This window comes from Siniperca chuatsi, linkage group LG12, assembly GCF_020085105.1.
Source record: "Siniperca chuatsi isolate FFG_IHB_CAS linkage group LG12, ASM2008510v1, whole genome shotgun sequence".
NCBI lineage: Eukaryota > Metazoa > Chordata > Actinopteri > Centrarchiformes > Sinipercidae > Siniperca > Siniperca chuatsi.
The window spans coordinates 443,153-515,241 of record NC_058053.1 but is presented as its reverse complement, the minus strand read 5'-3'; the positions used below and the strand labels follow the sequence as shown (position 1 = coordinate 515,241).

The 72,089-nt window shown below is 41.2% G+C and overlaps 2 protein-coding genes and 1 long non-coding RNA gene across 6 annotated transcripts; 1 reads left to right on the top strand and 2 right to left on the bottom strand.

Moving 5' to 3' along the window:
- The first annotated feature begins 12,555 nt into the window (after window positions 1-12,555).
- Window positions 12,556-43,028, top strand: marco (macrophage receptor with collagenous structure). The gene is made up of 12 exons (XM_044217311.1): window positions 12,556-12,786; window positions 24,236-24,334; window positions 24,546-24,712; window positions 26,909-27,026; window positions 27,269-27,340; window positions 29,732-29,821; window positions 31,517-31,603; window positions 31,945-31,989; window positions 33,838-33,873; window positions 34,497-34,556; window positions 38,878-39,042; window positions 42,599-43,028. The coding sequence occupies exons 1-12, from the start codon at window positions 12,678-12,680 to the stop codon at window positions 42,727-42,729; spliced, it is 1,179 nt and encodes a 392-aa protein (XP_044073246.1). The 5' UTR covers window positions 12,556-12,677; the 3' UTR covers window positions 42,730-43,028.
- On the bottom strand, window positions 33,880-43,889 carry LOC122885750. Of its 3 annotated transcripts, none has more exons than XR_006380184.1 (4): window positions 43,077-43,889; window positions 42,011-42,137; window positions 37,035-37,840; window positions 33,880-34,577 (listed from the first exon to the last, which is right to left on the bottom strand). It is a non-coding gene; the product is annotated as an uncharacterized LOC122885750 (long non-coding RNA). The 3 variants fall into 3 exon arrangements; XR_006380185.1 differs by lacking the exon at window positions 33,880-34,577 and adding an exon at window positions 36,292-36,822; XR_006380183.1 differs by lacking the exon at window positions 33,880-34,577 and having other exon boundaries at window positions 36,292-37,840.
- Window positions 43,890-44,820: 931 nt separating this feature from the next.
- On the bottom strand, window positions 44,821-65,871 carry LOC122885749 (coiled-coil domain-containing protein 93-like). Of its 2 annotated transcripts, XM_044217312.1 has the most exons (3): window positions 65,636-65,741; window positions 58,742-58,858; window positions 44,821-45,141 (listed from the first exon to the last, which is right to left on the bottom strand). In XM_044217312.1, the coding sequence occupies exons 1-3, from the start codon at window positions 65,657-65,659 to the stop codon at window positions 44,986-44,988; spliced, it is 297 nt and encodes a 98-aa protein (XP_044073247.1). In that variant the 5' UTR covers window positions 65,660-65,741; the 3' UTR covers window positions 44,821-44,985. The 2 variants fall into 2 exon arrangements, 1 of the variants encoding a protein (XP_044073247.1); XR_006380182.1 differs by lacking the exons at window positions 44,821-45,141; window positions 58,742-58,858 and adding an exon at window positions 63,324-64,380 and having other exon boundaries at window positions 65,636-65,871.
- Between the last annotated feature and the right edge of the window lie 6,218 nt (window positions 65,872-72,089).

Genomic DNA, 72,089 nt, shown 5'->3' with positions numbered 1-72,089 from the left:
CTCTTTCTGTATTTTAGATTAAAGGATAGGATGCAATAGGATCTCTTTGTATCCTGTTTGGAGGACTGGAAGATCCCTGAAAGCTTTGACTCAGGACTTCCTGTATCTGTCAATGAACTGTACAATGTATTGCAGACACACTTTAGCTTGACAGAGCAGTTCAGACTTCAGTATTTGATCCTAATTTGAATGAATTCATTAATTTTACTTCAACAAATGAGATCCAAGACAAATGCACTTTGAACATACTGAACATAACAGTGACTGCCTCAGAAATCACACCAAATATCAATATAAAACAATATTTGGAGTCCTGGACAACAGAGCACGGGGAGCATGGGAGCATGTCCTTCCCCAGAAAAAAATTATAATATTTCAATTTTCTGCAATTTGGCATATTTATCATACATATTTTTTGACATTATTTTAACTTCACTAAATCAGTTTTTGTAGCTCAGTAATCTTCCACTTTCTATTAGGGTAACTACTGTATATTTATTTAAAGATTTTCATGTCAGTTATTTGTGCTGTTATGGTTATTGAAAATGACACTTATTCACTCACTTTTACACTGATTTTCTTGAAAAACAGCTAAATCTTGTCTGCTTCACCCAAACATTTTAAGGGGCATAAATTCACATAATTCACAAAATTCACTTATTCAAATTCAATATTTATAAAATTTTAACCCATCAGATTTTGTAATTTTTTGAGAAGACCTTTTATTCTTCTTTTCCTTTCGGCTGTTCCCTTTCACGGGGTCGCCACAGCGAATCATCTGCCTCCATCTAACCCTGTCCTCTGCATCCTCTTCACTCACACCAATTAACTTCATGTCCTCTCTCACTACATCCATAAATCTCCTCTTTGGTCTTCCTCTAGACCTCCTGCCTGGCAGCTCCAACCTCAGCATCCTTCTACCAATATATTCACAGTCTCTCCTCTGAACATGTCCAAACCACCTCAATCTGGCCTCTCTGACTTTATCTCCGAAACATCTAACATGAGCTGTCCCTCTGATGTACTCATTCCTGATCCTGTCCATCCTCGTCACTCTCAAAGAGAACCTCAACATCTTAAGCTCTGCAACCTCCAGCTCTGCCTCTTGTCTTTTCTTCAGTGCCACTGTCTCTAAGCTGTACAACATCGCTGGTCTCACCACCGTCTTGAACACCTTTCCTTTCATTCTTGCTGATACTCTTTTATCACACAACACACCTGACACTTTTCTCCCCGTTCCAACCTGCTTGCACTCGCCTCTTCTCTTCTTTTCCACAGTCTCCATTGCTCTGAACCGTTGACCCTAAGTACTTAAAGTCCTGCACCTTCTTCACCTCTGCTCCCTGTAACCTCACCGTTCCACCTGGGTCTCTCTCATTGACACACATGTATTCTGTCTTACTGCAGCTAAGCTTCATTCCTCTGTTTTCCAGAGCAGACCTCCATCTCTCTAGATTTTCCTCCACCTGCTCCCTGCTCTCACTACAAATCACAATGTCATCCGCAAACATCATAGTCCAAGGAGGTTCCTGTCTAATCTCATCTGTCAGCCTGTCCATCACCAGAGCAAACAAGAAGGGGCTCAGAGGCGATCCTTGATGCAGACCCACCTCCACCTTGAACTCCTCTGTCACACCTACAGCACACCTCACCACGGTCTTACAGCTCTCATACATGTCCTGCACCACTCTAACATACTTCTCTGCCACTCCAGACTTCCTCATACAATACCAAAGCTCCTCTCTCGGCACCCTGCCATACGCTTTCTCTAAATCTACGAAGACACAATGCAACTCCCTATGACCTTCTCTGTACTTCTCCATCAGCATCCTCAAAGCAAATACTGCATGTGTTGTACTTTTTCTAAGCATGAAACCATATTGCTGCTCACAAATGCTCACCTCTGCCATTAGCCTAGTTTCCACTACTCTTTCCACAACTTCATTGTATGGCTCATCAGCTTTATTCCTCTGTAGTTGCCACAGCTCTGCACATCTCCCATGTTCTTAAAAATTGGCACCAGTACACTTCTCCTCCATTCCTCGGGCATCCTCTCACTCTCCAAGATCTTGTTAAACAAACTAGTCAGAAACTCTACTGCCACCTCTCCTAGACACTTCCATACCTCCACAGGTATGTCATCAGGGCCAACTGCCTTTCCACTCTTCATCCTCTTCAACGTCCTCCTCACTTCACTCTTGCTAATCTTTGCTACTTCCTGCTCCACACCAGTCACCTCTTCTACTCTTGGTTCCCTTTCATTTTCCTCATTCATCAACTCTTCAAAGTATTCCTTCCATCTTCCCATCACACTCCTGGCACCTGTCAATACATTTCCATCCTTATCTTTAATCACCCTAACCTGCTGCACATCCTTCCCATCTCTATCTCTTTGTCTGGCCAACCTGTACAAATCCACCTCTCCCTCTTTAGTGTCCAACCTAGCATACAAGACCTCATATGCTCTTTGTTTGGCCTTTTCCACCTCTACCTTCACCTTATGCTGCATCTCCCTGTACTCCTGTCTACTCTCTTCAGTCCTCTCAGTGTCCCACTTCTTCTTAGCTAGCCTCTTTCTCTGTATACACTCCTGAACTTCCTCGTTCCACCACCAAGTCTCCTTGTCCACTTTCCTCTTTCCAGATGACACACCGAGTACCCTCCTACCTGTCTCCCTGATCACATTAGCTGTAGTGGTCCAGTCATCTGAGAGCACTACCTGACTACCCAGAGTCTGTCTCAGCTCCTCCCTGAAAACTACACGACATTCTTCCTTTTTCAACTTCCACCACTTCGTTCTCTGCTCTGCCTTTGTCCTCTTCATCTTCCTCACCACCAGAGTCATTTTACACACTACCATCCTGTGTTGTCTGGCTACACTCTCCCCTACCACTACTTTACAGTCACTGGTCTCTTTCAGATTACAACATCTACACAAGATGTAGTCCACCTGAGTGCTTCTACCTCCGCTCTTATATGTCACCCTAGGTTCCTGCCTCTTCTGGAAGAAAGTGTTCACTACAGCAATTTCCATCCTCTTTGCAAAGTCTACCACCATCTGTCCTTCTGCGTTTCTGTCCTGAAGACCAAACCTGCCCATCACATTCTCATCAGCTCTGTTCCCTTCACCTACATGTCCATTAAAATTTGCACCCCCTCTGGGGATGCTCTGCATCACTTCATCTAACTCACTCCAGAATTTCTCCTTCTCTTCTAACTCACATCCTACCTGTGGGGCATAACCACTCACAACATTGAACATCACCCCTTCAATTTCCAGCTTCAGACTCATTAACCTGTCTGATACTCTTTTCACCTCTAGAACATTCCTCACAAACTCCTCTTTCAGGATAACTCCTACTCCGTTTCTCTTCCTGTCTGACCCATGGTAGAACAACTTGAACCCTGCTCCTAAGCTTCTAGCCTTGCTACCTTTCCACCTGGTCTCCTGGACACACAGTATGTCCACCTTCCTTCTCTGCATCATGTCAATCAACTCTCTAGCCTTCCCTGTCATAGTCCCAACATTCAAAGTCCCTACTGTCAGTCCTACATTCTTAGCTTTCCTCTTCTCTCTCTGCCTACGAACACACCTTCCTCCTCTCCTTCTTTATCTTTGACCAACAGTAGTCCAATTTCCACCGGTACCTTAGGTCAACAGCACCGGTGGCGGTCGTTGTTAACCCGGGCCCCGACCGATCCAGTATGGAAGTCATTTTCACGATTCGCATTTTTAATTTGCCATATGTTTTATGTCAGATGCCTTTCCTGACACAACCCTCTGCATTTATCCAGACTTGGTACTGGCACAAGAAGACACTGGCTTGTGCCCCCTTGCGGTTGCACAAGGGTCAGAAGACCTTTTATTAGCATTCCTAAAATTGCTGCTATCAGGTCAAAGAAGCCTGCTCCATTCTGCTGCAGAATCTGAGTCCCAACAAGGACCGTAATGAACTTTGAACTCCACCAACAGCTGGTAGACGCTCACACCGCATTGCCATCTCAGCCAAACTACATCAGCCTGATTATGGAAGGAGAGACCCGACTCGATTCAAAGTGCCCCGCTCCAGCACGTCCGGAAACATGGAACTCCGGGGAGTTTCATCCGGAACCGATCGTCCACCGGGTGCCCAGGGAAAGGGCACTGCTTCTCCTCTCCTCCTGCTCAGCCAAAACTCAGGTGGCATCCTCTGGTGTCAAATGGTCATTCAGTCACTTATTAATCATGTATTGCTGTGTTCATATCATTCATTCATGGTTGCATTTATCCATTCATTGGTGTTTCTAATTAGTTTGTTTGTGTAGTCTAGTAGTTATAGCTAAATAAACATTTATAAAACTTTGGTTATTGTGTGTTTGTGTGTATGAAATATGTCCTGAGACAAGAACTCTGTAGCAACTTCAGATCGAGATTAAATTGATTATCAATTAAACTGATTATTAAGTAATTAATTCATTATTATAAATGACTATCAAGATTTATTCCTTGTAAAGGAGTGGTGTCCCGTTTATTGTAAGTTAGATTGTTATTTAATACGAACTCTGATTTTATTCTGATAGGCGGAAGTGAGTGTAAACCTGCTCTTACCTACTCTTACGAAAATTAATGTCATTAGATATGATCAGTTAAATGCATTTAATGCCTTTTAATCTGCTACAAGGAAATGGTGATTATAAGCTTCAGCCATATACGATCTATCAGTAATATGACCAGATACTTTGATTTGAGGTGGGAGGTGTGACCTTCATGTGTTCTTAAGATATGCTATGGTGTTCCACAATTTTGTGGAACTATCACAGGCAGAGAGAGCTGACTGATAATAATTAGATTTAGCCTTCCTGCTGGTGCAGATGTTTCTTTGTTGCCTGAAGGTTAACCAGTCCTCAGGGGTGCCACTGGATCTAACCTTGGACCAGACCTTCTCTCTGTTCTGGATGGCATCGACTGCAGGACTGCACAGCAAGGTAAAAGGTGTTGTTTGATTAACTGTTGGATTTGTCCTGGGTCATACAAATCAAAGTAACTTTTGCATATGCAGCTCTTTATCCAACAGCTCATGGTAGCTGATTCTTCTTGTTCCATTCCACTCTGCCATTTTTAATGATCAGCTGATTGTTTTGTGTAGACCAATTTCTATTCTGAAATGACGTGGCTAACAGAGCTCTGCTAGCTTATAATGTGACACAGCCACAGCACATCCCTATATTGTTTTCTGTTTTAATATGCACATTGTCACATTGTCTCTCAGAAGTTATCTAATTGCACTTGTCCTATAGAGCATGTCTAGACCATAGTCTTTATAATATTATAAAGAGACCCAACAATTCCCACCATGAGCAAGCACTTTGCGACAGTGGCAAGGTAAAACTTCCTTTTAAGAGGCAGAAACCTCGAGCAAAACCAGACTCGGGGTGGGCAGCCATCTGCCGTTGCTGGTTGGATTGAAAGAAAGAGAGAGAAAGAGAGACACAGAGAGCGGGAGGTAAGAGAGCATACAATAGCACAATGCAAATTCCACATAGAATTTTAAAACAATGTAATGGTAGTGATATTGTTAATGTTAATAAAATAATAGTAATAATGATTATATAATAATAGTAATAAAATAATAATAACAATTATAAGAAGAAGAAGAAGAATAATAAGAATAATAATAGTAGGAGTAGTAGTAGCGGTTGTTGAGCAGGAACAGAAGGTGCATTGCAATCATAGATCCAGACTCTAAAGCTCCGGAGGCAGAACTACCTGCTGATAGAGAAAGATGAGAAAGCACAAAACTACAGGAGAGAGAAGATGTTAGTTAGTAACATGCATTAATGGGATAAGAATGCATACAGATGGAGAGGAAGAGGAGAGGAGAGGAAAGAGGTGCACCATGTGAAGTCTCCCAGCAGTCTAGGCCTATAGCAGCATAAATAAGGGATATTTCAGGACTCACCTGAGCCAGCCCTTACTATAAGCTTCATCAAAGAGTAAAGTTGTATGTCCTACCCTACCCCAAACTGGGATCTGATTCCACAGGAGAGAAGCTCGATAACTGAAGGCTCTGGCTCCCATTCTACTTTTGGAGACTCTAGGAACCACAAGTAACCCTGCATTCTGGGAGCGCAGTGTATTCTAGGGGATAATTCAATTCACATTTATTTATTTATATAGCGCCAATTCATAACAGAAGTTATCTCATTGCACTTTTCCTATAGAGCAGGTCTAGACCGCACTCTTTATAATATTATTTGTCCCAACAAATCCCACCATGAGCAAGCATTTGGCGACAGTGGCAAGAAAAAACGTCCTTTAAGAGGCAGAAACCTTGGACAGAACCAGACTCGTGGGTGGGCGGCCATCCGCCGCTGCTGTGTTAGGTTTTGATAAGGTATTATGAGCTCTTTAAGATACGATGGTGCCTGACCATTAAGAGCTTTGTAGGTGAAGAGAAGGATTTTAAATTTTATTCTGGACTTTACAGGGAGCCAGTGCAGAGAAGCTAATATTGGATAAATATGATCTCTTTTCCTAGTGCTTGTCAGTACATGTGCCGCAGCATTCTGGATCAACTGGAGAGTCTTAAGGGACTTATTCGGCAGCCTGACAATAAGGGATTGCAATAACCCAGCCTAGAAGTAACAAATGCATGGAATCAAGAAATCACTTAAATAGGACCTGCCTGACCTGTGAAGTAGACCAAAAGATCTTCAAAAGCTAGACATCATGCCAAGATCCAAAGAAATTCAGGAACAAATGAGAAAGAAAGTAATTGAGGTCTATCAGTCTGGAAAAGGTTATAAAGCCATTTCTAAAGCTTTGGGACTCCAGCGAACCACAGTGAGAGCCATTATCCACAAATGGCGACTCATCCAAGAGGACACAAAAGACCCCACAACAACATCCAAAGAATTGCAGGCCTCACTTGCTTCAGTTAAGGTCAGTGTTCATGACTCCACCATAAGAAAGAGACTGGGCAAAAATGGCCTGCATGGCAGAGTTCCAAGATGAAAACCACTGCTGAGCAAAAAGAACATTAAGGCTCATCTCATGCCAGAAAACATCTTGATGATCCCTAAAACCTTTGGGAAAATACTCTGAACAGACAAGACAAAAGTTGAACTTTTTGGAAGGTTTGTGTCCTATTACATCTGGTGTAAAAGTAACAGCTCATTTCAGAAAAAGAACATCACACCAACAGTAAAATATGGTGGTGGTAGTGTGATGGTCTGGGGCTGTTTTGCTGCTTCAGGATGTGGAAGACTTGCTGTGATAAATGGAACCATGAATTCTGCTGTCTACCAAAAACTCCTAAAGGAGAATTACTGGCCATTTGTTCGTGACCTCAAGCTGAAGCGAACTTGGGTTCTGCAGCAGGACAATGATCCAGAACACACCAGTAAGTCCACCTCTAAATGGCTGAAGAAGAACAAAATGAAGACTTTAGAGTGGCCTAGTCAAAGTCCTGACCTGAATCCTATTGAGATGCTGTGTCATGACCTTAAAAAGGCTGTTCATGCTTGAAAACCCTCCAATGTGGCTGAATTACAACAGTTCTGCAAAGATGAGTGGGCCAAAATTCCTCCACAGCGCTATGAAAGACTCACTGCAAGTTATTGCAAACGCTTGATTGCAGTTGTTGCTGCTAAGGGTGGCCCAACCAGTTATTTGGTTTAGGGGGCAATCACTATTTCACACAGGGCCATGTAGGTTTGGATTTTGTTTTCCCTTAATAATAACCAGAATCAGAATCAGAAATACTTTATTGATCCCTGAGAGGAACTCTTTTGTTACAGCAGCTCACTTTCACGTCAGTGCACACAGGAATAGAAGTACTAGCAAAAAATATAATACACTACAATACAAGTCAGAAAATAAATTAAGGACCAAGTGGGTATAAGTATAAAATAAAATAAGTGTGAAGTACAAAGTGGGTTTACCGGTTGATGATAATACGGTATAAGGTAGTAGTGCATGAACTGTCAAGTTAAGTGTAGTTTATTGAGATTATAATGAGATGGAGGATATTGCACAGCAGTAATAGAGGTATGAATAAATATCAATATCAATAAATAGGGAATTTTAAACTGAAAAGGGTATATTGCACGGGAGTATTACACAGAATATTGCACAGTTATGTCAAGTATTACAGAGATGTAATGATCAATGTCCAGTTTAATGACTTAGGGTCATATAGACCAACACTTAGAGGGAGGAGTTAAAGATTTTGATGGCCACAGGCAGGAATGACTTCCTGTGGCACTCTGTGGTGCTTTTTGGGGGGATGTCTTCTGCTGAAGGTACTCCTTTGTTTGACCAGCACGTCATGGAGTGGGTGGGAGACACTGTCCAAGATCGGATGTAGTTTGCAGCTCTCTCTCCAGAGAGTCCAGCTCCACCCCCACAATGTCACTGGCCTTATGGATCAGTTTGTTGAGTCTGTTAGCGTCCGCTACCCTCAACCTGCTGCCCCAGCATGCAACAGCATACAGGATAGCACTGGCCACCACAGACTCATAAAACATCTTCAGCATTGCAGATGTTGAAGGACCTCAGCCTCCTCAGAAAATAGAGACGGCTCTGGCCCTTCCTGTAAACAGCTTGTGTGTTCTTGGTCCAGTCCAGTTTATTATCCAAGTGTACTCCCAGGTACTTGTAATCCTCCACAATGTCCACACTGATCCCCGGGATGGAAACCGGGGTCACTGGTGCCTTGGCCCTCCGTAGATCCACAATCAGCTCCTTAGACTTTGTCGCATTGAGCTGCAGATGGTTCTGCTCACACCATGAGACAAAGTCTACCCACCACAGCCCTGTACTCAGACTCCTCAAAACCACTGATACATTCCACCACAGCAGAGTCATCAGAAAACTTCTGAAGGTGGCAGGACTCTGTGTGGTGGCTGAAGTCCATGGTGTAGATGGTGAAGAGGAAAGGAGAGAGGACAGTCCCCTGAGAGGCCCCAGTGTTGCTGACCACGCTGTCTGACACACAGTGCTGCAGGCGCACATGCTGTGGTCTGCCAGTCAGGTAGTCCACAATCCAGGACACGAGGGGGGCATCCACCTGCATCACTGCCAGCTTCTCACCCAGCAGGGCTGGCCGGATGGTGTTGAAAGCACTGGAGAAGTCAAAAAACATGATCCTCACTGTGCTTGCCGGCTTGTCCAGGTGGTTGTGGATGCGGTTCAGCAGGAAGATGATGGCATCCTCAACTCCCAGCCGGGGCTGGCAGGCGAACTGAAGGGGGTCCACGAGGGGCCTGACCATGGGCCGCAGCTGTTCCAGCACCAGTCTCTCCAGGGTCTTCATTATGTGGGAGGTCAGTGCCACAGGTCTGTAGTCCTTGGAGCCACTGGGACGCGGTGTCTTCGGCACAGGATATAGGACATAATAACAACCTTCATTTAAGGTGATCTGAAACATTTAAGTGTGACAAACATGCAAAAAATAAGAAATCAGGAAGGGGGCAAACACTTTTTCACACCACTGTAGTTATACACGTAACCTGTTTAATTTTGAGCACTACGATACAGAGTTTATATGTCTATACACAAGTGGACAGTCTTACCCTGCAAAGCCATTTCAACCACATTTTCAAAGCGGACAGTACACAAGACAGTATTACCAGCTGATACAAACCACCGGTCCCCATTTACAAGACAGATCACTGGCCATGTCATGTCAAGATTTTGGTAGTGGCTATACCTTATTCTGTTTCAACTTGGAGCCTGAAGGGGGATGTTCAGGGAATGTTTCAAAAATTAATAATTAAAACCGGTTGTGCGATTGCTACAATTTAGCATTCATTAAAATCCATTCAATCTTCATATATATAAAATAGTAGAAAGAAACCAAAAATAAATTAGTTCTGTCACTGCCACACTCCCTGACCATTACCCTAAACCACTGCCTGACCCTTTCCCTGATCTTAACCACTTCCTGACCCTAACCTTTACCACCCCCTCATATCTCAAATTGTAGATACATCTCAAGTATGATCAGTGGAAACAGGATGCACCTGAGCTCAATTTTAAGTATCATGGCAAAGGCTGTGAATACTTATGTATATGTGATTTTTTTCGTTTTTTAATTTTAATAAATTTGCAAAGATTTTTTATTGCTTGTTGAATTTTGAGGAAAATAATGAATTTAATCCATTTTGGAATAAGGCTGTGACATAACAAAATGTGGAAAAAGTGAAGCGCTGTGAATACTTTCCAGATGCACTGTAGTTATGAAACGTACAACTTTGGGTCATACCACATTATTGCACAGTAGAACTGTCTCTATTAGGCCTTTTAGTATGTTGCTAGATAACGTCTTAATCTAGCCCCTATAGCCACTGTATATGAATACCATATTTTAAATTAGCTTGCCTCTTTTATGGAATATGTAGCACTGCTTCCTTCTGTTCCCCTCAAATAAGTCTTGCAAATAAAAAGACAAAATATGATTAGCATTCTTTCTTTACCTACCATGTTCCTTAGGTATCTCCATGTTCTATGATCTGGAAGACCCTAGAAGAGAATTATCCCTACATTTATACATCATGGGTCCATATACTTACTTGCAAAAAACACTATATCATCATCCTAACCTGGGCCTAAACTACGAAGCAAGTTCAACATACCACGGATTTCTTTTCGTTATCTAGCTTCACTAACCCTAACAACCACAATCATGGTAAGCAGTCACACAAAGGTGGTAATCAACCTGGTGAGTCAACCCAGGGTTTCCAAATCTAGCCATGAGCCCGTTCACATAAAAGGGGCGGTGTTTGCAGCATATGACCAATCGCAAACATGGACATGTCTACTGGCAGCAGAGCGGCGTATTTTACAAATGAAGAGCAAACTATAATATTAGACAAATACGAAATAATTAAACACATGTTGCTGCTGAAAGCAACACAGCAGCATCTGCCAAATGCAGGACGGACAGCAAAAAATCGCTGACCATGTGAAAGCGTAAATTAATTGGCTTATAATATCACTGCCATATGATTAAAAACCATAAATAAAACATCAAGGATAAAATGTAAAGACAATGATTGAATTAAAACTTAAAATAGAGCATTGCCAGATTTAAGAGCAGCGTCAAGAATAAAGTATAACTTAGGCCTAACTCAGTTAAGAATTATAATAAACCTAATAATTCTTAAAGAAAATATAGGAAGATATGAAGATTTGTGTATTCCATAAAATTAATGTGTTGCTTAGATGTATTCTTATATGATCATTTTAGCCTTATTATTTTGAGCTGCAGCCCCAGCGGTGTGAAACTGGGAGCAAATAAAAGATAAATATAAAAACATAATTCAAAGCGGTACATAGGCATACTTTTATATCTTATAAGTACAACATGTTCAAGGCTTTAGTGCTTCAGTCAGTCTCCATTGTAGGATGATATCGGGATACAAAGCCACAAGGGTTTTGTCGTCTCTGAACACTCTTGCCTTTCTAAGAGATCCTCTCATGATCCGAGCAACAAGCTTTTATTTTTTTAAGTCTTTTTCTGAGCTCCACATGATCTTCTATGAATGGTGATGCCATGTTCCAAGAGAAGTGATTGGTCAGTAGCCAACATAGGTGGTGCTTTTATACGCATTGATCTGTTATATTCAACATAACACTCTGTTCGGCATAAGTCACCATGGCGATCTACCCCGATAAAAAGTGAACCACCGTCGTAGGACTGAAAACCCAGGGTTAAACCTGAACTTACCTCGCTAACTCCAAATCCTGCTTAAGGATTATAAGGCCTCTGGTTTTATCAGTTTTAATTTTTTTTTTGTCTGTTTCTAAACAAAGCTGAGGAAAACTTGTTCTTATGGGTTTTATTGATATCTTTTTTAGTGAAGTTGAGAATTTCCTGATGAAAATTGACTTGTGCCAGTGCCTTTTCACCAGGACACAGTGAGCAGACGTCCTCTTACCTAACCATAACCAAGTAGTTTTTGTTCTCTAAACTTAGCCATGAATCATAAATCAGAACACTTTTATAAATTGATTTTGTAATGATTATATGGGCCACTTTGGAAGTAAATCAGTTTTGTCCTGTATGTTTGAGGACATGTTGAAAACAAGTCCTCAAACAAGTGTGCTGAAATGGGGGCATTCCTGTATGATCTGTATCTTGACAGACCTGATCCACACTGAGCAGTTTGGTATTTTGTTCTATATTGTGCGTGAACATGCTCAATTTAACAATTAATTTTGTATGTGACTTACTAAGTCTCAGCTTACTCTTTTTTGCCCCCAACAGTGTATTATTATGTGTGTGTCTAATTGTTTCAGCACAAATTAAACCAGTGGACATGATGGTGAAGCAAAAACATAACAAATAGTCCATAATAATTTCACCACTCATTCTAACAGTGAAAAAAGAACTGAACTTTATATAAAAATACTTTTGTTTTGCAAGGCCTTCTTGCATCCATAGTTCGAGTAGCAACTTCCTCATTCTACTTACCAGCTGCACTGCAGTGATGTTTTGCTGCTGAATTTTGGTCACCTCAGCTACAAATCTGATACAGTTCCTTCCTCTACTTCAATCTGTGTCCATTTGAGTTATTTCCTGGGGAGGTTCTGTTGCAATCTGGGGAGAATAATGTTTTCCCAACATGAAAGTACTGTGTGTTATAAGAGTTCTTGAAGTAGGAAGTGAAGTTGACTCTGGACTTTAGAGAGCATGGAGACATCAGTGGACCAGACGAAGGAACAAATGTCATACACCCAGAGCAACCCGCTATTTGACATGTCATTCAGCAGGAGTGATCTCTACAGTTTTCAGCCTGATGGTAAGCAGAAAATATGAAACCTTTCTAAGCAAATAGATTGAATTTCTATTTTGACTTTGACTGAGAAAACATACATGGTAACCAGATTTACAGTTTTAATTCTAAGAACTTCCAGTTAACACTGGCCAGCCAACCTGTGAGACTTTAAGTTGCTTAATGGACACAATAATTCAGACATGTTCTCATGTTTAGAAATATTTCTTAACTAAAGAAAACATGATTGCACAAGTTTGTTGATATAAGAGGTTAAAGGTCACAGAGACTTATGCACATTTTCTTGAACACTCTGTGGGCTAATAATGAGGACATCTCTATTTTATCCTCATTTCTCAATGTATATGTTTAGTACTGTGTCTTTACTAGATAGTGAGTGTAGATACAGATAGGATACGAGGAGAAAGAAAGGTATGACATGCAACAATGGTCACTGGCTGGAATTAAATGGGTGGTTGTGGTTATATGGTATCAGGGGCGGACTGGCAACAAAAAGCAGCAGGCCCCAATTTGATACACCAAATTCAAACTGACACAACATGTTTGTCGATCAACGAATCATTCATTTACAAAACAACACAATCTGTTAATTTGTATTATTTGTGTTAGGCTAATATGTAAAACAATGAAACTAAAGCAAAATGTTGTCTGACTCTGCATCTGAAATTTCCGGATGACCAGTAATTAGTTCTATTCAATCAGAAAGGCCACATACGAGCACAAAACATATCTATGCTTCAATTACTTTTAAACTCTATTGTTCAGTGGCACTGGCCTGTCATTATACATACCTGTCTCCATAGAGGTCCCTACAAAGACTTTCTCAAAACTTTCCCTGTCTGACTCAGGTTTATCTGTTTGTTAAAAATGCATAAAACAGAGAGTATTTGGACTGTCTGACATGAGGATCAAATATTGTATTCATTAAATTCATTAATTCATAATGAATAGTCCAACCTTGACATAGGCAAATACATATGTGGTGTATTATGCAACACACTTGTTATTTATTCTATTTCTTGTAATGCAACAATAAGTAGAATGAAGTAGTCCAATCTGATCATATGAATGATGAATTGTGCTACTTCACAGTCACACAATAATATTCAGTAGTGCAACTCTAATTGGATCTGTGCTAGTTCCTGCTCCGTCCTCCTCCTTTCCCTTACTTGTTCAGAGCCATGTTCTCCTGTAGAGTTAAGTATTTAACAAATATTTTTTATTGATGGACTGGATATTAAATATTACATACCTTATAGGCTATAATGTGAAAAGAACGGATGAGTAGTCTAGAAGAAAATTATCAAATTTACATGTTTATTTTTACCCAGTCAAAGTTGATGATCATTTTTTAAAACACTTCAATTTAGTGTAAGCTTCTCTAAACATTTGGGCACTGTGTCTGACTAGTTAAACCTTGGAAATGGTCAAGCCTGCAGCAGGACTCTAGCATTTAAACCCCAAGGTTAACAAAAACATTTTTTTCTTTAGTTAGTTTATTTAGCTAGTCCACAGCACATTGCATGTAAGCATAACAAAGCATCTGCTCCCTGCTCATTCCTTTTTTGAATTTAAAATTGACAATAAGATATTAAAGAACATTAAAAAATATTATATGAAAATAATAATAAAGAATATGTAGAATATAAAATATTAAAAATATAGCCGCAAGCAGCAATTCCAGGGATTCAAGTTGACACAGACCATTAGAAGTTTAAAGATTTTGATCTGGACCTGGTCAAATGTGGCCTAGACATGACAAAAACAGTGAAATCTCCCTTTTTTGCATTTTCACAAGTAGAATGAAGAAAATAAACAATTTCTGATTCATAGTCTGAGTCGTGTTATGCCACACACATTTTTTGCCCTTGTAGCACCCCCTAGCAGTCGATTTTAAGGGAACTTTCAGGGTATATTTCAGGTACTTCTGTGGACATATCCTGTAAGTTTTGTGATGATTTTGTGACTTTGGTCTATTTATGTGCTGAGCCACGCCCCTTTTGAAGTTCATTGATCAATATCTTGAAAACTAAATATCACAACTAATAAAGATATCAACAAGCTTTATTCGACTTTTGATAAGCTTGATCTGTTGATGATCCACCAAAAATTTGGTAGCAATCGGACCTACGGTTTAGGAGGAGATGTAAAAAAATTTAAAAAAAAAATCAAAACAGCGGAAAATCTAGTGGACTTTAATGTTCCAGAGGTGTTTTTGTAGAGCACATTGAGTTGGACTTGTGAGAGAAATTTCAAGTCATTTGGACTTACGGTGTGAGGGGCGTGGCCTGTTCAAAATTGCATTTTTGGGCATTAATTAAAGCGCCACCATGTGGCCGATTGGGCTCATTTCTGTGGAAGCACATGCACATCATTTCCAACTAGTGGGACAAGTTTCGTGTTTCTAGTTCATTCCAGCTCATGGGAATTTGAGCCGAAGCGACAGACAACAAATAATAATAATAAATACAGCCGCGTGTGGCAATTCCGGGGTTCAAGCCAACACAGACCGTTAGAAGTTTAAAGCTTTTGATCTGCACTGGGTTAAATGTGTCCTAGATGTGACAAAAGCAGTGAAATCCTTTTTTGCATTTTCACAAACAGAATGATGAATTTGAGCCAAAGTGGCAGACAACAGCCCCTTCGGGACTTGAACTCCTAATTACAGTTTGTGCATGGATGTGCAATGTGCAAAAAATATACATGGAAATGTGCAAAGGTTTACAGTAGTATACTGTACCATAAGGATGGCAGGGTCCCGGGCCTGGTTGATGAGGCCAGCTGCATATGGACAGCAACTGTTTTTGTGGCGTAAGGTTGATGATGGGTGGAGCTGGGCTCTTTCTGAAATCCACAACCATCTCCACTGTCTTAGTTGTTCTGACTGCACCAGGTCACCAGGTGGTCAATCTCCCACCTGTAGAAGACTCACCCCCATCAGAGATGAGCCCAATAAGGTTGGTGTCATCTGCAAACTTCAGGAGCTTGACAAACTGCTGGCTGGAGGTGCAGCTGTTGGTGTACATGGAGAAGAGTAGAGAGGAATGAACACAGCCTTGGGGGGAACCGGTGCTGATGGCCAAGGAGTCAGAGACATGTTTTCCCACCCTCCTGTCGAACAGGGATATGTGAAGATACACTAGGCAATACAGTATAATGAAGGGATTGGGAAAAAAAGACCGGCCCTCACAAGACCGGCCCACTGGGAAAATTCCTGGACTTCCCGATGACCTGCATGGTATAAACCTTAACCACTCAGCCACCAGAACACCCCAAATTTAGAAAATTTTTCGACATCCAGCCTCTCATACAGTTCAGGCAGTTTTACAGTGTTATAATGTATTAATAAATTGACCAATTTGAAAAAGAGTTAAGAAATTACATTTAAAGATGCATTATTAATCTCTAAGTAAAAAAAAAGACCATTACATTTGCCAACTGAATAATGTATTGCCCTATTCTGTCTTTAAGTGATCAATTAATAATTGAATTTTTAAAATGGAATGGCAACATTAATTCTAAAAGGCTTGTAGATTTGACTATTTGTCATTCCATTTGCAAAATTGTCTGCCTGTCATATTCCGCTTCACAATTCATTTGGCTCCTGCTTTAATATTTACAGTTCCCATTTGTTAGCTCTCATTGTTGCCATCTAAAACTTAATTCAAGTCCATCCCGCAAAACAGCAACTGGAACTCCGATTGGCAAGCTGCTTTGTGTTGGCAGGGCTCTGGACAATCAGAGCTTCTACTGCTGCTCTCTGGTATTTTGACAGTGACGAACTGCTTGTTGTTAATAACACTTCAGTGTATGATAGTAATGGCAGCAATTTACATGTTGAAAACAATGAAGCTTCCAAAACTCAAGAATACACATGAAGTATTGTAGGCCTATGTTGTCTTGGGATAAAGTGTGTTGGTATAAACTAGAACATGATAACTTAACTTTACTTGTCAAAGTAAGAAAAGGTTTCCAATTTCTTTCAACATCAAGAAATTGACTATTGACAACATTTCCATCCATACAGAGGAAACAATGAATTACCAAGTGAGTTCAAATTCTTACTGCTGTTTAACTTACAACCAGATAATACATGAAAAAAATGAAACGGTATGATAAACAATAGGATTTATGATGACTCTTTGCAGCAACAAAAAGCTGCTCTTCTCTCCACCAGGAACCAGATTCTCAGCATTAAAACAAAAGAGGCAGAAGAAAGATAACACAGAGTTCTTTATCTCTTCAGTCAATGTTCCTTGGCAGCAATGCATGCTGAAAATTTCTCTTTTTGTTCCTCCCGTATCCACAGCTTTTAGTAGTGTTGTTTTTGGAAAAGATACTTTGACAAACTGATCTTACAGCAGTACAGCAGTCAACAAACCTTTCTCTGTAGACACAAGCTGTAGACACAACACTGACAGATCAGCTTGTAAAGTAGTTATGGCCATTGTATTAGCAAACAGTTACCTATCCAGCAGATACAGAGAAACATTAGTATTACAGTTTTTCTCAAATGCTAAAACACAAAAGCCAATCCTCTAAACCAAATGACCAGTTGTCTAAACACATTTACTAAATCTAGCCATCATTTTCCAATATCATAAACACATTTCACATGAAGACACAATTCACAAAACACAATCCTCCGTTCTCATAAATCTTAACACATTTTTCTTTGCTAAAACACAAGTTGCAAAAGAACTCTGCTCATATTCTCAAATGAAAGCTCATGTGATGCAAAATGCTTGCCACAGTCAGCAATATTTGAACACAATGAACACACCTGGCGTCATTCATTACACACAACGACTCAAAATTGAAGACACTTGTTGCTAATGCTGTGACCACATGTATAAAAGCAAGTTCAGAGTGCACAGTTTGCTGAAGATTCCAAACAAACACAATGGATGAAGGCAGAGTCAGGGGAAGAGGAATTCGAGTCAGAGGAGGGAGAAGAGCTGGCCATGGAAGAAGAGGAGCAGGCCAACAAGGAAGAGGAGTTCAAATCAGAGGAGGAAGAGCAGCAGGCCAACGAGGAAGAGGAGTTCAAATCAGAGGAGGAAGAGGAGCAGGCCAACGAGGAAGAGGAGTTCAAATCAGAGGAGGAAGAGAAGCAGGCCAACAAGGGAGAGGAGAAGGTCCAGGAGGGAGAGCAAGACAACCTCGCACCATCATTACAGACGAGATGCGAGCAACAGTCATTGACCATGTCATTGTCCATGGCATGACAATGGCTGAAGCAGGACTACGAGTCCGTCCAAACCTGAGTAGGTTCACCGTGGCCACCATTATCAGGGCATTCAGACAACACAACAGGTATTGTACTCTATTGCTTTCTTTGTCACAATAATATTTTACAAGCCTGTGAAAGTAGTCTATTGGTTTCAAATCAGTTGTTACTGTATTGTAAAACATGTCAATTGACAACACATGTTTCTTTCTTTAGAGTTGAAAGAATGCCACATAGAGGTGGGAGGGTTGCCATATTTACAGCGGCTCAAGAAACCCTCATTGTGGATATGGTTCGTGAGAACAACCTCATCAGACTCCGGGAGATCAGAGACAAAGTCATTGCCGATAATGTCAACTTTGAGAGCATTGATGATGTCAGCTTGGCCACAATAGACTGAGTTCTCCGGTGCCAAAAGATGCGGATGAAACAGGTCTATAGGGTTCCTTTTGAGCGCAACTCTGCGCGACACAAAGACCTACGTTACGAGTATGTGCAAGTAAGTATACATCCATGTTCACAGTACAGTTAGTGGACATACTGTGTTGCTCAGTGGCCTACATTACTTCTGGACAATAATGTGCTACCTGATTGACTGTTGTTCTGAACACCTGTGCACTTTCACATTTTCACAGAGGATATTACAGTTGGATGCGATGGCCAGACCTCATGAGTACCTCTTCCTGGATGAGGCTGGCTTCAACCTGCAGAAACGAAGGCAAAGAGGCCGTAACATCATTGGCCAAATCAGAGAGTGGTTCACCACCAACAGGAACCACTTTTTAAACGTCTGTCTGCCACCCTACTCCCCTTTCCTGAACCCTATAGAGGAGTTCTTCTCATCGTGGAGATGGAAGGTTTATGACAGACAACCATACACTAGAGAGAACCTCCTAAGGGCAATGGAGCTGGCCTGTGTTGACATCCCAGTGGAGGCCTTCCAAGGATGGATTCACCATTCCAGGGCGTTTTTCCCGCGGTGCCTGGCAAGAGACAATATAGCCTGCGATGTGGATGAGGTGATGTGGCCTGATGCAGCTCAGCGACATGATGCCGCACAGTGATTGTGGTGTGAATAAAGTAAATAAAAAACTTCACACCCTGATCATGTTTTCAAGAGTACTGTTGTGTGCAATAGATTCTGTTTTTGCATTGAGTTGTGTTACAGTAGTGTACATGCAGAATTTACTATAGATTTATACTATTCATATGAAACTCACAAATCTAAATGCCTAATCCTCTGCAGAGATCTAAGAACATCCATTACTGTAAAGTTTCTAAAAATATGCATTGGCAGTTATGAAACAAAGAACCTTCTCACAAATTGAGCATTGTGTTTTCAATTGTTTTGCTGTAGTGTGTAATGATGTGTATAGTGTTTACATTTTTGAAAGCTTCGAGCTGCTCTTTTGGTGTGAAAGCTTAAGTTTTGAAGTGAGAAGGTGTGGTTGTGTTTATGTAGCTTTAGAAAAGGGTATTGTGTTTAGACATTGGGTAACGTGGAGGAAACGTTTGTGAAATGTGTTTTAGCATTTGAGAAAAACTGTAATTTGAACCAACTCCTGAGAAAAACAACATCTGGCTCTTTAGCTGCTAAATGCTATATGTTCACCAGCTAGTCGCTAACTATGCTGTTTGGTGCTGGGCAGGTAGTGTGCAGTGGGTTTATTATAGCCAAAGAAATGGAACGGAGCAATGAATAATATTATTCTTAGTTACATCTGTGTTATTACTGCTCTGACAAGTCAAAATGTCTGCCATAAAATACTGTAGGTCTGTTGTAGACACAAATCTTTCCTTAATGACAGGCTCTGACAATATGGAGAAGACAGTGTCCTCATAATTTACTTATGTTATTTTCAGGTTGAATAACACGAAACAAAGAGCTTGTCTATCAAGCTAATGAGGAAAAAAAGCACAGAATCTGCTGTGGAAATAAAAATGGGCACATGTACTTCAGGAAATGTTCTCACACAGCACCCAAAAGAAACAAGTATTTCGTGCTAATTATTTGCATTGTGAGCAAACAAGCAATTAATGATATTTTAAAGTAGATAATAATAGAGATTGTAGGAATAATGTTATGTGTACTATTTCTCAGGTCAGTTGTAAAAGGCAACCTTGTCTGGTCTCATTTTGGTTATATATTAATGGCAGCCATGACCAGTAGATGGCAGCAATGTTTCATCTTTCCTGTTAGACAGGCAGAGCAGGCTTTTTAAGAGATAAAATGAGAGTTCTGCTGCAAATGTCCCCTAAAATTAAATGAAAGGTAAAGACTACTTTAGTTGAGTTTTTAACAAGCAGGAGCACAGAAAATACAGCTCTGCATAGGTGAGATAATACAAATAAGAGATAATGAGATAATACATAAGTAAATATATAAGTAAATGTCTTCAATTTGAAAATAGATCCTGTCATTTAGGCTGTAATGAAATATTTACACATTACACATTACTTAATATGTGTAATACTATAAAATCGTATGAACTCTAAATGTTATTTCTGCTGTTCAGTGCCACAGTTGATTTAAATTAATCTTTCCAACCACTGCCATGGCAAAATAAATCTGAAACATTAAAAACACATTATGTTTGATTTGTGTCAGAGGTTATATATGAATGAATCAATAGGCATATAAGAAACTCCAGAAAATATGAGCCAGTGGTGACAGCACCAATCTCGGAAACCCATCGGCTATCATCTGACGTCGATTTAGCCTCTGGGGGCAACAGCTAATATTTCAGGGCTTCCGGTGTAGCCAACAGACATGCAGATAACGGATATCCGGGCCAAAACTTCTTCTTCAGTGCGCCGGTCATTGTTTACAGTCCAATTAGCAATCACTGAACCCATCTACTATCGTCTGACAATGATTTGAATGCAGATAAATTTTAAAAAAGATAATAAAAGGCCAATATCTAGGGTTCTGCGATTGATAAAAAGCTAAATCGTTATCAGACAATAGCCGATGGGTTCCGAGACTGCATTTCGGCCAATGCGTTCCGCCTCTTTTGCTCTCCACTGACTGTTTACCTGCATGCAACCAACAGACTAAAAATGGAAACCAGAACGCTTCTGATTCCAAAATCTTGTCCCTTGCCTACAGATTCTACATTCATATGCAGATATCCATTTATAGAGATTATGCCAGCACAAGCCCACAGTGCTCACCTGAGGAATTGAAATTTTGGAATATTTTGTTAAGCTTTTGTTTAAACCATTGTGTCTATGTGGGTGCAAATTCTCTTACAAATGTATAACTAAATAGGCCTTTTTCACAGGAAACATTCTGACTTGTCATAAAAGCACAGGTGTTACTAATAACATTAGCAATGGCTCTGTTCTTGTGTCCCAGTAAGCCATGACATTGAGCCAGCATGCACAATAATAGGACCCTGAAACTTTCTGCTTTCTTACAGTGCAGACACCTTTGGTGTAGTCCCTCATTCGTCCAGGAGTGTTCTATCGTAGAAAAGGTTTCAGTCGTAGTCATCTGGACACTGTTGTCAGAATCAAGACGTTTCGGCTCCCATCCGGAAGTCATTCTCAATTGAGAATAAACCTTTTCTACGGTGCAGACACCTTTCTGCTTCCTCTCGCCTCTGCTTGCATTCTTTTGCTGATACTCTTGTTTTTTTTCCCGCTAGAAATTATGAGCAGTGGCTCCTGGATACTTTCATTGGGGCTGTAATTTATGCAGATAAAGTAAGTATGACCTCAGTACTATATGAGTGTGGCCTACCAACGCACAAACCTGTACTGCAGTGATTGTATACTTAGCTAAAGCTAAATAGCAGCAAGATGCCTTTCTTCTCCACAACTTCTCGGACAACTTCCACAGTCTACAGAAAATTGCAGTGCTGGAAACCAAAATCCACCAGCTAGAAGTGAACATGGAAGTGAATGGACTATGTGGTAACAACACCACTTTACCATGGACTCAAAACAGTGGACAAGAGCATGCTAACACACAGCTAATTAGCACCAACAAGACTACCAAGAAACAGGAAGGCTGTATACCGGGTAATATAAAAGTGGTAGTTCTCCCTGGAACTCTCTTGGTGCAAAGCCGAAGGGTAAATAATTTCCCTGGGAAATGGGAGGACGAGTAATAGGCAGAGCCCAGAGCCCTGAGATTTGTGATGCGACTGGCAGGCCTGCATTATCATCCAGGTAGAACGCCTCTTCCACCCCTGTTCTTAGTAGGACACAGCCGTCGACAGTAGCCTATGAACTTCTATCTACCAAGGCCTGCAATGAATTTGTCTACTTCGTCACTGACAAAATTCAGAAAATTAGACAGTGCCTCCATATCAGGTACAGTATATTTGTTGTCCCTGTGTGCAGTTGAAATCAATTCAAACAGCATGACTCAGTTTGATCCAATCAACCATAGAAACCTGGAGGACATTATACAACATCTGAAATCCTCCTCCTGCTGCCTTAATATTCTGCCAAAAGGCTTCAATAAAAAATGTTTCTAATTGCATGGCCATAGATCTTCAACAAATTGTCAACATGTCTCTTCTCTCAGGTGTCTTCCCACAGGCAATGAAAACTGCAGTCATCAAGCCAATTTTAAAAAAGAACAATATAGATGCGTCACTAATGCACAATTATAGACCCATATCAAACCTCCCGTTTTTAAGTAAATCACTGAAAAAGCTGTTTTTCAACAGCTGAACAACTTCTTGCCATTAAACAGCTGTTTTGATGTCTTCCAGTCAGGTTTTCAACCACAGCACTGAGATTGCTCTTGTTAAGGTTTTCAATGACATTCACTGCAGTAAGAGAGCATACAGTAGCACAATGCAAATTCCACATAGAATTTTAAAATAATAATAATGTAATGGTAGTGGTAATATTAATAAAATAATAATAGTAATAATAATGATAGGGATAATAATAATAGTAATAAGACTAATAATTATAATGTAGTAGCAGTTGTCGAGCAGGAACAGAAGGTGCCTTGCAATCATAGATCCAGACTCTGCAGCTCTGGAGGCAGAAATACCAGCTGAAAGTGACAGAAGGAGAGAGACGAGATAGCACAAAACTATAGGAGAGAGAAGATGTCAAGTTAGTAACATGCATTAATGGGATAAACTCAATGCATCATCGGTCTCCCGACAGTCTAGGCCTATAGCAGCATAACTAAGGGATGGTTCAGGACTCACCTGACCCAGCCCATTATCAAAGAGGAAAGTCTTAAGTCTAATCTTAAATGTGGAGATGGTGTATGCCTCCCAAACCCAAACTGGGATTTGATTCCACAGGAGAGGAGCTTGATAACTGAAGGCTATGGCTCCCATTCTACTTTTGGAGACTCTAGGAAGTAATACTGCATTCTAGTCTGATATGTGTTCTAACTGGGTAATAGGGCACTATGATCTCTTTATGATATGATGGTACCTGACCATTAAGAGCTTTGTAGGTTGTCTGGGACAGGTCTGCTTTCTGTCCCCAGAGTCAAAACTAAACATGGATAGCGTTCAGTTTTTGTGCACCACGTATCGGGAACAAACTCCCAGAAAACTGGAAGTCCACTGAAACTCTCAGTTCTTTTAAATCAAGGCTGCTTTTTATTAAATCAAATAATGATTAATTTCTTACACTGCACTGTAACTTTTACTCTGTTTTATCTTGTTTTTCTTTTCTATTAACTATTTGTGATTGTATTTAAATGTCTTTTTATATTGACCTATGTTGCTTTTATGTTTTATGTAAAGCACTTTGAATTGCCTTGTTGAAATGAGCTATACACATAAACTTGCCTTGCCTTGAAGCAGCTAAATGTAATTCATTTTATTATTTACACTTGTGCTTTTCCTATTGTGACATGTCAAAATGTCTTCAATGCATATTACATATTCCTCTAACCTGCAGGTCCCTGCCAAACTCAAATCCACACGCATGCACCTCTGAAACCTTTAGAGGGGACAGTAGTTTACCCCTCAGTCATAACCAGTTTGGTCTAGTGTCAGTTTCTTGACTTTTCTGCCAACAAAAAGAAACCCATCTCGATTTCCCCCCAGGTTTTCATTATGATTGATGGCTGACATTTTCCGCTGGTTGTCCAAATGTTTCAAGCTTGAAGCTGTATTGGCTGGATGAACTGGGCTACTTGTCGTCTCTTGAAATGACTTTCCCAAGATGTAAGTTTGCTGCAGGAGACTGATCACATTCTGGTGTTTTAAATGTAGTTTCCTCTTTGTGTTTCAGATCTGAAGCCAGCGAGGCCCAGAAGACAGTGGTGTTTTTATGTGGTTGTTGTTTACCTCATCTTGCAGACCGCCCTTAATGCCTTTCTCATTTATAAAGGTACAACTGCATACAGATAGTATTATTTGTTATCACATATTTATTTTTAAATGTGATATATTGAAGAGAATCAAGATTATTTCTTTATCACTTTGTATTATGGACTTATTTCACAAACTACACATCAAACTGATATAATTATGTATTGTAAATGTTAAGTGAATGAAGTTACTGATGAAACATGCTTGTTATTTTTTCCTCTCTGTCCTAGTTTTCACGTTGGAGTCTTCACTGTCTGACCCCAGGTTGGAGAAGCTGATGTCCAATGATATTCCTCTGGGCAGAGAACAGGGGGATGACAACCTCCAAACTCTCCTCCACAACAACAGTCAAGAAACCAAGACCCTGAGGGGCCACCTATGGGCCCTCAAGAGCCAGGTCCTCCTGTTGTTTATATGTAACATTTTACTGAACACATTGTATATAGCTTCAGTTCAGTTTTGTTTTTGTTCAGTTCAGATTCAGTTTAGGTTTTAAATTACCATAAAAAATTAGATAATTATAAATACTTCAACATTTAAGGAGAGATATGAGAAGATCCATATCAATTTCATGTCTGTGCGTTAAGAACAGAGTTGGAGTCAGGATGTAGTTAGCCTTGTTTAGCATAAAGACTGGAAGGAAAGCCTGGCTTTGGCCAAAGTTCAAAACTATGTCTGCCTACACCGCTGAAGCTCACCAGTTAACATGTTGTATTTTCTTTCTTTAATCTGTACACAAACAGAAATCTAATAACAACAATGTGTGGTTTTAGGAGGAGTGGCTTTGGAAGGAGGGCTGAAGGGGAGGCGTTGGGATTTGTTTGGTTGGATACTTTCAAAATCTAGCTGTCTCTTGCTAGTTTCTTCAACATTACCTACTTGAGGGTCTATCACACTCTTTGTTCTTACTCAAACTTACATTGATGATTAAGGGAAAATACTCTACCTTTATGAAAATATGAAGATCCTTTATGGAGTTTCTAGAGGAGAAGCCTGTTTGCCTTGAATATTTGTTATCATTTATGTAACTTTCTTCTTTTTTCCCCAAGATGTTTTTTGGTATTTTCGCCTTTATTGGACAGTTAACAGTGAAGTGACAGACAGGAAACAGGAGGAGAGAGAGGGGGCATGACATGCCACAAAGGCCCCACGCTGGAATCAAATCGGCGAAGTTGTGGTTATGTGACCTGCGCCGTAATCATTCAGCTATAATTGTGCTCTGTACATCATTTTTATTGATTTGCTTATACTTATATATGTTTAGCACTAGGGCTGCACCATTTTTTAATCGATTAATCTAACGATTATTTATTCGATTAGTCGATTAATCTAACAACTAATTTATCGATTATTCTAAAGATTATTTTTTATTACTTGATTAATATAACAATTAATTTACCCAAAATAAATATCAAAAACTTCTAATTAATATTTCAATATTTTATTCAATAATTTTCTCTTAGAAACAAACAAATGTAACAACTTATGTTACCATTTTAATTCAACTTAATTGTCCACCTTATTTTATAGTGTTTACTCACAAACTACTTTAATCTGCTCACCTTGCTTTTCCCTTCAGTTATCTTCCCACACACACGCACACACCTACACCCCTGGTCTCTGCACATACACACCAGCTTGCCCCGCCTGTCTCTTTCTGTTTCTCTCTCCCCTTATGTCTGCACTGTTGACTTTCTTTCTGTGTGTGTGTGTGTGTGGCACTGAATGAAAGGTGCACTTACAAGCTTTTACAAACCAACGGCATAGAGAGACTCACTCTTTGTGTGTTTTTCTGCAGAGCATGTGCGACTGTCAGTAGACCGCACGGGAGGGGTAGCGCGAGGAGAGATTGTGGGCAAGGTTGTAATGCTGCAGCTTGTTCTCTGGGGAATCCATGCTTTGACCGGGTGCAGCCATACTTGATTGCGATTCCCTGATGCACGATATGCAAATCGTGTCAAAGCGGGGTGCAATTAGATTGTATCTTGATGTGAATGTTATAAGTAATAAGTGCATCTTATTTGTTTGTTTGTCAGAATGTTTGTATTTGTGGAGTTATGTTTTAAATTCAATGTATTCAAATGTATATACATTTGTTTTAACAAATGCAGAACTTGGCAGACAGAGGGTGACAGTCTGCCCATACACTGGTTGTTAATGGAAATTAGGACCATATGCAATTTTGCACATAAATGTTGCCATTTGATGTATTGTACTAAACGTAGCTAAAACGTAGCGTAACAGTAGCACACGTAGAGATGAGGCATCAAGTAAGTGAACTGACTCAAAAATATCAGTTACACAGCAATATCTATCTAATGTTTGCTAACATTAGCCACAATAAGCTACTGGTCATACCAGCACAACTAAGGCCATAGCAGCAAAACCCCTGAGTGCATTGAATAGAGCATGGGGGTGTTTTATTGCTTATGAATTCAAACGTTTAATTTGTAAGAGGGAAATTTTGTTATTTTTTCATTCAAAAATGGCATAGTCTTGCTGTAAAGCTAATTTTCATTCATTTGATATGGTCATGATTTACAGCGCTGCTTTAATATCACAGTCATGTTTCTGTTGGTTTCGATGACAACAGGTCAACAGTCTGTGTGGAGAGGAGGGTCAGCTGGAAAGACTGAGGTCTGATCTGAGCCTGCTCAACACCAGCACCCACAACCTGGAGGGCAAACTGACAACCATCACCCTCAACCCAGGTTGGATACACATCTGTGTGTATATGTGTGTGCGTGTTCATATACTTGATGTCACAATGTCAGGAAAATTAGCAACATTAATTACAAAAAGCATTTTCTGGTTGTTACCTTGTTGAGGATGTAGTTAGGTTTAAGGCTAATGTTAGTGTTGAACGTCAAAGCATAAAACTGTAACAACCTGGTCAGAATTTTAAGAGCAGGGTTTATCAACCCTAGCAATTCTTTTGCATGTGTGTCCTCAGGACCTCCTGGTCCTCCAGGTACAGATGGGCTGCTGGGACATCCAGGTGCGCCAGGAGAGAGGGGCCTCAAAGGTTAGTCAACCTTAAGCAATTAAAAAATAAAGTTGAAGTTAAAATTAGTAAAAAATGAGAAGTGTGGTCATTTAGCAACCAAAGATTTCCTAGTTCTGTAATCACTGAGTAACTGGGACAACACAACAAATGGAGAGTAACCATGGCAATGGCTGCGCGTGTAGATGCGGCAGCAAGTAGCTCCCTCAAACTTCGCTACATTTTCATTCTTCGTTACTGAAGCACTTATTACTTACGACAGTGATACACTCATCAGCATTGGAAAAGGAAGTGCAGGGATTGGATTAAGTGCAGTGGACCTTGAGATGATCACTGTTCACGGCATCTCCCGGCCTGACAACCAGACCAGCCAGGCCAAATGTCACCACAAGTGGTGTGACCGAAATAGGAAGAGAGGAAAGAGAAGCGACATAAGAGCTAAGTTAACTCAGGTCGGACCTAAGGTTCTTCCACTACCCAATCTACTTCTGGCTAATGTCCGGTCAACACTAGCACCCTCAACCCAGGTTGGATACACATCTGTGTGTGTATGTGTGTGCGTGTTCATATACTTGATGTCACAATGTCAGGAAAAATAGCAACATTAATTACAAAAAGCATTTTCTGGTTGTTACCTTGTTGAGGATGTAGTTTAGGTTTAAGGCTAACTGTTAGTGTAGAACTTCAAAGCATCAGGTCCGACCTATGGCTATACCACTACTCAGTCGACTCCTGGCTAATGTCCGGTCGCAGGACAATAAAATGGATAAGATATGATTCAGGCTAACTCAACAGTGGGAAGTCAGAGGCTGCTGTGCCCTCATCTTTACTGAGACCTGGCTGCATCACAACATCCCGGATAAAGCTATCGCACTCGATGGTGACAGAACTGACAGACTGAGAGAACACAAGACTCCGGTAAGACGAGAGGAGGCAGTCTCTGTGTTCACATCAATGATGCTTGGTGCTCAAACGTAGTTAAAATGGATGGACATTGATCCCCAGATGTGGAATTTTTATTGTTAAAATGTTGACCATATTATCTGCCCAGAGAATTCACCAGTGTTTTTGTTGCTGATGATGATATTCCTCCAGATGCAAATTCAAAAACTGTCAGGAACTGTATGAGGTCATCAGCAGTCACATGAGAAAACAACAGGATGGTGTTTTTATTGTAGCTGGTGATTTTAATCAAACAGACCTCAAGCGTGGACAGATGAAGCTAATCTATCTTGCATCTTTTATCTTGTAAAAAAATAGAGGAATAGACGAATTTACATTTCTCTCAGAACCATCTGAACAATAACCAAATGTTATGATCTGATAGAGTGGTTCAGAAAGAGAATTGACTCTGTAACACTGGCAGTGTTAGAGCCTTGCTCCAACCTCTGAGCTATAAACAACACCAGAATAAAAGTTTATGTAAAAAGTTAATTTCGTTACCACTGATTTAGCAAAGGTGCATATGTGTGCAGCAGGAGGCATTAGCTTTCAGCTGCAGGTCCGGTGATGATCCCGGCATTGATGACCTGTCGTCTCTTGTCAGACGGCTGATGAAAACCGGTTGATAGATTAGATTAGATTAGATTAGATTAGATTAGATTAGATTAGATTCAACTTTATTGTCATTACACATGTACAAGTACAAGGCAATGAAATGCAGTTTAGGTCTAACCAGAAGTGCAATAAGCAAGTGCAGGATATAAAGTGTGTGCATAAATGCAGGATAGAGCAGTATTATGAAAATATTTTACAAGTGGTACTATAGACATTATATACAGATGGCACTACTATAAACAGAAGTATACTGATGGATATGTACAATAATGAATTGGACTGGGCAGAACAGTAGTGCAATGAATATAAAGTAGTGCAATTTATGGAAATAGGTGGGCTGCAGCCATTATTTTACATACCTTCGCAACTTAGTCAGTGCACTGACATTTCCTATATGAAATCTCTAGCAGGGCTGGACTTTTACTCAAGCCGACAAATTAAGTCTGAGGCAGATGTCTGAGGCAGATGACCTTTAGCATTCCTTGCTTGTGTTTGTGTGCATGTGTGCATGTGCTGGTTTTGTTTTGATTTTATGTACATTTTCCACACACTCACTGATTTGCCAAAAGTTTCAGTATGTTTGAAATTGAACAGGAACAAATGGCAGACTCAAGACAAACAAATGTCTGTAGAGACAGTATATTTAAATTTGACCACCTGTAGGCCAATAAAAATAAAAATTGAAATAAATACATACATATAGATGAATAAAGATGATGTGATTGAAATATATTAATTAGTCAACTTACTAAAACTGTGGACTGTGAACTGTGGATTATTCAGCATGCTTCAGTGATAGTGTTGAACAGCAGAAGATGCAGTTCATCAGTAGATTACCTGTATGCTTCTTCCCAGGTGACAATGGTGTTGTTGGCCCTCCAGGACAAAAGGGAGAAATGGGACTCAATGGACAACCTGGAGAGCCAGGAGTTGCTGGTCAAATTGGTTTGTCATTATGATTATTTGTGGAATAATGGCATTGTTGTTATTCTTAAAGCTGTACTATATATGATTTTTTGAAAAACATACTTGTAGCTTAAATAATTAAATGGGGCTGCAACAGACACTAGATTGCACACCAGAGCTGACAAATTGAATGAAAAACAAACTGTGACATCCAGACAAAGCTGGACTCACAGATGTAAAAAAAATCTCTGAAATCTCTGTCTGCTTCAGACAAAGCAAGGCAACTTTTGTTTATTTTATCATAAAGCATCCAGATTTGCAAGCGGTAGTACACATTTAAAAATTTGCCTATCCACTCTGGCCCAACTGGACCCACTGGACCTTGTGGACCAACCAGTAAGCTTCCACTGATGGTGTGTGTGTGTATGTTAAACTGTCATTATATCAGTAGCCTAGGTGGCTGAAACCAGGTAGCTCATTGCTAGCCATGCTTGCGGCATGGTTCTAGGGATGGCTATGTTGTTCTGTTGGTCAGTTGTCCAACACTTTGATCCAGACTGAACTATCTGAACAACTATTGGATGGATTGAGATGAAACTTGGTTCAAACATTCATGGCCCCCAGAGGATGATTTGCTGCACTCAGGCTCTGTCGTGGAGCGTCTGTTCAGCAGCCACATTTATAATATGGTTTAGAGTTGTTTTGCTGACATTTTTCATGTTAAATGAATACAGCAGCTCATTTTGATGGTAACAGATGCTTTTTGGCTGTATTGACTATGACAACCTTCTCTGTCATCACTCATTTTAAATGTCATGATTTTGTCTGATGATGTCATGATCGTAAAATAATGATTTTATCTGCAGCTCAGCAACTTGGTAATGACTGCTGGTCAACATGAGCCGCTATCAAATTTCACACTGGTTCCGTTGTCAGAACAGAAAAATATGTAAATGAGAGAAAAATATGTAAATTAGAACAACTATATCGTGATTTTGGCTGCATTAAAACATAGAGAGCAGGAGGAGATTAAATGGAGGTTTAATGGCAGTCTCCCTCCCTCACTTTTCTCCTTCTCTCTCTCTCAATTCAGTTAAATTCAATTTAATGTTTTAAGGAAAAGATTGGCAAGTGAGACTTTGCATGGCAGCGGATCGTCTATGACAGCTGCAACAGAGCTGAAATATGACACAGCTGGATGCTGTGTACATTGGCCATTAGGCTTGTTTTTAATTTGCATATATTTGAAGGATAAATACATAAGACAATTTTTGAAAAGTGCTCTTTCCAAATAAAGTTTTATTATAAGCACAGTAGTGCTGAAGGGGAGCACGTGTGTTCAGGCATACTGTATGTAGTACACTGTATGACTCACATACTGACTCACAGTAATCCCAAATGATATTTACTGAAACAGAACCATAACCTTCCCTGGTTTCACATCATGTTGGAGGTTCAGTTAACCTGCAACATGAAGTGAATTTAGTCAGTTCCTGGACGGAAAAATGTATCAGCAGTTTCTCTTCCTTCTTTAGCTGCTGGTCATCATCTGTAATATTGCTGACACACTGCTGTTTCATGTGATGAATGATACAATTTACACAGCTTGCATTTATGAAATATAAATGCTCACCAGAAAAACATAAACAGTTGTTCATAATCATCACTCTGATTGTGTGTGTGTGTGTGTGTGTGCGCGTGCGTGCGTCCGTGCATTCATGTGTGGGTGTGCAGGTCCCAGGGGTCCACCTGGGCTCCCAGGAGCCCCAGGGAATCGAGGACCAGGTGCAAAGGGAGAGAAAGGAGAACTTGGGGCCCAAGGTAAGGGTTTGGATATTGGTTGAAGAATTCATAGCACCACCGTGGAGGTTCCATCAAACCTGACCTGACTAAATGGAAACAAAACACCCTGAAATCATTTTACATTTCTCACATTAATTAGTTTCCTTGCCATTGAATAGGTGTTGTGGGTCTCCTGTCATAAAGAGCTGCTAACATTGAAATAGAACTGAGCCTTTTAGAGTTTAGGACTTAGGACTTTTCTCGCTGTTTTAGTGACCTTTCTACCCTGTAAAGATGTACATTCTAATTAGCTGTGACAGAAAAGCACCCAGGGTTTAATGTTTTGCTTCTGACTGTTTTCCCCTGTGCTTTGATTGCAGGCCCTCGTGGAGACAGAGGTGACATGGGAAACCCTGGCCAAAAAGGTAGCTAAAAATGTTATATGTTGCATACGTGAATGTGTGTATGTTGTATTTCTGTGCTTGTAGATGTGGGCTTGTGTGTGAGATAGAAATGGATTTCTGTTGATTTGTTGTGCACTTCCAGGATCTCCTGGAGTTCCTGGTATTCCTGGGCTCAAAGGAGAAAAAGGAGACCTTGGAAATTATTATTAATAAATCTTTATTCAACATCATACAGTATATCAACTATTCACGTCATAATAAATGACACAAGCTTCCTGCCTTATCTGTAAATCCAGCCATGACTTTATATACACGTTTTTCATTTAATTGGTCAGTAATTGAATCTGTAATTCAATCATGTCTTAAAGTCATAAATCTTAAAAAATCATCCTTGTACTTGGTCTTCATGGTGGTCAGCATTGAGAATGACGGCTCACACAGGTATGTGGTTGGAAAGGGGAGCATCGCCTGCATGGCAACAGCAAAGAGTTCCGGATACTCCTGTCAACATGCGCCCCTTGGCTGAACTGGATTCTCAACATCCCATTACATGCTAGGTCCAGCAGCTCCTCCTTTACTTTTCCACTGAGACCCCACGCCCGTTGTATGGGCAACAAAGGGGTCGCATACCCAGTCCCCAGCATCTGTGTCAACATCAGTGAAATAGTCATAGGTACACAATCTCAGCTGATATTTGGTTTGTGTTCAAAAACTCTGAGTTGTGGGAACATGTCGGTGATGCCATTTCGCACCTGCCTTCTCCAGATCTCTGTTTTTCCTTGGAATGCTTTGATTTTGACGCTTACTTCCAGGATAGAGGCATATCTGCCTTGAAGAGACAAACTGAGTTTGTTCAATAAGTTGAACACATCTGTGAGGTAGGTGAGCTGTGCGATCTATTCGGATCCATAGCGCTACAGTGATAGGCTTGTCATTCTGGATGAATTTGAACAGCTCTGAGCGCAGTTCGTTCACCCGCTGTAGCACTTTCCCATCGCACCTCTGAGAGGAACAACTGGGTGTCCTGTCCTGTGCCCATCTCCCTGCACAGCTGGCCGAATATGTGGTTGACCACAGTCACCAAGGACCCCACTTTGAGAATCACTGGCCTATAGCTTTTAGCCTCAGGCAGATATGAGGAGTGGGCTACAGAGGCCTGGTAAAGTCACTTCTTTCTGGTAAACTCCACACCCCTAGATTTTTTTCCTTTTCAAACTTCTAGTCTTCAGGCCCAACCGAAGCTGACTCAAGTGACATCACCTCGGGACATATATCAGACTTCACACAGCTTCCTTTAGACGACTTTTTTCACATATGTAGTCATACTCCCCAACACATGGAAACACTTTGATGTATATAATCAGCTAAGTTCCCTTACTGGCAGGGCTGTGTATTTGCGCCTTCTAGCGGGTTACCACTGTGGCATAGATTAGATTTGTGTATGCAGTGAGTTTGTGCCAACTTTTCTACACATGGACACAACACAATAATAAACACACAAATAAGGTGAGAATAGAGTAGAGGAGAGAATGAATCAGCTGACCTGCATGTGAAAATTACACTTCGATAAATGCACACCTGCTTGTTTTAATAATCCAGTGAGCTTTAAAGTACTAATTGGCAATTTAAATTGTGTTTTTAATGCAGTGTGCTTCAACTGAATTAAGGGGCCATCAGTTGGCACTGACTCACATCAACTGCTGCCAGCTTATTAAACACAAACATTCTGGTCCCGTGATTCAGAAGAAATTTTGGTCGCTGATCTGGCCTCTAAAAATGATGATAACTAGATTTTATCCATGCATGTCCACGTCAGTGATGTCCAGCAAATGTCTTTCATAAGATCTCATTTTGTTGTCTTCTCATCAGGTGCAAGTGGACCCCCTGGTTTCAGTGGAACTCAAGGCAAGTGTGTATTAAAATGACAGGAATCATGTTTCTGCCATATGTGCTGTGCAAAGCATTTGAAGTTACAGAAAACATCAAGTAACAACTAAAAATTAACTTACATAGTTTTCTAGAGATAGCTGCAGGTGATATGATAAGGATGAGATTACATATAAGGTAAGAGATGTAACCTTATGGGATTATTCCATTTCCATTCCATTATTCCATTGATTGTGTTATTGTTTTTGCAGGCATTACAGCATTATGTAAAATGTTAATCAAAGGCGCATTTATAAATTTAATCATTCTGTTGCAAAGCTTGCTAGTGCAACATAGTCAGTGCACTTCTTCTGTGCCATTCTTCTATGCAAACAAATTAGAATACATTTTTACATCTGCAAGAGTGTCCAATTTACTCATCTTTTGTTAAGCTACACAAAGTTAAGACAATGAGCCACCTCGCCACCTCCTGCACTAAATAGTTTACTAGTCCAGATTGTTCTGTACCCAGTTCTGGTTAAAATTACCTATGACAGTGATACAATCAGTATGACATACTCAATTGATGGTTTACGTTCATATCAGTTCATGTAAACTGTCAGTTTGGTTGGAAGATATATTTAGTAATTTTTCCTCCACAGGTCCTCCCGGACCACCAGGTGCCAAAGGAGACAAGGGAGACCAAGGAAACCCACCAGAGTGTAAGTCTGCATGGGACAGACCTGAGAGAGAAATAAAAAGAGAGAGGATAGAAATTTTCAGTAACTACTACTAACTAAAACTAACTTCTAAAATGGTACTTTTAGTAACTTGATAACATCACCTGAAGGGACATTAAAATGTCTGAAAGTTGTGTTTGTGGTTCACCACTATTTTGGAAATTAGTTAATCCAGAAAAGCCATATATGGTCAAAATGGAAAAAGCTTCAACTGTTATGGCTGACTGTAATAGCCTGATATTCTTGTCAGTTAAGCGAGTGCACCCCCAAAACACTTCACTTAAATCCTTAACATGTCCTTAACAGAACAATTTGTATGTGTAGAGAGAACTTTGGGGTTTTCTTAATAATTTCAAACTAGTGGGAACATTTTTGGAGCTGTTCAGTGGCCATTAAGGGAGCTGCAGCTGGATGCACTGGCTTCTCTACTCATTGGGACAGCAATCCAACTGATTTATTAAGACATGGAGGCCCTTCCCCATTGTACAAATTGGCAACAGTTCACCTCTCAGTAATGTTGGTTGCAGTTTAGTAATTATTAACAGATTATCGAATTCTCCCAGATGTTTCCCTTGTTTTGTCAAGTTTGTCTTAAAGGGTTGGTTCACCCAAATCTCCCCACGTAGCGCTAGTGGTATATAAGATAGTTTTGGTTTTAATTGCCCAGGTTTTGAGCTACGTCTCTGAGATTTCTGTTATCATCTTAATACTAATGGAGTTGAATAGGATTTTGTGAGTGCTCAGAGCATTGAAAACGTACATTTTAAAAATCAATAAGCAATATCTTTTCAGAAACAGTGTCTCTAGAACTCTGCAGTTCACAGTGAGGTCTGTGGATTATTCAAACTACTTTGTACCCAATAAATAGTCCAAACTAAAATGGTTGACAGCGTTTTTGAGTAATGGAGACACAGTATCTGGAAATAGTTGTTGCCTTAGAATATTTAAAAAAGTATTTGTTGGGCGGTGAGCATCCACATTCAAATCTTACACAGACATCTCAAAACCTGGCCATATACTGGCTAGGTTTTGGCAGTGCATTAGTTCACACAAGAAAAAAGAACTTTAAAGTTTGAGATTAACAGGGTCTAGATTAGGAAACATCTGGAACTGGCCAACTAGATGTTCACCTGGGAGCATAATATCTCCTGTAATAGATGTGTACTGTTGTTACCATCTAAATCTTAAACGATAATATCCTGTGGAAATATTCTTTGTCAGTATATTAAAGCCGAGTTTTAATAGTTTTATTAATAGCTGCGTAGAAATTTTGTTGAAGAATGCGATAAATATGAGCCAATGGGAATGTCATCAGGTTGAATAAGTTAAAATAAACAGTGAGATTAAACAGAAATTAGTACATTTTCTATAAACTGACCACTCTTACCTGGCTTTGAAGATTTGCCACATACCTTGTTAAATATAGCAGGAGAATTGTGAATTGTTTTTGGTTCAGTATATTTGATACGTACATATGACAAGTCAGAAAACCAAACTATATATCTCTCTTCTGATCCATGGTTGTTAATATTGAGGGACAACTTATTTCAACTTAATTCACATTTGTGTAGTTATTATGTTATTATGTATACAAGAAGTATAAGACTCAATTCAATTTAATTTTATTTATATACCGCCAATTCATAATAGAAGTTATCTAATTGCACTTTTCCTATAGAGCAGGTCTAGGCAAAATGCAAATACCACATATAATTTTTTTTTAAATAGTAGAATAGTAATTGTAGTGTTAATATTAATAAATTAGTAATAATAGGAATGACAGCTATAGGAAAAATAATGTCAGTATTAGTAATAGAGCCAATAACAACAACTGTAATAACAGTTGTCGACATTGAATATGACCTTTTAATGAATTATCTACATTCTGACAAACAAAAATGGCATTAATGTCTTCCTGTGATTTGATTATTGTGCATATTGATAATAAACTTAGTTCCGGAATTATACCATAGGAGAAATCAACTGACATAGAGCAACAATTTAATAACTGACTTACTGCACGTTAAAAATTGCAGTAAAGCTTAATTATCCTAAGACAAATGTACATAGTGAAATGCGGTAATAGACCTACATCACAAATAGTAATAAGCGTCAATAAATAAAAATAGTTGACATGATAACACACAGTATAGACATAGTAACATTACTTTTATATGTAATGCGTAGTTTAAAAAGGCAGTGCTGCAGTCCATGTAAGTTCTGGAGGCTGGGGTGCAACGGGAGAAGTCTTTAGTAAGAGCACAGATGATAAAGTGTTATTTTCAATAAAAACATAACATTTACACTTAGCAATACTGAGTAAAAATACTGTTTACTGTAGGGATGAAATTAACTTCATCACACAAAAATTGCCCAGGAGTACCAAACCTTATGTCACGGTCATGTACAAAGCTACCACTTAAACAATGAAGAAATTTAGCCGTAACACTGTTCACAAACCTGCGGGCCTTGTCTGTCTCCCCTGGACTGGCATTGATGGGTGAGGCAGGGAGAGCAGTGATGACATGCAGGTAAAGCAGGTCTGAGCTGGATGCTGGTGACCTCCTCAGGTCATTCAACTGCACTGGATGAGTAGGACATCTGGTACTGCTCTTACTGGTATGGACTGGTCAGAGAACGTTCTTCACCTCAGAACAACCCAGATATCATCCACACCAAGGTTGGTCCTCATGGTCTCTACAGCTCTCTAAGCCCCACACTGGACTGATGATCCAGACTTACGCTGTGTGATCTGTTGATCGTGACGCTATCAATCAATACCACTGTAATATGGTGTAAACGTGCCAGATTTAGACAAAAGGCTCATGTTAATTTCCATCCGCTGCACCAAGTTAATATTAAGTTAGCTAACGTGAATAGTGTGAATTCACAAAACCAAATTTCAATGTATCAACACCATTGCATTATTTTTGATTGCAATCAACATATATTGATAAATGCCTTTATTGAGACATCTCCCAAGCTTCATTTCACTCTTTTTCATTCATATGCACAATGAATGATACTGAAGTGATTGGATTAACCAACTAAATATATATCAGTAAGCAGTGCAACAAATATTAATCTACAAGCTTCCTTTGACACTTGCCATTCTAGTTATTTTGCTCGTTGAGAATCTGTGTGGTATGTTAATGCAGAAAGCTAGTTGGAATATTGTTTATAATACTCACCAGTCTTGTGAAAGTGAACTGATGACACTGGACATCCCAGGGACTGGAATCAAGTGGCCCTTCTTTTTCCGCTTGCTGGGCGTGGAGGTCAGTGGGTCATCATGAAAATATAATAAACATGTTAGTGACTAGTAGCATTAGCTATTCAGGACTAAGGGAGGAGACAGTGCCATGGCCTGACCTTTCTCCAAAGAATACATGTGCCAGCTGTGGTATTGTAGTGTAGTATAGCATAATTAATGTGCTGTTTATATTGTCGATTACCAATAGTTTTTTACTGCTTGTAGGTTTACTTAATGGAACTTGTGTATATGGTGAGCAATAAATATGCATCAACATCGTGAAAGTGTATCACCTATGGTCTTTGACAGGCTATATTACAGTAACGTTAGGCTACAGGCTCCCCTGAGTGGCTTATAGACCTGAAAAGCTCAGGCTAGTGGCTTATGTTGTTTAGGAAAGTTAGGTTGTTAAGGGATTGAAATGCTTGTGTGTTAACCACAGAAATTATTCTGCCATCGCTGTTGTCGCTAGCAACCAGCAGTAAACTTAGCTAAAGTTAGCTCACTTTGCTAGCGTTAGCTTGGGTTGTTAGCAAGCTACTAACTTTACGCAGGCAGGAATTTTGACACCAAAATAGCATGGTGACAAGGGGCGCTGTTTCGCTGGCACATTGAAATGCCAATTGCAAAATGAATTGCCATTTGAATAAAGAGGCCAAAAAACGTCCATAAATGGCTTGCTTTAAGCGCTGCATTGCTTAAAACAAGCTAGACGTCACACAATACTGAGTGAGTTACTCACTAACATTATTTAAGTTTGTAATGTTTCCATTTTGATCGCTGGCAATTAGTTTGATAACATAAAAACAGAGTAGGTGGAAGAAGGAAGTGTCGGTACAAAAGGTTAGTTTGTTCATTTTAAACCGTATCAACCGTAATATCAATCATAGCCCAGAGGTTGTATATCTACATTATAAATTAAATTTTCGCCCTATCACTTTTTGATGGCTATATTCACTTGATATTTAGTATGAACACCAGACTATCCAAACAATCCCCAAGTTTGAGCCACCAGGAACTTTAAACAGCTGCAACTTTGTGTCACCACAGTGAATGTGCGTCTCGTGCCGGGGAGTTCCCGGGGGCGAGTGGAGGTGAAGTACAACGGGGCCTGGGGCACCGTGTGTGATGACAGCTTTGACACTGTGGATGGCAAGGTGATCTGTAAGATGTTGGGCTTCCAAACCGCCATTTCCACCTTCACTGCCAGCCCAGGTAAGTCCACTGCCACCATCACATTGGTGATGTTCCCCAGCACTTCTTTCTACATTAGCACACTGCTATTCTGACCCTCACACTACAAGAGCTAAGAAAGCAGCCTACAGTGGGTACGGAAAGTATTCAGACCCCTTTAAATTTTTCACTCTTTGTTTCATTGCAGCCATTTGCTAAAATCAAAAAAGTTCATTTTATTTTTCATTAATGTACACTCAGCACCCCATCTTGACAGAAAAAAACAGAAATGTATGCAAATTTATTAAAAAAGAAAAACTGAAATATCACATGGCCTTGAGACCCTTTGCCCCATATTGAGTAGAAGCACCCTTTTGAGCTAGTACAGCCATTGATGCAACAAGTTTTTCACACCTGGATTTGGGGATCCTCTGCCATTCTTCCTTGCAGATCCTTTCCAGTTCCGTCAGGTTGGATGGTGAACGTTGGTGGACAGCCATTTTCAGTCTCACCAGAAATGCTCAATTGGGTTTAGGTCAGGGCTCTGGCTGGGCCAGTCAAGAATGGTCACAGAGTTGTTCCGAAGCCACTCCTTTGTTATTTTAGCTGTGTCCTTAGGGTCATTATCTTGTTGGAAGGTGAACCTTCGGCCCAATCTGAGGTCTGAGCACTCTGGAAGAGGTTTTCATCTTTCCTTCAATTGCAACCAGTCGTCCTGTCCCTGCAGCTGAAAAACACCCCCATAGCATGATGCTGCCACCACCATGTTTCACTGTTTGGATTGTATTGGGCAGGTGATGAGCAGTGCCTGGTTTTCTCCACACATACCGCTTAGAATTAATGCCAAAAAGTTCAATCTTGGTCTCATCAGACCAGAGGATCTTATTTCTCATAGTCTGAGAGTCCTTCATGTGTTTTTTGGCAAACTCTATGCGGGCTTTCATATGTCTTGCCTGGCCACACTGCCATAAAGCCCCGACTGGTGGAGGGCTGCAGTGATAGTTGACTTTCTGGAACTTTCTCCCATCTCCCTACTGCATCTCTGGAGCTCAGCCACAGTGATCTTTGGGTTCTTTTTTACCTCTCTCACTAAGGCTCTTCTCCCATGATTGCTCAGTTTGGCTGCACGGCCAGGTCTAGGAAGAGTTCTGGTCGTCCCAAACTTCATCCATTTAAGGATTATGGAGGCCACTGTGCTCTTAGGAACCTTGAGTGCTGCAGAAATTCTTTTGTAACCTTGGCCAGATCTGTGCCTTGCCACAATTCTATCTCTGAGCTCTTCGGGCAGTTGCTTCGACCTCATGATTCTCATTTGCTCTGACATGCACTGTGAGCTGTAAGGTCTTATAGACAGGTGTGTGCCTTTCCTAATCAAGTCCAATCAGTTTAATTAAACACAGCTGGACTCCAATGAAGGAGTAGAACCATCTCAAGGAGGATCAGAAGAAATGGACAGCATGTGAGTTAAATATGAGTGTCACAGCAAAGGGTCTGAATACTTATGACCATGTGATATTTCAGTTTTTCTTTTTTAATAAATTTGCAAAAATTTCTACATTTCTGTTTTTTTCTGTCAAGATGGGGTGCTGAGTGTGCATTAATGAGAAATAAAATGAACTTTTTGGATTTTATTTAATGGCTGCAATGAAACAAAGAGTGAAAAATTTAAAGGGGTCTGAATACTTTCCGTACCCACTGTCATTGAGCATTTGATGGTACTTAAAGGATAATTTTGGTTTATTACAACTTGGATCTTATTTTTGTAGGTTTTGCCAATTTTTTTATCAGTTATGATAACATTGTAGTCAGCGACATCACTACAATGAACTCTGACAGGGCATCATTCTGATCAGACAGGTCATAAACAAAGACAGGTTATAAACAAACCAGCAGTTTATCCAGATTATCTAAACCACTTTATTTGAATATAAAAGTAAGAAAGTGAGTGCACTTGCTGGTGCTGGTTATAATCTCTCATTGCACAGAAAAACTGTGCACTTAACTACGGCAAGTAAGATGGGTCAAAGTTAAAGCAGGAAGTTGGTCTGTAAACTGTGACGAATCTTAGCAACAGATAGTCTGGGTAATAATATTTTCATTTTCCTTAATTTTCTCTTCAAAATGGTCTACATAGTTTGTTTAAGCTGTTTAGTAACCTGAACAATCAAATTTCAGACTTTGTGTTCCTGTCTCTCAGCAATTACTTTAGTGACTACATTTTTATCTCAACTGATCGCCAACTCTTTTTTTCTGCTACTTAGCTCTGCATAACAGCATCAGCAATGATTGTTATAGAACATCATACCATTAGTCAAAAGCAGTTTGCAAATTTTGGGAAATGCGCTAATTCACTTTCAAAGATTGAGACGAGAAGATAGGTATCGATCTTAGGTCTCAATCTTGTTCAAGACACAGGGTGAAAACAAACGCTCTGCAAAGATAAAGTACTGGCAGCTGCTGATTCTGAGGACAGACAGGATGAACATCTACAGTATCTGAAAATTATGCATCATTAATGACATGTTGAATAAAGTCCCACAAAGTAAGTAGTCATTAGCCCATGCGTGTTAGCCTGTATGTTTAAGATTTTTGAGCATGTTGCAAATTTAATTATCCCTGATTATATGGATCATACTGTTTATCCTGCTGTTATATTATTTCCACACAAGTTTCGGATATAACTATAGAAATTATACATCTGTCAGTTGTTTATTCAAAATAATTATATGTGCGTGCAGTCTGTTCCATAGTTGCAGACCCTGCAGAAAGTATCGGGCAGATGGATAAATGGTTGTCTACATAACTTTCCCAAAAATAACAAATTTAGTTTTTACTTTTCTGTTGTGTAGGCTACTGTCACTACACAGTTAGTACTAGAGAAGTGATTTGTTGTTACGTCTAAGGGAATTAATTACCACTAATCCATGTGGGTGTACCAGCTACTAACAGGCTACAACATACTGTATGAGTGTCATTGGTTGCTGACGCCAAAGAAAAGGTGCTGACCTACCCGAATCCTGATAAAATCAATTCCTCTCCTGCGGTGGCACTTCCCTCGAGCTAGGTGGTGGAAGCTGACCTGGTGTCCTCTGGTTGTCAGCCATGCACTGACTGCTCAAAGCTCAGCATTGGTTTCACTTAATTTAGGTTAAGATAGAAACACAGACTGAAACTAAACCAAAATACCTCAGGTATGAGGGTTATTCATCACAGTATTAACAAAGTAATAATCGCTCACTATCTCTGCAGCACGCCAACTTTCTTGTGTTTGTGTCACCTTCCTCCTCAGCATCTGTCTCTGACAGGCTCATATCAGATAAGACCTACTTGACTTTCAGCAACTAATCAATAGGACAATGACAACCATGTGACAGTACGGATTAAACAAAGAAGATACAAAGTGTTAATTAATAACCTTTAGAGGTGTTGGTATGTGTATTTTTGAACTTTGGACAGCCAGGCTAGTGTGCCATGACATGACTAATGAAAATGTAAAGCAAACTTTGTTATTGCACTTGCAAAAAAAATTCATAATTATAATGTTAAAAAAGCCCCTAATGAATGCATGTCTTATTCTAACACTGCTGTCCTTCTGTAGGGACTGGTAGGATCTGGCTGGATGAGCTGCGATGCTTAGGAACAGAGTCTGATATCTTTAACTGCCCACACAGTGGAGTTGGTGTTAACAACTGCCAACACATCGAGGACGTCGGAGTGCAGTGTGTCTAGACTGACACCACACCGAAGACTAAACATGCAGTGATGATTTGACTGGATATATATATATATATATACACATGTATACATGCCTACATCACATGCTCACGTCTCACTGGGGATATAAGCAGATAACAGCGCTGTTACTAATGATATTCACATGATGTTTGCAGCTCATTACATATTCATAAAACACAGCATATAAAATTGCATTCAGCTAAGATTCACTTTATTACTAAACACATTAGCTTAAATGACAGTGTACTGTAAACAAAAGATCACGCTAATAAAACTTTCCTGGTATAAAATTCTCAGGCATCATTTCTCTACTCTATACTCTGTTGTTTAATAATAATTACCAAATGAGACTGAGCTGCAACCGTCTGCCTCTGTAGTCCAAATCATTTTCTGTCACTCTGTCCTCATCACTCCACGTCCTCCTCCACTCAGCCTCTCTTGCCTTAAGCGACATGCTTGCCATCACCTTCCATCCATTGCACATCACCACTGTTGATGCAGAGGTCAGAGAAGATGAAGAAGTCACATTCAAGGACAGGAGTCATGCTGAGGAATGGTTTCTGACAAAGCTGGCTCAGTCACGTTTTCCCAGACGCCTCAGGGAACATACTGTAGATACACATGTCGAGTTCACATGAAGTGACATCACAGTTGGTACACTTAAATGGGTAATAAGTCAGATTTATATTGTTTATGTTTTATGTCCTATGTCACCTTCATCATTTAGCATCTTTTATTGTATTGTTTTTTCTACTCTTATTACAAAATAATCACAATGTATCTGCTTTCTTTATTTCTTTATTTAATCTTTACTTAATCTTATTGAGATTAAATCTCTATTTTAAGAGAGACATGATAAAGACATTGATAGAGTTGTTGATCAGAATCAGTGGAACTGATATTTCTGGCAAAATCTGGTGAAGACTTCTCTCCTGGTGGCATCCCAAAACACTACCAATCCTGCTCACATGTGACGAGCAGTATTTAAGGGAGGAGCTCATGTAATTACTGAATGACCTTCCAAGCTGCACCTCATTAAATGTATTTTCATGGAATACTGACACTCACTGAAATCACTGCTGCCTTGCAAACGATTCAAGTGACAGTGACACTCTTCAGTGATGCAAAAGTTATTAAAGCTGCACTAATAACTATTTTTATATTAAGAATGGGTTAAATGGCTATGTGTAATAATTTTGGTTCAGTCTCACTACTCTCATCAATCTCATTTCAAGCAGGCAGCTGTTTTTTGTGAAAAAGCTAAACACCCACTGTATACTACCTGCACAGCACCAAACCGCAGACAAATACAGACTAGTGAGCATAGTGGAGCATTTAGCAACTAAACAACTAGCCAGATATCTCCCTCAGGAGTTGGTGGAAACTAAAACTGAGTGAAGAGGAGAGTAAATATTGGACTTACATTCATTAGGTGGATGCAAACACCACTCCAAATGCTGTCTGCTGGATGTGTACATTGGCAATTTTAACTGTTTGCTAACAATTTTGCACTACAGCTTTATTTGATAATATGTCAATGTTGTGTTTACAGCTTGATATGCTGCCCCCAAGTGCCCCAAAATATCAATTAATGCAGCTTTGACTGCACTGAAAACATTTTTCTCTGTTTTTCAACAGCATACATCCTGAAGAAATCATAATACAAAGCAAATGATTGCTAAAAGATTTAAGTCGGTTTTCACTTGGTGCAAAGTGTTAACAGCAGTCCTGCCTCAAGTGTAGGTTTTCATTTATTGCTCAGCGACTGATTTCCCCCATTGATATCACCACCACAGCACTCGAATGATGTTTTGTACATGAACAGGATTTATCATGCTTTGATTATATTCCCCACAGTAACTGTGTTTGTTCTTTCATTTACTTGGTGAAACTAGCGAGATGGACTATGCGTATACTTGTTTTTTTACTGAATATGAGACTACTGACATGAAGTTGTATTTATGTTGTTTCAGTCACTGTAATAGAGTGATGATTGTACCGAGCAGAAGATTTACAGTGGAGATGTGTTTGTTAGATGTGTGATATTGAAAAGGAGAGGATTACTAAGCCTTTCTTCAACTTCCTTTATCCCTATAGCCCTGACTTGTAGTTACATTTTTCAGGAGGAGCATGTCAGCTACAGTGTAGCTATAGCAGCTACATGCAAAGGATACGAATTTGAGGGCTAGTGCATTTTTCAAGACTTTTGCCAGAATTTTCCTGTCTCAGACAAATGTCTTTTATCTGAGACTAAAACCCAGAATTCGCTATTTTGCCCATCAGGACGGGTCTTCCTAATTCTTCCAGTTCTTCACCATATCGTGAGCTGTTCCAGACACTACCACAGTTTTCAAACATGGTTGATTTCTCGTAGCCAAAACCTTGATGCGCTTGTAGTTGGGGCACCTTGGAAACAAGTTTGAGACAAGAAAAGAGCGCAGCAATGAGGTGGGGAAGGTAGAGGTGAGGGCACACATATACACAGACTTATTTTTTTACTGTAATAGGAGTCATGAAACGAGTTTCATGGGGAATGAAAAGGAGATGAAGTGACATAATAAGATGCATCTAAGACAAACTAAATATACACAAACCATCCCAACTGCGGCTAGACAGAGCAAGCCAGAGCTAGACATGGAGCAGGAGGTCCATCTGCTGAGTGCAGCAGATGGAGGTGAGATGGTGTCCATATAGCTGATGTCTCAGCTATATGAGGTAAATGCAGTAAAAGACCAGAGTTCAATTTCAGCCTGTACTGATATTACAATTACAATTTGAATTTCAAGTTCAAATTCAAGTTAATAACACAAACCATAACTCCACACCATCTGTTTGCTTATACACTGCACACAGACATTAACTATTATTTCTTCTTTAATTCTTTCTAAGAAGTGTGTGGAGGTGGGTATGGATAGCTTTAAGCTGCAGAGGGAGAGGTGGGGGAGTTGCTCAGGTGAGCAGCATCAAGGAGAGATAATTGGCACAGCTGAACCCAGTTAACTAATTATTCTCTCTTTAAATACAGTAGCATGCTGGACAAGGGGGAAGAAGAGAGGCGGTTGGAGAGCAGACGGAAGAAGAAAGAGCGTATGGACAGAAAAGAAAGCAAGAACAACCAAAAATAAAGAACATACACTGAAACCCTGGTGTCAGCGTGGTATCTCAGGGCCAAGAGGAACTCTCGGTAGCACGATTACGCTACAATTGGCGCCCAACGTAACTTAGCTCTGAGAGTACTATGACGGATCTGCAGCAAGTGCAGCCGGTGGCGATGCTGGCCCAGATGCTGGGTGAAATCGTGGCGATGCACCAGGAGCAGGCGGCGGTGAATAGACAACAGCTGGAAAGGATGCAGGAACAGGCAGATAAGCAGACCCAGCTGCTGGCAAGCCTGGTGTCCCAGCCGGGGGCCGCACTACCGCCATCCCCACCACTCGCCCTCTCCGGCATCACCCTCCACAAGATGTCGGCGGCGGATGACCCCCAGTCATTCCTGGAAATGTTCGAGGCGACGGCAGTGGCATGTGGATGGCCGGCGACAGAGTGGTCTGTGCGGCTGTGCTAGATCGGCTGGGATTCTCCAGCGAAGATCACCGCCGCCGGTTCCCGAGCATGAGGCTGGGGCCCGCGGATCGCCCGTTCGTCTACGCACAGCAACTGAGAGATGCAGTGACGAGGTGGCTGCAGCCAGGTGAATCCTTGGAGGAGGGGCGGCTGATAGACGCGATTATTAAGGAGCAATTCGCGGAGGGGCTCCCTACCGGGGTGGCCGAGTGGGTGAAGTGCCACCACCCCATGGATCTGACGGCGGCGGTCACACTGGCAGAGGATTACCTGGCTGTACACCCCCGAAGCCAGACATCACAGGACCGCCCCCTGGAGGCTGCCCGGCCAACACCAGCACCGCGGAAAAGGGGCATGGTGCCGCTGCATGGGCCACATGGGGGCTCCTCGAACGCTGGGGCAGGAGTGCTGGAGGTGTGGGCAGCCCGGACACTGCCGACGTGACTGCCCACTCATGGAGGTCGGACAAGTGATTCGGGTTGCCGGCTCTCCAACACCCTCCCCCGGCCCAGGGGCGACATACTGTGTTCCGGTAAGAATCCAAGGGGGTATACACCGGGCAATGGTGGATTCGGGCTGTACACAGTCCATTATTCACCAGAACCTGGTTCGACCCGGGGCTTTGGTGGAGGCTTGCTGGGTGGATATTAAGTGTATACATGGGGATATTCACAGATACCCTGTAGTGCCGGTGGAAATTAGACATCAAGGGAGAAAGTTTAGTGTTAAGGCAGCGGTTAGTTCCCGCCTGACGCACCCCCTGATTTTGGGTACAGATTGGCTTGGGTTTGATATGCTAGTGAGGCACTGTGTGGGGGTGCGTTCACGACCGTCAGGGACATGGGATGTGTGTGCTGTGCTTAGTGGTGACACGAGGTTGTCTGATGCTGCAGATGGGGAGGAGGAACCAGTGGCGCCTCCACAGGAGACGCCACAGGCTCCTGTGTTACCCTCCACGGAAGATTTTCCACTGGAGCAGTCTCGTGACGACACTCTACGCTTTGCCTTCGACCAAGTGACAAGAATTGATGGTCATGTGGTGCACCCTGACGCAGCCCAGTCATATCCACACTTTTCAGTGATCAGGGACAGACTGTACAGAGTGAGTCGTGACACTCAGACAGGGGAAGAATTAACGCAATTGTTGGTACCAAAAAGCTGTCGGGAAACAGTTTTCCAGGCGGCTCATTACAACCCAATGGCCGGGCATATGGGGTGTAATAAAACACTAGACCGGATAATGGCCCGATTCTATTGGCCTGGGATTTGGGGAGACGTTCGCCGTTGGTGTGCGTCTTGTCCCGAATGTCAGATGGTTAACCAACCAGCCATCCCGAGAGTGCCTTTGTGCCCATTACCATTGATGGAGGTCCCATTTGAACGCCTAGGTATGGACCTCATTGGGCCATTTTACCGGAGTGCACGATATCGCTTTGTGCTAGTGTTAGTGGACTATGCAACTCGATATCCTGAAGCAGTGCCATTGCGCACAATCTCGGCAAAGAGTGTGGCGCAGGCACTGTTTCAGGTCATCTCCCGAGTCGGGATCCCGAAAGAGATCCTGACTGACCAGGGCACCTCATTCATGTCACGCACACTGAGAGAACTTTACGGATTATTGGGCATCAAGTCGATTCGAACCAGTGTATACCACCCTCAGACGGACGGGCTCGTTGAGCGTCTGAACAAAACTTTGAAGTCCATGATCCGTAAATTTGTGCACGAGGATGAGCGCAATTGGGATAGGTGGCTAGATCCTCTGTTGTTCGCAGTGCGGGAGGTGCCCCAGGCCTCCACGGGATTTTCTCCCTTTGAGCTGCTGTTTGGCAGAAACCCACGGGGGGGTCCTGGACCTAGTTAGAGAAAACTGGGAGGAGGGTTCAAGCCCCAGTAAAAACGAAGTTCACCACGTCCTGGACCTGAGAGCAAAACTCCACACGTTAGGGCAATTGTCACGAGAGAATTTGCTCCAGGCTCAGGAGCGTCAACAACGCCTGTACAACAGAGGGGCTAGATTAAGACAATTCACGCCGGGAGATAAAGTGCTTGTATTACTCCCTTCGTCCAGTTCCAAATTACTCGCCAGGTGGCAAGGACCCTTTGTGGTCACACGGCGTGTGGGCGACGTGGACTATGAGGTGGTGCGGTCGGATAGGGGAGGGGCAACGCAGATCTATCACCTCAACCTCCTAAAAGCATGGAGAGAGGCGGAGCCTGTTGCTCTGGTGACGACGGTGGGTGAGAGAGATGAGTTTTCAAAATCGACCAGTGCCGCCTCGCTCCCTTTTGACAACATCTCACACTGTCCCAGAGAACAGACGTTGCCGAGTTGCAAGGGCGTTTTGCCAACGTGTTCTCCCCCCTTCCGGGTCGCACCAACTTCATAGAGCACCACATTGAGACTCACCCGGGAGTAACGGTGCGTTCACGGCCCTACCGGTTGCCTGAGCACAAACGGAAAATGGTGCAGGAAGAATTAAAGGCCATACTGAAGATGGGGGTAATAGAAGAGTCCGGGATGGCTCCCCGGCCTAAGTCGGGCGGTGGGGGTATGTGGAGGTGGGTATGGGTAGCTTTAAGCTGCAGAGGGAGAGGTGGGGGAGTTGCTCAGGTGAGCAGCATCAAGGAGAGATAATTGGCACAGCTGAACCCAGTTAACTAATTATTCTCTCCTTAAATACAGTAGCATGCTGGACAAGGGGGAAGAAGAGAGGCGGTTGGAGAGCGGACGGAAGAAGAAAGAGCGTATGGACAGAAAAGAAAGCAAGATCAACCAAAAATAAAGAACATACACTGAAACCTTGGTGTCAGCGTGGTATCTCAGGGCCAAGAGGAACTCTCGGTAGCACGATTACGCTACAAAGTGTTTTTTAGTTTATATTTTATTAGTGTTTTTAGTTCGCTATTTTGCTCTCTCTCTTTCTAATTGTGTGGCGCACTCACTTTATGTCTGATGTTATTGATATTCCCGTAGACTGAAAGTTAATTCATGTTTCTTTTCTCAACTACAACCTTCCTTGTGGCTCGTTGATATCCATTCTGTGCTATTTTTTCTCCTGCTCTTTTACACCACATATGTCTGGGGAAGAATGCATCGCATTTGCACCTGAAAAACTACTGCAATCTGTCCCACAGTGTCCTCTCACATGATTTTCTTGTAATGCTGCAATAATTTAATCCAGTCTTGGATTTCTCCAAGTGGAATAATCTTGTAATCAGTACACCTGGTCTGGAATAAGTTGTGTAGTTTGTCCACCCTCATTTCAACATGACAACAGTCTGGGACAAAAAATGTCTTGTGGTTTGAGCAGCACAGACACTCAAAAACTAATTTTCAAAGTTTTGTAGTTTGAAACTGTAATTCCTTAAAGCACAACTATCTCTAATTTATACAGTTAATTGGCTGAGCATACCTGCTGTTTTACTGGAATAGAAACAAAATAACAGGAACACAGAGAGTCAGTAAATACAATAGAAAAACCAACAGTGAAAAAGGTACAGGCTGATTGAAAGTGATCGCTGGCAGCCAGAGTATTGCAGATTATTCAATGAGACTGCTGCCTGACTGCAAGAGCAGCAAGGATGGCAATTTAGCCAATAAGGGCTTTGTAGATTAACATATACTACTGGTTATTATGTCTGTCAGACAGGGAAGGCCAACCAACTTTATTTATATACTGTTTCCCTATAGTATCAAATGTGCTGTGTTGCTTTTATCAGAATCAGAATCAGAAATACTTTATTGATCCCCGAGGGGAAACTCTTTTTTTAGCCTCTAATTTAGCCTGGATTATGTGTTTAACTTCTTCATATTTCTCTAATATCATAGTTTGCTCTTCATTTGTAAAATATGCCGCTATGCTGCCAGTAGACTTGTCCATGTTTGCGATTGGTCATATGCAGCAAACACAGCACCTTTTATGTGAACACGCTCATGGCTAGATTGGGTAACCCTGGGTTGACTTACCGAGTTGATAACCAGCATCGTGTGACCTGATTGCAGTTGTTAGGGTTAGTGAAGCCAGATAACGAAAAGAGATCTGGGGTTTGTTAAACTTGCTTCGTAGTATAGGCCCCAGGTAATAGTAGCTCTCTATAAATAGGGACAGTATTATTGTAGTTAGTGTATTTTCCATGCTGATGTATTACCTTTTTATTACACATTCCATGTCTGCTCTAATTAGCTGGCTCAATCAGCTCTAAGCTCTATTGTGAAAATGTGTCTTTTTTTGTTGCGTTTGTTTTGAAGATACTTTCTATCCAAGTTGTTGCAATTCCATCTGGTTGCCAAAGGCGGCAGATAAGATCAAAGATTAATAGGAAATTTTTAAATAAAAAATGAAATGCTGGTTTTTATCATCAGCAGTTGAGCGGACTGATGAGCAAGTACAAATTGGAATGCAGAGTGAGACATTTCATTTCAGGACAGAGCTGCTGTAAATGGATTGGCCATCATGAGAAAGCAAGGTTTCATTACAGCACAACTGGAATGCTCACTTTCCAGCCGTCTGCCTGCTTTTCCCTTCAGGGGAAGGCAGCCTTGAGTCACATTGCCATTATGTCTCCCTGTAAGTGGCACGCCTCCCTTTCTTCCCTCCATCCTTCTATCAGTATGCAGAGGGACAGCCAGAAAACAGGAGCAGGCTACAAAGTGCTGATTATAATTCAACAGCCTTGTCCCTCCGTTCCTCCTGGGACCCCTGCTCTGGGTGAAAACTGGAAATAAACATGAGGGGGGTCTCACTCCGTTGTTCATTAGCTAGACCAACCCAAGCCTGCTCCCTGGCCCCCAGACCACTGCCTGTAATTGAGGGCTGACGTGGATAAATAAAAGATAGAGGGGGTCGGGAAGAGAAGGAATGGGTGACAGAATAGGTAATGAGTAATGAGGGTGCCCTCGCTGTCCTCCTCACCTGTGTGAACCACCTCAGTACTGCCGCAGACTCTGTGAGCAGCAGAAACGTTTAGGAAGATATTCATGAGCCATTACTGCACATTACTGGGCCCTCCGAGTCACCACAGAGACTATGAGACTCTTTCGCTCTCTCTCTCTCTCTCTTTCTCCCCCCCCTCTATCTATGTAACTGGCTCAGTCTTGACTCTACTCCCTCCTCCCACAACCACGCACAATAATAAATTGTTGACTTTTGTCTATATGTCCACAGATTTACAACACAAGGCAAATATCTTGGAGGGGCCTTTGGGGGATATAAACAGTAAGTATAATGTCACCAGAGTCATTCAGTTAGCTGTAGGCTACAACTTGATACCCATTTTTTAAAGCCTATATTTATTTATATTTTGGCAAATTGGTACCATTAAAAGTATGCCTATGAGCAGAGATAAGAGTGTGAGAACATTGTGAGACAATGGCTAAGATCAATCATGGTGGCGCCCTGCCGCTAGATTAAATGAAATTAATGAAATTACTTTCCAAACTCTCCCGAAACAGCGACCAAAAAAACAGAACTGTCATTTTTTCTGGATTATACTACCAAAACTCTGGAAAACTTCACTGACAACTACTTTTACAGAATGTGCATCATGTGTCCATCGTAGAAACACCCACGGCGAGACTGGTCAACTTCAGACTACGGAACCACCACCATTGAGGTCAGTGTACTTGAATCAATAAACAGTAATCTGTCAGTTTTGGAATTTCTTCACACGGACATAAAAGATCTTAAGGCGAGTCTTGAGTACAGCCAATCACAAATCGAAACACTACAGATAGAAAACAAGGAACTAAAACTTACAATCAGCACACTCTCTGCCCAGGTCAACACCATCTCCACTGAAAACAAAAACTTGAAAGAAACCATTGTAGACATCCAGTGCCGCAGCATGTGTGACAATCTGATATTCACAGGAATAACTGAACAAACCCAAGAAAACCAGAAAACGCAATAAAACTATTTGTTGGGTCTCTGTAAATAATATTATAAAGAGTACGTTCTAGACCTGCTGTATAGGAAAAGTGCAATGAGATAACTTCTGTTATGAATTGGCGCTATATAAATAAAATTGAATTTAAATTGAATTGAAACTATTCATGCACTCAGCCCTGACACTGTAAACAACATCACCTTCCACCGAGTCCACCACATTGGTGCAAAAAACAACGGCAGCAGACCAAGACCCATCATCGCCAAATTTCAACACTACAAACAAAAAGAGGTTGTAAAGAGCAGCGTCTCTAAAGAAAAAAACATTGTTATCCACAACATGGGTGACTGTTTTTATTCACCTGATCTAAAACATTGATCAACTGATTAATGATTACACGTTCCTCTATATGTCACAAGTTTTCTGCAATAATTTTCTTTCTTTTCTCAGCTTGTCCGATCAGCGTGTCGTACATCGTCTCCATTTTCTCTCCAATGTGTCTTGTCATTTTGAGGTTTTGAAGAAAGGCCTCGGAAGCGCTATGAACCCTGTATGCAGACACATGGATATGGTGTGTCTGAAGCGCCTGTTGAATGGCTCTGATAAAACGATCCATCCAAAGGCATTTTGTCACCTCATTGTAGTGCCGTTGGAAGAAATAATCCGGCATCTCATACTCGGGTGATCAATTTGACAGCCGTTACAGATTTCAGATCTGTATGCGGTCAGAACCTTGCTCAACAGGCAAACCACCATGGCTCTCACCGTGTTCAGAAATAGGTCAGAGAACACCCCGTCAGGTTCGTCCTCTTTCTTGGGAGAGAGGGGTGGTGAGGTGCTTGGAGCTGCGGATACCGAAGAAGAAGAAGAGGGCCAATCAGGGGATTGTGTAGGAGGAGATAGAATCCAGTCAGGGGTCCCCGATGGTGAAGGTGGGGGTGTCATATCAATGGGTAGGGCTCCCGATGTGCGGTGGTGCTGCTGCTGCTTCAGGAACTGTATCAAGCTCCTGCGGCGTTGCTGCAGGGTTCTCTTCTGGGATCATATCCATGGTCCTCCTCCGCGGGATAGGCTGACAGCGAGGTGGTGGAGAAGGGATCGTTGCCTTCCCACCCTCCTCTCAGGGCATGCACCAGCAGCTAGGTTCTTGATGCGTAGCAAAAGAGGTTGGTCGTTTCTTAAGAGGGATCTCGGCCTCTGATGGTGCTGCCGCAGGGGTCACAATGGTATCCGGCCTCCCGGGTTGCGGGATACAAGGGAAAGACATGGCTTTTCTCAGAGTCGGAGACGATTCTGTGCTTTCTGGTTGTGGCAGGATCTGAAGTTGCTGGGGAACCCATTTTAAGCGGAATGTATTACAGGGCGGAGTCAGAGGAGGTGTTGGGGGTGATGTCTTCTGTAAACAGAGTCTTTTTCATCATCATCTTCCTTAGGAAGAGATCCTTCAAGTCCAAAAGTTTAAGTTTTTCTGCTTTTTCAACAAGCATTTTCATCCACACCTTGATGGGCAGCCGTAATGACGTCTGGAACACTCCGCATTTGGTACTGAAATATTCCAAGATGAATTCGTCTGAGTGTTCATCTCCTTCGACCACCTGACGGCTCGAACAGTAGAACCAGAACTACTGCCGGAACCCGAGCGTTTCATCTTCCAAATGCTGTTTGTCTTTTGAAGCAGGTTCCTTTCCTTCATTTGCTCTGAGGGTTGCTCTGAGGTTGTTTGAAACCAGCAGACTCAGCACAGACCAGTCCATGTGAGCGTTACTTTTGGAGTGAGGGGGCCAAATATTTCTCCTTTCTCCAGCCGGTAAAAACAAAGCTCGTTGACTTCATAGTTGAACGCATATTCCCACACACCTCCATCTTCTAAAACCTATTCCTCCTGAAGCACGTTGGGGAGAGGATTCTGGATCCGACTCAAATACACCTGTTTCTTGGGTGCGACCCCCAGTGTTGAGTTTTGATAACTCGTCACAGGCCTCTGGCTGATCATCTTCGACTGATTCACCTTGTTTCAGACCAGAAATATTCTGCTTTTATTTATTCTTTCATTGTACGCAAGCTCCTCCTAACCTATTATCCCACTGGTTAATTCTAACCCTGCCTGCTGCGCTCCCATTGGTTTATGCAAGTTCCCAATTCTTCCAATTCATTCACACCTCACTCTGCACCAGACAGACAACAGAAAAGGATGTGTCATTTTCTCCTGAAAGATTAGATTTTACAGATGGTAAGTTTGTAAATAATTTTTTATACTTTTGATATTATTGATTTCACTTAAATGATTGAATTATTTAATAATATTATTTAATTTACAGGGGTTTTTTTTTCATTCCCACGCCTACTTCGCTCCCATTGGCTCCTGCTAACCATGCCTGCTTCATGCTCATTGGTCCACTTCCAGAGAAAGGAAGGGTCAAGAAGTCAAGGGGACGGGGTTTAATTCATGTTTAATCAAAGATCAAACGTCACCATCCATCACCTGTCAATTAAAAAGTGACAGAAAGTGTTAAGAAAGAAAGCTGAAGGCTTTGGCTCCCGTTCTACTTTTGTAGACTCTAGGAACCACAAGTAACCCTGCATTCTGGGACTGCAGTGTTCTAGTTGGGGTAGTACTATGAGCTCTTAAATATATGATGATGCCTGACTATTAAGACCTTTGTGGTAGCGTATTGTCTCATTTCTGGTCTTGTGTTTGTATGTTACTATTAGCATATTTTTGCTGCTCTAGCTCATCACAGATAATTTTGTTCTATTCTTTATTATAGTCACTAACTATCTGCTATACATTTAAACATACACTAGTTCTGCTCAAGCACTCATAGCGCTCTCCTTTTTACGAGTTTCTCACTAATCCCAGTTTCCATGCTATTCAGTTTTGCTAGCTACCATTCTTTAGCTTAGCAGTTAGCAATGGCTTCTCTCTCTCTCCCTTTCACTCTCCTGCTCTCTCCCGCTCAGTGTGTCAAATGTTTAGCTATTCCTCTGCCTCCTTTAGTGATAATAGTACATGTAATAAATGGAGCTTATTTGTAGCATTGGACGCAAGGCTTAGTGAATTGGAAACGCGGTTCCGCACCATGGGAATTCAGTCATTAGCTACTGTAATTAACCAGCCCCCAGTAGCCGGTGTAGACCAACCAGAAGTAGCTCCTGTTAGCGTAAAACCTGATATATATTTAGACTGCTTTGCTCCTGTCAACCTTCATAAACTAACTTCAACGATTAATTCATCTAAGCCATCAACCTGTCTCTTAGACCCCATTCCAACTAGGCTGCTTAAAGAGGTTTTACCCTATCTAACCTCCCCGTTCTCTCTAAGATCCTTGAGAAAGCAATCGCCAATCCGTTGTGTGACTTTCTAAATAATAATAGTATATTTGAGGATTTTCAGTCAGGATTTAGAGTGCATCATAGCATGGAGACAGCACTGTTTAAAATTACAACAGACCATTGGATTTGTCTCTGTACTTGTCTTGTTAGATCTTAGTGCTGCATTCGACACCACTGACCATCACATCCTATTACAGAGACTAGAACATTCAATTGGCATTAAAAGGAACTGCACTAAGCTGGTTTAAATTATCTATCAGATCGTTCTCATCTAATAATGAGATTTGTACATGTTAATAGTGAGTCCTTCGTGCACGCCAATGTTAGTCATGGAGTTCCGCAAGGTTCTGTATATTTTTAGGAAACACTCAAATAAACTTTCATTGTTATGCAGATGGAACCTTATTCGATCAAGCCAGATGAAACTAACCAGTTAGCTAAACTTCAAGCATAAAAACCAGGACATAAAAGGACATAAGGACAAACAAACCGGGATGACCTGCAATTTTCTGATGTTAAACTCTGACAAAACTGAAGTTATTGTACTTGGACCCAAACACCTCAGAGACACATTATCTAAAGATATAGTTGCTCTAGCCCTTGCCTCCAGCACCACCGTAAGTAACCTTGGAGTTATCTTTGATCAGGATTTATCCTTTAATTCCCACATGAAACAAACTTCAAAGACTGCCTTCTTTCACCTACATAACATTGCAAAAATTAGGCACATCCTGTCTCAAAATGATGCCGAAAAACTAGTCCATGCATTTGTTACTTCTAGGCTGGATTATTACAATTCCTTGTTATCAGGCTGCCCGAATAAGTCCCTTAAGACTCTCCAGTTGATCCAGAATGCTGCGGCACGTGTACTGACAAGAATTATTCTATTCTTATATATTTTTATAATTATATATTCTCTGCACAGGCTCCCAGTAAAATCCAGAATAGAATTTAAAATCTTTCTCCTCACCTACAAAGCTCTTAATGGTCAGGCACCATCATATCTTAAAAGAGCTCATAATACCTTATCACCCCACTAGAACACTGCGCTCCCAGACTGAAGGGTTACTTGTGGCTCCTAGAGTCACCAAAAGTAGAATGGGAGCCAGAGCCTTCAATTTTCAAGCTCCTCTCCTGTGGAATCAGATCCCAGTTTGGGTTCAGGAGGCACCATCTCTACATTTAAGAGTAGGCTTAAGACTTTCCTCTTTGATAAAGCTTATAGTTAGGGCTGGCTTGGGTGAGTCCTGAACCTTAGTTATCAGAATCAGAAATACTTTATTGATCCCCAAGGGGAAACTCTTTTTTGATGACTTATGTTGCTATAGGACTAGACTGTCGGGAGACTTCCCATGATGCACCTCTTTCCTCTCTCTTCCTCTCCATCTGTATGCATTTTTATCCTATTACTACATGTTACTAACGCTACTTCTTTTCTCTCCCATAGTTTTGTGCTTTCTCATCTCTCTCCTCTGGCGCTTAAAATATAATATAAATAAAATATAAATAATAATAATAATCATAGGCTCTAATTTTCATGACTATAGCAGAGGAGTTAAATATCAATTCCTGTGTCCACTATGTGGCGGTGGATAACATGCACTAATCATACATGATGTTGCTGTATATCAAGTGTCGATCACACAATGTAACTTCTAATTAGCCTTTAAATGTCCTCAGCTCGGGAGTCTAAGCATGTGAAATTTGCAAAAGATCTGATGACGTGGAGCTGAAGTAGCACAGTTACTAATTTTGGAACAAGGTAGCACTGTTATTAATTTTGGAACATGGTAGCACAGTTACTAATTTTGGAACATGGAATTGGCCACATCGCCACGGCAACACCGCTTGATGAAACCTCAAGAGCTTCGCAATTTAGCATCGCTATGGTTTTAAGATTACACTGCCCAAATTTGAAGTCGATCAGATTAATTCTCTAGGAGCAGTTCAACATTTGAAAAAAAACAAAAACGCAAAAATTGGCAGCATCGCCACAGCAACGCAGTTCGACAAAGCCTAAAAAGCTATTTAGCATGTGAAAGGTCTTAAGATTGCACTGCCAAAATTTGAAGCCGATCCGATTAAGTTCTTTAACAGGAGTTGTAGCACAGTAAATGGTGAATAATGGCACATTAAATTAAAAATGCCTGACTTGCTGTTGGGTTTAGGGTATGACTCCAAGTGGCTTTTTTTTAAGTCTAGAGATGATACATGTGCCTACGAAATTTCGTACATCTTGGTGAAACGTAACGCAATGGCTGCTTCGCTGACATTTTGTAGGGGGCGCTATTGAGCCATTTTGCCACACCCAAGCCCCAGACTATATCAGACAAGGAAATACCCCGGATGCAAGTGCCAAGTTTCATGAGTTTTCAAGCATCCTTAACCGTTTGAAGGCTAAAAAGTCATTAGGGGGGGCTATATCCACGTGCTACCCCAGGCTCAAAAGTGACATCAAATTGGAGCATTCACCAGTTAAACCACGGGTGCAGAGTTTTGTGACTTTTTGAGCATCCCAAAGGCCTCAAATATATGTGTTTTTCATAGATGCAGGAAATCCAAAATAGCTGACTTCCTGTTGTGCAAACTATCTTAAAAGAAACTAAAATATGTTCTTTATGATGAGAACAATGAACCCGGAAATTCTCATGAAGCTCAAAGCAACTTTTTCCCAACCATGGCGTGTGTTTGGGAGCACTATAGAGCCCCCTAGCCACACCCGAGCCCAATCATTACAGCCAATTCTGACATGTGTGCCAATTTTTCGTGAGTTTTCAAGCATCCTAAGCCTCTCAAAAATGGGTTACAAAAGTATGGTATTTTAGCAGGTATTTTAACTTGGTCTTATCTCCATCAGTTTTCTCTTGGCCTCGTCACAACCTGTTTTCACCTCTGCATGCTTGGCTTGTAGCTGTCAAACAATATATAAATACTGTTACTGATATGTATGACACCGTCCCTGATCACTTCTGTAAATCATAGTATATTATTTCATTTTACAATCACTCAACTGTTTCAGTACTAATTAGGTGCTTTTTAGGTGTCCATTTTGTGTCCTACCAGGCGAATGAATGCTGACTGTATATAGTATAGAAGTACTGCATGTATTGTCTGCTCTATGTTGCATGTTGGTTTCCGCAATGGCACCAACAAATTCCTGTATAGATTTTACACATGGCATGGTGTGAGTGGACTGTACAGTGAACCACAGTGAACTGCTTACCTCCTCCAGTTGTTTAATCTTTTGTTGGATCTGTTTGTTGAGTGAGGCCACTACCCTGCGGTGTTGCTGTACTGGGCCGTAGCGCCCTGAACGCTCCTCTGATGACAATTCCGATGGCTGCAGGGACATATGGGAGATAGCATTTAATTGTTGTAATATACAGTGTTATGTTATGTTGTAACAGAAAAGAATGGCAGTATAAAGGTTTTTATTCAGGTACTGGGCTGCTACAAGCTGCTTGAATAGGTGTGCTGTGTTTTGTAAATGCCTAACCAATATACCTTGGATTTTACACCATTAACTCCATTGTCATTTTTATTCCTATGACTGTCATTCCTATTATTATTAATTTATTAATATTAATATTACCACTGCCATTACATTTTTACTATTTTAAAATTCTAGGTGGTATTTGCATTGTGCTTCTCTCCCCCTCTCCCCCCTCACAAACTCTCTCTCTTTCTCACACACAACCTCTCTCTCTGTCTCTCTCTCTCAAAACCTCTCTCACTGTCTCTCTCTGTGTCTCTGTCTCTCTCTGTCTCTCTCTCTGTCTCTCTCTCTCTCTCTCTCTCTAAACCTAAACACGGCCGCCCACCATTGAGTTTGGTTCTGCTCGAGGTTTCTGCCTCTTAAAAGGAAATTTCTCCTTGCCACTTTCGCCAAGTGCTTGCTCATGGTGGGATTTGTTGAGTCTCTGTAAATAATATTATGAATATTATAAATTCGCGCTATATAAATAAAATTTAATTGAATCCAACACGACAGGGCCCTATCCATGTATTGAGCCATGTGCCTACTCATCTTAGTGTCCACATCTATGTTGTGCAGAGGCAGGTTATTGGCTGGTAGTTGGAATTGTTCCCTTCTGGGGATCCTTCTGTCCAGCTCTTCATACCTGACACTCTTTCTTTGATGTCTGCCATTGTAATGGTTACTGGATCTTGATTTTGAAGATTGCTGAGGTCTGTTCTTAGATCCACTAGCCACTGATCATTGGTGTTATGTGATGCCTCCTTCTCTCATATGTTCTTCTAGTACTATTCAGTCTCAGCCCTGGGTGGATCTGTTCTTATGTTATTACCCTGCATTTGAGAGTACACTTTGGATGGTTCGGTGGAGAACACCCGGTATATACTCTTGGCTTCTGCTTCTTCCATGTATCTCTTCAGGCGGGTAGCCAGAGCTGTGAGTCTTTGTTTGGCAGTCTCCAGTGCCTCAGGTAGGTTTCTTCCATGCACCTTTCTGTACAGTGGTGTGAAAAAGTGTTTGCCCCCTTCCTGATTTCTTATTTTTTTGCATGTTTGTCACACTTAAATGTTTCAGATCATCAAATTTAAATATTAGTCAAAAATAACACAAGTAAACACAAAATGCACTTTTTAAATGAAGGTTGCTATTATTAAGGGAAAACAAAATCCAAACCTACATGGCCCTGTGTGAAAAAGTGATTGCCCCTTAAACCTTAATAACTGGTTGGGCCACCCTTAGCAGCAACAACTGCAATGAAGCATTTGCGATAACTTGCAATGAGTCTTTTACAGCGCTGTGGAGGAATTTTGGCCCACTCATCTTTGCAGAATTGTTGTAGAATTACAACAATTACAACAATGGCAATAGCCACATTGGAGGGTTTTCGAGCATGAGCAGCCTTTTTAAGGTCATGCCACAGCATCTCAATAGGATTCAGGTCAGGACTTTGACTAGGCCACTCCAAAGTCTTCATTTTGTTCTTCTTCAGCCATTCAGAGGTGGACTTGCTGGTGTGTTTTGGATCATTGTCCTGCTGCAGAACCCAAGTTCACTTCAGCTTGAGGTCACAAACAAATGGCTGGACATTCTTCTTCAGGAGTTTTTGGTAGACAGCAGAATTTATGGTTCCATTTATCACAGCAAGTCTTCCACGTCCTGAAGCAGCAAAACAGCCCCAGACTGTCACACTACCACCACCATATTTTACTGTTGTATGATGTTCTTTTTCTGAAATGCGGTGTTACTTTTACGCCAGATGTAATGGGACACGCACCTTCCAAAAAGTTCAACTTTTGTCTGTCCAGAGTATTTTCCCAAAAGTCTTGGGGATCATCAAGATGTTTTCTGGCAAAAATGAGATGAACCTTAATGTTCTTTTTGCTCAGCAGTGGTTTTCGTCTTGGAACTCCAGGCCATTTTTGCCCAGTCTCATTCTTATGGTGGAGTCATGAACACTGCCCTTAACTGAGGCACGTGCAGCCTGCAGTTCTTTGGATGTTGTTGTAGGGTCTTTTGTGACCTCTTGGATGAGTTGTTGCTGCACTCTTGGTGTAATTTTGGTTGGCCGGCCACTCCTGGGAAGGTTCACCACTGTTCCATGTTTTCGCCATTTGTGGATAATGGCTCTCACTGTGGTTCGCTGGAGTCCCAAAGCTTTAGAAATGGCTTTATAACCTTTTCCAGTCTGATAGATCTCAATTACTTTCTTTCTTATTTGTTCCTGAATTTCTTTGGATCTCAGCATGATGTCTAGCTTTTGAAAATCTTTTGGTCTACTTCACTTTGTCAGGCAGGTCCTATTTAAGTGATTTCTTGATTGAGAACAGGTGTGGCAGTAATCAAGGCCTTGGTATGGAGAAATTGAACTCAGATGTGATAAACCACAGTTATGTTTTAATAGGAGGGGCAATCACTTTTTCACTCCGGGCCACGTAGGTTTGGATTTTGTTTTTCCGTTAATAATAACAACCTTCATTTAAAAACTGCATTTTGTGTTTACTTGTGTTATCTTTGACTAGTATTTAAATTAGTTTGATGATCTGAAACATTTAAGTGGGCAAACACTTTTTCACACCACTGTATTTATCACATTTTACAAAAACACAAATACAGCAAGGATGACTGCAAAACATATGATGATATATGTGATGATAAATGATTATATAGGTAAAAGCAAATAAAAAGCAAATAAAATTAGCATTTATCATACAACAGATCCCATAAAGTTCAAGCTTAAAGTGAAAACTTCAATAAAATTAGGACTACAGCAAGGATAAATGTAAAGATACATAGTGTTAAATAATAGTAAATGTAAAGTCAAATAGTAAAATACATGAGTAATTCAAAGTACAATGATTTAAGGTTGTTCAATGATTCAAGGTATTTGAGTAATAAATCCTTTAAGTGACAATGAGTAACTTTCAATGATATACTATAAAAATTATTAAATGTTAACTTTAAGTGATAAGAAAATTAAAAATGGTTAAACACCAATCTGAAAAAAAATAATAAACTATGTTAATACATATACAATAACAGTTGCAACACACACACATTGAATGGAGAAAATTAAATTTCCACACACCCAGCCACCTTGTAACAGCTGTCAGTCTGCCTGTATAAAACGACAACACCTTCACCATTTTGTTTTTCACACCTTCTGCTCTTGGGAGGAAGTGTATTATTTTTTCTTTTTTTGTTCTGCCTGAGCAGGAGCCTGTGTGTTACAGGGCTTAAAGGACAAATGAATGAGAAATTAGTTCAACAATAACATGACAACTCAGAGTTGAGACCAGGAGGCAGAGTTGCTGTCCTACACACTTCTCTACGCTTCCAGAGCAGTTACCCACCCTTAGTGACAATGTCTGCCTCCCAACCACTTAAATTAATGAAACCAAAAGTTAACAGAAGAGGAGTTATACATAAAAACCTAAACAAAAACGCAAATAGCACAACAAAATAGGAGAATTAAATGTGGACTCTTAAACATCAGATCTCTCTCATCTAAAGCTGTACTAGTGAACAATAGTATCTTATTGACTTATTTTGTCTTACTGAAACCTGGCTGGGTCATGAAGAATATGTTAGCCTAAATGTATCCACTCCGGCCTGTCATATTAATACTCACATTCCTCGAGGCACCGGCCGAGGAGGTGGAGTTGCAGCCATCTTCGGCTCAAGCCTATTAATCAACCCTAAACCTAAACTAAATTATAACTCATTTGAAAGCCTTATTCTTAGTCTTTCACACCCAACCTGGAAAACATGACAGCCAGTTCTATTTGTTACAGTGTACCGCGCTCCTGGTCCTTATTCTGAATTTTTATCTGAATTCTCAGCGTTTTTATCAAGATTAGTCCTTAAAACAGATAAAGTAATTATTGTAGGAGATTTCAATATTCATGTGGACATTGAAAACGATAGCCTTAGTACTCCATTTATCTCATTAGTAGATTTGATTGGCTTTTGCCAGAGTGTACATAAACCAAGTCACTGTTTTAACCACACCATCAACCTTGTTCAACATTTAATAGTCTTCCCACAGAATCCTGTGATCGATCTGATAGATAGGATTTAAGTCAGCTTAGTGCGGTTTCATTAATGCCAATTAAATGTTCCAGTCTGTAATAGGATGTGATGGTCAATGGTGTCGAATCCAGCACTAGATCTAACAAGACAAGTACAGAGACAAGTCCATTGTCTGATTTAGAAGGTAAAATTTTTGTAATTTTCACCAGTGCTGTCTCCGTGCTATGATGCACTCTAAATCCTGACTGAAAATCCTCAAATAAACTATTAATTAATTGATTCTGTCTCATAAAATACACTAAACTATTAATTTGGAACTCTGATTAATAATTAAATTTATAACTGTGACCAAAATTACCATATAAATAGCTAAAGGTTGAAGATTTTGGAGTTCTACATAGAAGAGGTTTGGCAGCATTCGCTCTTGTACAACATTAAAGAAACCACCATGTATATCCACAAGCATTTATTAAAAAGATAATAAATACATACAATATATGAAATCTAACTGACATGCTAAAACTAAACTATAGAACAAAATGGAGTGTGTGTGTGTGTGTGTGTGTGTGCGTGCGTGCGTGAGAGTGTGTGTGCGCACGTGTGTGCGCGTGTGTGTGCGTACCAGAAAAAAATGTGTGTCTGTTGATTTTTTCTGCCTCCGTATGTCTCAAGTACACGAGCATGAACACACATGGTCAGAAACAAAGAAAGTATGTGAAGCAGGAGCTTTAAAGTTCCTCTCCACGTGTGTGGATATTTTTAAGGCCAAATTAGAGGTGTATGTGTGTGATCTCTGTAGGGTAACGTTGCCAAGTTAAAAAGAGTTAGTTAGCATGCAAAGACTCTAATCTTAATTAACATCAACTGAGCGGTGGCTGAGAACAAGGGTTACAGTATAGCTTAACATTAACCATGGCGAAGATCACAAGAAAACCTCAATGAAAAACACATGTACATTGATAAAAGTTAAACAGTCCTGTACTTAGCCTATGCCCAGTTAAGTTTGCCTTGGTGTGCTGCTCCATTGGTTGGCGATGAGCCAGAGGCGGGGAGTAATCGTGGTTCAGATTCAGTCTTTGTTGTGCAATGTCCCCTTGTGCAGATCGGAGGAAGTGATTGCTCTGTCCTTTGTTCTCCTCAGGCTCTAGTGTTGCTGCAGTAAGAGTTCGGTTGGTGTGAATGCTCAGAGCTGTGCGATATCGTGTGACTGGGAGAGAGACAGCTGCAGCTGCAGTGAAGAGTCCAGGGAAAAAAAAGAGAAAAAACAAAGGGCAGCTGACCCTTTTATTGACCTGGTGACATCACGGGTCACACCATTGTATGTTGACAACTGTCACTGTGCAGCAGAGACAAGAATGCTTGAAAAAGACATGAAAATGTTTTTGTTAGAGTACAGTATACATAAAACAGTGGTGGAGAAACAGTCACATTGTTTACCTAAGCCTAAATTAATTAAGCAATGTTTGTCATATTAACTCTGTGTAATATAAAAGGGAACAAAATCACAGACAAGATGAGAGCAGACAAGAGCTACTGTGTTGAGGGATAATACCCAAATCTACAAATCATTTTAAATGTCAAAGCTCTGATAAACCTACTGCCCAGCAACACATGATAGTCAGAAGTTAGCAACAAGCTAGTGAAGAAAGTCAAACACCTAGCAACAAAAGAGACAGATATTTTTCTCAGGAGTTGGTGGAGACCAAAACAGAGCTAAAATGGAGAGTGAATATCAGACTTATATTCAACAGGTGGACAGGACAGAAACACACCGCTACTGTAAATTAATACTAATGTTCTCTTTGATGTAAATAGGATACGTTTTGCTTATACATTTTCTGCAATCTAGAGGCCAAAAATCTATTAAATAGCTAAGAATACCAAAGGGTAGCAAAAGTACCAATATGACAATATGAAAATACTCAATTACAAGTAAAACACTTGCATTAAAAACTTAACTTGACTAAAAGTACAAAAGTGTAATCAGCTAAATGTATTTAAGTTTAGAAGAATCCACTGGCTGATTCATGTGCACTCTTTGGATTTCAACATGGATTTGTTTATAGTAACAAAAAGTACTACTGTAATTATGTGGAACTAATCTTAATTGCTCAATGTACTGTTGGATAGTTAAATTATCTGTGTGTATCCAAAGCCTCATATATCTTATTCCTCTGTGCCATGCTCCATCGTTGTCCAAAAACTATTAAAATCACATAAATGAGCCTCACCATTGCACTGGGTGACATGTTCCTTCATTACCATGAACACACACACAAACACACACACACACACTGTAGTTTATTTTGATAATATATACACTGTGTGTGAATTAATCCGCTGCTGAAAATAGTCCCCAACAAATTGCCTCCTGTTTCAGTAATGTCTGATAAAAAACTACTGTTGTGTATGTGAGTAAATGTACTTTACTTTCCACACTGACATAAATGAATGCAAGTTAACAACTGTTTACTAACAGCATATAAGTGTATTTAACAAAGAGCAGTGTCAGCACTCAGCATTTAATCTTCACATGCATTTTCAGGCCAATTAGAAGAACTCCAGTTTTCCAATTTTATCCCAAACTCACTGCTTCTTCTACAGTCGACTGACCTGTGACTCCTGTTGTATCTGCATCCAGGATAGACCAAGGGTCTGATTCAGCCAACTAATCAAATGGGTTTCTGTTGCTCATTAGAAGCCCTCATCTGCCATGCGGTGTGTAGCTGCTAACATTTCAGACTGGCCCTGCGGGAGGGGCGTGCTCTCATTTGTATACAATGCATGTCAATGATAGTGTTAAAGGGCAACCAAACAGCACTTGGGTGGTTGTGACTGTAGGGGTGGGGAGGGTGTTAGAAACAAGAAGTGTCATCCATAAGTGTTTTCCCTCCCTGGACAAATGAGCCTCCAAATGTACTTGTCTCAGACATTTAAGTTTTCTCAAGTGCAGGTTCAGCAATGCAACTTCCTGTTCAATTTTCTATGGGACCCCAGATGAACATGTAAAAGATTTGTTTGCATTAATCTCTTATATACCTAAAGGTTAGTTTAATGTTCATTCTCATTTTCATTGCTGTGATGGAAACAGCGGGGGTTGATAACCTAAACGGTGGACACCTGGAATGGTGACACACCTGTAGCTGCGCTAGTTAGCGTGTTGTGCACGTACTCCACCCAGGTAAGATGGGATCTCCAGGATCTGGGGTTGGTGGCCCCCACACAGTGCAGGGATGCCTCCAGGTCTTGGTTAGCCCTCTCCAATTGGCCATTGGTCTGAGGGTGAAAACCTGATGAGAGGCTTACTGTGGCACCTAGAGCTAGACAGAAAGCCTTCCAGACATGAGAGATGAACTGGGACCCTCAGTCCGAGACAATGTCGAGGGGGATCCCATGCAGGCGGAAAACCTGGTCGACCATGAGGTCGGCTGTCTCACGGGCTGTGGGGAGTTTGGGAAGAGCCACAAAGTGAACAGCCTTAGAAAAACGGTCAACCACAGTGAGAATAACTGTGTTACCTTGGGACTGGGGTAAGGCGGTCACAAAGTCCAGGGCTATGTGGGACCATGGGCAGCTGGTAACGGGTAGAGGACGTAGTAACCCACCAGGGGGAAGATGGCATCTGTAACAGGGGAGGAGTCGTCGCCCTATGTATAGACGAGAGAGGCGTCCGGCTTGATGTTACTGGACCCGGGCAGGTAGGTGAGGGAAAAGTTGAAGCGACCGAAGAACAGGGCCCACCGAGCCTGTCGCGGGTTGAGCCTCTTGGCAGATTGAATGTAGGCAAGGTTCTTGTGGTGGGTCCACATCACAAATGGCAACTCTGACCCCTCCAACCAGTGTCTCCATTCCTCTAGCACCAGCTTGACCGCAAGGAGCTCTCTGTTACCCACGTTCGGCTGGGTTAAGTTGGTGGGAGAAGAACGCACAGGGATGGAGCTTTTGGTCGGTGCTGGAATGCTGAGAGAGCACCTCTGGTCTTCTCCGGGTCTGTTCTCAACTGCACGCTCTCAATGATGTACCCCAGGAAAGTCGCGGAACTGGCGTGGAGCTCACACTTCTCGGTCTTGATGAAGAGTTTGTTCTCAAGCAACCTCTGGAGGACCTGACGGACACGGAAGACATGGTCAGCCTGGTTGCGGGAGAAGATCAGGATATTATCCAGATATACGAACATGAACTGAGAACATCCCTGAGAACGTCATTCACCAGTGCCTGGAAGACGGCAGGAGCGTTGGTTAGGTAAAACGGCATCACCCGGTATTCGAAGTAGCCCAGGGGTGTGTTGAACGCCATTTTCCACTCATCCCCTTCACGGATCCTGACCAGGTGGTAGGAGTTTCTGAGGTTGAGCTTCGTGAAGATGGGGTCTCCCTCTAGTGACTCAAACGCCGCATTTATCAGGGGAAGGATACTTGTTCCTCACAGTGATATCGTTCAAGCCCCTATAATTGATGCAGGGACGGAGAGATTTGTCCTTCTTGGCACCGACTGGGGAGGATGAGGAGCGGATGATGCCTGCTGCCAGACACTCCCGGATATATTTTTCCATGGACTCCTTCTCCAGGAGAAGGAGAGTAGCACCGGGAAGCAAATCAATGGTGCAATCATAGGGACGATGATGTGGTAAGGATAAGGACAAATCATTCCTGAAAACCTCGCTCAGATTGTGATAGACTGCAGGAATGAAAGAAAGTCAGGTTGGGCAGTTCTGGGGTTAGAGTGTTGACGCCATCTGCCAGTGGAATCGCGGATTGCAGGCAGGTCGCCAGGCAGAAGGAACTCCAGCTGATGATTTTACCGGCTGACCAGTCAACTTGTGGGTTGTGATGGCTTAGCCATGTGTGGCCTAAAACCAGTGGGGAATCAGGGTATGGATTGACGTTAAACCGGATGGTTTCCCAATGAGTACCGGACAGAATCAGAGTGACCGGTATAGTATGGTGAGTCACTCGGGCAGATGGCTGCCCACCATTGAGTCTGGTTCTGTCCAAGGTTTCTGCCTCTGCCTTCTGAGTGAGCACTGGGGACCGAACAGGAGTAACTGTCCCTCTCCCGGTGTCGTTCACAAAGGTGATTGTCTAGTTTGATGGCTAGGGAGACAAGAGACTCAAAATTAGGTGGTTCATTACGAGTGGCTAGCTCGTCCTTCAATTGTTCACTTAGCCCTTTTACAAACACTCCCTGTAATGCTTCCTCATTCCACCTGGTATCCACCGCTAGGGTGCGGAAATCACTAAGGCATAAGACTCCCTGATAGGAAGTACCCTTGCATGCCACAGCGGGGAGTCAGAGGGAGGTGACCAGCGGCCTGTAGCTGTGGAATCAGGTGGAGAGCATTGAGCAGTTAGAGTGGCGACTTAGGAGTTAATTGGGATACCTGGTTTAAAACAGTTACCAAGAAGGTCCGGATTGTGGCCAGATCGTTCTGGTATACCGTGGCTGGACCCAAAAGCACGATTAGGACAGTGGAAGTGAAGTAGTTAGTTTTTTTTGAAGGAGGACAATGAATCAGAGGATTCATTGTCCTCCTTCTGAATGGACGCTGCAACATGCATGGAACGGATAACCGCTATGAGTAGCCGAGTCCTCCTCTTTTACTTTTAAAGCCCCACTGTGATTGAATTTTACCTTTCCCTTTGATGCACTTTCTTTTTAGTTATTGTACTTTTACCTATTTTAGTTATCTGTTGAAAGCTGGAGACCTGGACTCCTTAACCAGGTGGCGTTGTTGGCAACATTTGGTTTTAAAAATTTTAATCACTATTTATCTATCTTTTAAATTAAGTCCACCCCATTTTATTCCATCAACCCAGGGGTGCCATTTGGCACTCACGTGTGTGATATTCCCAACATTTTTCTGGCATTGTCTCCCCACTCTTTAATGTTGGCAGTCCTTGCCACACAAAGGTACGACGGTGTAGTCCCTCATTCGTCCAGGAGTGTTCTATCGTAGAAAAGGTTTCAGTCGTAGTCATCTGGACACTGTTTCGGCTCCCATCCGGAAGTCATTCTCAATTGAGAATGACTTCCGGATGGGAGCCGAAATGTCTTGATTCTGAAAACAGTGTCCAGATGACTACGACTGAAACCTTTTCTACGACACACAAAGGTACCTATTCATACCTGTAAACCCATAAAACACCAGTTCTTGGGGTCTCTCAGTCTCTGCAACTGGTTCATCAGCTGACGGGGTCACCTCTGTCACTTCTGTGAAGCTATGCATACCTTTAATGAATTTCTGTGTACAGATATTTCTCAATTTCCCTTCTCCAGTTGTATCCACACAGGGTAAATGGTAATGGTAAATGGACTGTACTTATATAGCACCTTTCTAGTCTTTCTGACTACTCAAAAACTACATATCACATTCACCCCATTCACACACATTCATACACTGATGGCAGGTACCAACTGGAGGTTGGATGCTAGCAGGCTGGAGGCTGGCAGGCCGAGGTGAAGGCTAAAGCTAAATAAATACTGGTAGTTGGGAATAATAGTGATGATAATAATATTATTGCTGAATTTTGGGGAGGTAAGTCAAAAATGATGCACTGAACTTCAAAGTCATTAAGGTGAAAGGTGAAGGTAAAATCAGGGTTTATGCTATTAAAAATATGTGAATAATATAACTATTGACAACTAGATGGGCAGTAAACATCATTGAAGTTCCAGCAATTACTGTAAGTCCGGGAAACATACTGAGCAAACTATGGCCTAAACAAAGAAACATGACTTTGCAGTGTACTGTGGGCCTTCACACATTGGTATGTGAATGTGTTTTTGTGAAGGAAGCGCCATCTCATAGTGACACCCTGCAATTGAATGAGTGGGTGTGTTTACAGGAATCCAGAAATGGTATGTTAGGAAACAGGAGGTGGGGAGACTCCCAATGGCTGGGAGTTGGCTGTGAACTGCTTCCCAGTTGGAATGCCTGTCAACAGTCAGGGGGCATGTGATTTTATGGTGGAAGGGACCGACCAGTCCCGTACAGCTAAGATTTTATCAGGGTCAGGGATACCCCCTTCCAGTCCACCACATGGCCCAGAAACTTCACCTTGTGCTGAAGAAGCTAGAATTTGTCGTGCTGTAAATTGGAGGAGAAATCCGGTGAGTATATGATGATGTAATCCAAATACACTAGTAGGGACTCAGAACTCGGCAACTTAAGCACTGTTGCATCAATCATGAGCACGTTGCTGGGACATTGCAGAGGCCAAAAGAGGACCATAAAACCAAAAATTAAAGCAAAATCTTCCACAAATCTGGAAGAATCTTCTTTAGGCTGGCAAGATAGTCTTAAAACATATAGGAAAACCTGTATGTATTAAAGTATCTGTAATTAAACCTCCTCTTTAAAAGCCTACTCTTGATCCAGGGTGTTCAGACAACTATAGACCTATATCTAACCTCCCCTTTCACTCTGAGAACCTTGAGAAAGCTGTCCCCAATCAGTTGTGTGACTTTCTACAGAACAACAGTTTATTTGAGGATTTTCAGTCAGGATTTAGAATGCACAAACAGCACTGGTGAAAACTACAAATGACTTAATTGCATCGGAACAATGGACTCTGTACTTGTCTTGTTAGATTTTAGTGCTGCATTCAACAGTATTGACCATCACATCCTATTAGAGGGACTGGAACATTTAATTGGCATTAAAGGAACCGCTCTAAGATGGTTTAAAACCTATTGATCGTATCAATCTCAGTTTGTACATGTTAACAATGAAGTCTCCATGCACGCCAAAGTTAGTCACATTCTGCAAAGTTCTGTGCTTGGACCAATTCTATTCACCTGATATATGCTTCCTTTAGGCAATATTACTAGGAAAAATCTTTCATGGTTAAGCAGATGATACCCAATTATATTTATCGATCAAGCCATATGAAACTAACCAGTTAGCTAAACTTCAAGCATGCCTTAACACTAGAAGTGCCAGAATTCCACAACTACTAGAATTGCCGTAAACTGTAATTTTGACCGCTAGATACCAAACTCTATATTCTCTAGTGATAAATACCTAAATGGGAGATTAATGTATTTGATGTGTTAGGATATCTTTTAAAAAACCAAATAACACCAAAATGTACATTTAAAAAAGTTTAATTATACATTTATCAATATACATTTATCATCGCATACAGTAAATCGTAATTATCACATAAGCTAAATTCACACCAGTATTTTTCTGTATTTATTCAGCATAACTCAGAACAAGATAATAACAATTAAAAGGATCTATTTGATTCTGAAAAAGTTTGTTTTAACATTTATAACACATTTATAACACAGAAAATAATCGGAAAAGCTGGAAACGAGCAGATCTAACGTTAAAAAAAGAGCCACGAACGACGTTTAGAACCATAAAAGGATTAGGCTACTAATTTTACATCATATTACATCAATAGCGTGCTTGGCTATTTAAGCTTCACAGTCAACGCAAGTGACCTCTGTTCTCCGTGCGCAATTTCCACACACAGGTTTGCGGCATTTGCAGCAGGTGTCGTGTGTTTTATTTTGTTTGCAGCTTCTCCGAACCTGGCACTGCCTCTGTTTTGGTGTCTGCTGTGGTGTTTGCTTCTGCTGCTGACTGGGACCTTGTGCCAACTGCCATGCTGCCCCCTTTCCCTCCATGAACTCCGCTCTCAGCTCCTCTGCCAGTTGCTGCATGAACTTCCTCCGGGCTATCTTGCTGCTGGTGCACTCCTTGAAGAGGATGTGGGCATTGATTCCAGCCAGGTCAAGGATGTTATAGAAGACAGCCACTGGCCATCTACACGCACCGCCTTTCACAGAGTACGCCCTTGCCATCTGATCCAGGACGTCCACGCCATATTTGGTGTTATTAAAGTATGTTACCGACTCTGGCTTTGCCTTCGGCCCATCGGTAATGCCCACGCTTGTGTGCACGGAGCTCAGAATGCACACATTCTTCCTCGGCTTTCCCTGGTAGATGGTGAGCGTCGCATCTGCACATTTTAGCACCTTTGTGCTGAACAGCTCCGCTTGCTCTTTTGCGGAGGGGGGCAACTCACGCTTTGTTTTCCCCAGGGTGCCAACCAGG

What these genes read in the sequence shown, in the direction of transcription:
- marco (XM_044217311.1), top strand. Translation starts at nt 12,678, where the DNA reads ATGGAGACATCAGTGGACCAGACGAAGGAACAAATGTCATACACCCAG. An exon ending in AACCATCACCCTCAACCCAG is followed by an intron (nt 27,027 to 27,268) that starts GTTGGATACACA and finishes GTGTGTCCTCAG; the next exon opens with GACCTCCTGGTCCTCCAGGT. An exon ending in CCAAGGAAACCCACCAGAGT is followed by an intron (nt 34,557 to 38,877) that starts GTAAGTCTGCAT and finishes GTGTCACCACAG; the next exon opens with TGAATGTGCGTCTCGTGCCG.
- LOC122885749 (XM_044217312.1), bottom strand. Translation starts at nt 65,659, where the DNA reads ATGCAGATACAACAGGAGTCACAG. An exon ending in AGATACAACAGGAGTCACAG is followed by an intron (nt 58,859 to 65,635) that starts GTCAGTCGACTG and finishes ATGTCCCTGCAG; the next exon opens with CCATCGGAATTGTCATCAGA. An exon ending in AGATTAAACAACTGGAGGAG is followed by an intron (nt 45,142 to 58,741) that starts GTAAGCAGTTCA and finishes CTTGTTTCCAAG; the next exon opens with GTGCCCCAACTACAAGCGCA.